Source organism: Hyla sarda, chromosome 1 (genome assembly GCF_029499605.1).
Source record: "Hyla sarda isolate aHylSar1 chromosome 1, aHylSar1.hap1, whole genome shotgun sequence".
Lineage (NCBI taxonomy): Eukaryota > Metazoa > Chordata > Amphibia > Anura > Hylidae > Hyla > Hyla sarda.
Window position 1 is genome coordinate 212,568,302 of NC_079189.1, and position 72,089 is coordinate 212,640,390.

General features: G+C 42.4%; 1 protein-coding gene across 1 annotated transcript; it reads right to left on the minus strand.

The window, feature by feature from the left end:
• Positions 1 to 28,687: 28,687 nt before the first annotated feature.
• On the minus strand, positions 28,688 to 35,818 carry AREG (amphiregulin). Its single transcript, XM_056551861.1, has 6 exons — positions 35,674 to 35,818; positions 34,499 to 34,666; positions 31,962 to 32,148; positions 29,847 to 30,005; positions 29,546 to 29,633; positions 28,688 to 28,829 (listed from the first exon to the last, which is right to left on the minus strand). Exons 1-5 carry the CDS (start codon positions 35,720 to 35,722, stop codon positions 29,549 to 29,551), a joined length of 648 nt encoding a protein of 215 aa, XP_056407836.1. The 5' UTR covers positions 35,723 to 35,818; the 3' UTR covers positions 28,688 to 28,829; positions 29,546 to 29,548.
• Positions 35,819 to 72,089: the final 36,271 nt, after the last annotated feature.

The following is a 72,089-nucleotide window of genomic DNA, read 5'->3' on the forward strand; positions in this document are numbered from 1 at the left end:
TAGAGTCCCCATCAAATTTATCCGGCAAGGATAGTCGTATTCCAGAAGCGGCCACTCGCTGCGGAGGAGGTACAGGAGCTGGCGGAGGAGATGATTGCTGGAGCTGTGGTAGTAACTGTTGAAGCATAACAGTCAGTTGAGACAGCTGTTGGCCTTGTTGCGCAATCTGTTGTGACTGCTGGGCGACCACCGTGGTGAGGTCAGCGACAACTGGCAGAGGAACTTCAGCGGGATCCATGGCCGGATCTACTGTCACGATGCCGGCTGGCAGGTAGTGGATCCTCTGTGCCAGAGAGGGATTGGCGTGGACCGTGCTAGAGGATCGGTTCTAAGTCACTACTGGTTTTCACCAGAGCCCGCCGCAAAGCGGGATGGTCTTGCTGCGGCGGTAGTGACCAGGTCGTATCCCCTAGCAACGGCTCAACCTCTCTGGCTGCTGAAGATAGGCGCGGTACAAGGGAGTAGACAGAAGCAAGGTCGGACGTAGCAGAAGGTCGGGGCAGGCAGCAAGGATCGTAGTCAGGGGCAACGGCAGAAGGTCTGGAATCACAGGCAAGGAACACACAAGGAACGCTTTCACTGGCACTAGGGCAACAAGATCCGGCGAGGGAGTGAAGGGGAAGTGAGGTGATATAGGGAAGTGCACAGGTGTAAACACTAATTGGAACCACTGCACCAATCAGCGGTGCAGTGGCCCTTTAAATCGCAAAGACCCGGCGCGCGCGCGCCCTAGGGAGCGGGGCCGCGCGCGCCGGGACAGAACTGACGGGGAGCGAGTAAGGTACGGGAGCCGGGGTGCGCATCGCGAGCGGGCGCTACCCGCATCGCGAATCGCATCCCGGCCGGAGGTAGTAACGCAGCGCCCCGGGTCCGTGGAACCGACCGGGGCGCTGCAGTGAGGGAAGTGTAGCGAGCGCTCCGGGGAGGAGCGGGGACCCGGAGCGCTCGGCGTAACACAAACTAACCTGATCAGCTTTTATGAGGAGGTGATCTCCAGACTGGACCAGGGGCAATCGCTGGATGTCGTATATCTAGATTTTTCCAAAGCATTTGATACGATGCCACATAAAAGATTGGTGCATAAAATGAGAGGGATTGGGAGGGAATGTGTGTAAAGGGTAAGTAACTGGCTCAGTGATAGGAAACAGAGGGTGGTTATTAATGGTACTTATTCTTACTGGTTAGAACTTCCGATAGGAATACAGCTCACTCCTACTATGCGCACACCTGTGTCCCGGACCTGCCGGCACCGCCCCGGCTTCTCAAGCAAATCCAACACAAAACGAATGTCCAGCACTAGGTATGCGGATAAAATCTCTTGCGCTTTATTTAATTCCACAGGAAAAACATGTACAGATAGTCTTTCTGACGCGTTTCGCGCTTAGTCATAGAATGACTAGAATTCTATGACTAAGCGCATTTAAGCATGAAACGCGTCAGAAAGACTATCTGCACCTGTTTGTCCTGTGGAATTAAATAAAGCGCAAGAGATTTTATCCGCATACCTAGTGCTGGACATTCGTTTTGTGTTGTATTCTTACTGGTTGACTGTTACTAGTGGGGTACCACAGGGGTCAGTCTTGGGTCCTGTTCTATTTAATATATTTATTAATGACCTTGTAGAGGGGTTGAATAGTAAAGTAGCTATCTTTGCAGGTTATACTAAACTCTGTAAAGCGGTAAACACTATAGAGGACAGTGCACTATTACAAATTGATCTGAATAGGTTGGAGGTTTGGGCTGGGAAAAGGCAGATGAGGTTCAACACTGATAAATGTAAGGTAATGCACAGGGGGAGGAAAAATACGTCATGAGGTAAAGAAGGTTTCTACACCAGCACAGACGGGGGTTCTTTACTGTAAGAGTAGTGAGACTGTGGAATTCTCTGGTGGTCATGGGGAACTCTGTAAAAGAGTTCAAAAGGGGCCTGGATGCATTTTTGGAGAATAATAACATCGCTGGTCATGTATACTAGATTTATAGGGATAGAACGTTGATCCAGGAATTTATTCTGACTGCCATTTTTGGAGTGAGGAAGGAATTTTTCCCCCTAATATGAGGGTTTTTTGCCTTCCTCTGGATCAACTCAGTAGGGACTCATTAGGGATATAGGTTGAAATTGATGGACTCTGGTCTTTTTTTGACCTTTTGAACTATGTTACTAAATGCATTTCCTTATACTTATTTTGTTTTACCATAATTTATTTAAAAAACCTATAGTAAATGAGGGCCTTTATATTTTATGTAATAGTTAGTTTGTGAATAACACTCAAATGTATTAAATATTTGGAAAAATGTGCCATTTTCAAAATAAAATCTTGGCAAGTCTGAGTAACATATGAAAAGATGTTTTTAATGACAGTAACACTTTAAAGGAGTTATCCCACATAGGATAGGATTTAACCCCTTAAGGACTCAGGGTTTTTCCGTTTTTGCACTTTCGTTTTTTCCTCCTTACCTTTTAAAAATCATAACCCTTTCAATTTTCCACCTAAAAATCCATATTATGGCTTATTTTTTGCGTCGCCAATTCTACTTTGCAGTGACATTAGTCATTTTACCCAAAAATGCACGGCGAAACGGAAAAAAAAATCATTGTGCGACAAAATCGAAAAAAAAACGCCATTTTGTAACTTTTGGGGGCTTTCGTTTCTACGCAGTGCATATTTCGGTAAAAATTACACCTTATCATTATTCTGTAGGTCCATACGGTTAAAATGATACCCTACTTATATAGGTTTGATTTTGTCGGACTTCTGGAAAAAATCATAACTACATGCAGGAAAATTTATACGTTTAAAAATGTCATCTTCTGACCCCTATAACTTTTTTATTTTTCCATGTATGGGGTGGTATGAGGACTCATTTTTTGCGCCGTGATCTGAAGTTTTTATCGGTATGATTTTTGTTTTGATCGGACTTTTTGATCACTTTTTATTCATTTTTTAATGATATAAAAAGTGACCAAAATACGCTTTTTTGGACTTTGGAATTTTTTTGCGCGTACGCCATTGACCGTACGGCTTAATTAATGATATATTTTTATAGTTCGGACATTTACGCACGCGGCGATACCACATATGTTTATTTTTTATTTTTTTTACACTGTTTTATTTTTTTTATGGGAAAAGGGGGGTGATTCAAACTTTTATTAGGGAAGGGGTTAAATGACCTTTATTAACACTTTTTTTTTACATTTTTTTTGCAGTGTTATAGGTCCCATAGGGACCTATAACACTGCACACACTGATCTCTAATGCTGATCACTGGCGTGCATTAACACGCCTGTGATCAGCATTATCGGCGCTTGACTGCTCCTGCCTGGATCTCAGGCACGGAGCAGTCATTCGTCGATCGGACACCGGGGAGGCAGGTAAGAGCCCTCCCGGTGTCCGATCAGCTGTTCGGGACGCCGCGATTTCACCGCGGCGGTCCCGAACAGCCCGACTGAGCAGCCGGGTCACTTTCACTTTCACTTTAGAAGCGGCGGTCAGCTTTGACCGCCGCTTCTAAAGGGTTAATACCGCACATCGCCGCGATCGGCGATGTGTGGTATTAGCCGCGGGTCCCGGCCGTTGATTAACGCCGGGACCCACGCGATATGATGCGGGATCGCGGCGCGATCCCGCTTCATATCGCGGGAGCCGGCGCAGGACGTAAATATACGTCCTGCGTCGTTAAGGGCGTATATTTACGTCTAGACAACTTATCCCCTATCTGCCGCTGGGGACCTCCCCTTCGCTCCATACCGGATGACTGGCAATGCGGGGCGAAGGCTCGTGGCATCCCGGTCACGCCCCCTCAATGTAAGTCTATGGGAGGGGGCGTGAGAACCGTCACGCCCCCTCCCACAGACTTGCATTAAGGGAACGTGGCTGTGACATCACGAGCCGAGCATGGCCGTGACATTACGAGCCTCCAGCGCTGCACCCGACACTCTAAACGAATTCCGGGTGCAGCAGGGAGATCGCGGGGGTCCCCAAGTCTCCATAGGAGATAAGATGTCTTGGGGCGGAGTACTCCTTTAACTAGCTGATTGGTTGCGGTTCAACCACTGGGACCCAGACCAGTCATAAGAACCCTGAAAACAACAGAGCACACCATGCATACACGGCTAGCTCTCCATTAATTGTTTTTTGGGCTTTTTAACAATAGTCAAGCTTCCCGCACTCCAATTAGGAAATTCCCATTGAAAATGTTATGGCAATTAGACTTGGGGAATTCTTTTTAGCAAAACTGTATGTGTTAAAAAAAAATGTTAACTGCTACCGCTACTGAAATAATATTTACGTTTATTATTTACCTATAATTTTATTTATTTATTTATTTTTACAATAGTTTTTTGGGGGATTTTTTGTCTCCAACAGCAGTGCAATCCAAGGAAGACTACAGTGCTGTAATACAAAGCTGCTCTGACAATAGTCAGGTATTTCTGGTATGTCTAATCCTTATAACTGGAAAGCAGTTCAGTTGGTTTCTTTTTAAAAGCATTACATATCAAATACAATTGGGTTGTTAGGTTGTGTATGCAAAGCAATTAAAATGTTATACTATATTGTTATAGGATGTTGTTTGGTTGTTATGGAAGGGGGAACACTAAAATCGTAGAATGTACTGATTCATTTTCCTATTCAATGTATGCTGAGGTGTGCCAAGTAAAAGCTTAGGGCTTATGCATTAAAGAGATTCCAATGTGTATTAAGGAAATTGGAGAAGCAAACAAATTTAGAGGTACAGGCATGAAAACACATCAGACACACAATGCAAATTTAGAATGTGTTTAGCCAAGTCACAGATTGTATCAGATAAGGGGAGTCATGTTTAAAAATGTTCTAATAAATTATGACACTAGATATTGATAAAAGTCTATGAATCTTTCTCACATATAAGCAACTAGTCAATATAATTTTCACTTCTTCTCATATATAAATATAATTGTATCCAATGTTATTGTCTCCTTTACATAGATCATTAATACATGTATTTCAGCATATATGAAACATTGTAACAACTCTTAGACCATGTTCACACTGCATTAAATGTTTGGAATGTCCACTGCCATCTGAAACAGTGCCTTTTTGAGTGGTCCTAGCACCTGCCGGATTGGTCACAAAAAGAATAGACAAGTCTATTATTTTTGTGGATGCCAGAAATGGGATTTCTGCAGCACATGTGTACCGTGCGAACAGTGCAGCAAAATCCCATTGAAATGCCCGTGTAGAATTCCGCAGGAATATTCCGCACGGATATTCCACTGCTGCAAAGTCCCATTGTGAACATTCCGTCGTGTGAACATTATCTTACTGGGTGAGAGTACAATTACTGCTACCTCCCAGCAGTTTGAAATCCTAATTTCTCTGTCTGGAGACTCTCTGTAAATGTTCAGTAGCATAAGTAAAGCATGTGTGATGTCCCGGGATGGAATATGCTCCTACAGTCCTGTCAGGTTGAGTCCCTGTACGTTCTCAGGGCTCACCTGCAGTGTTCCCCCATAATGTGTATAAGTTATATACTAAGGGTGAAGGACATTTGATATGGTCACATGGTTGTTAGTCACATGATAATGTTTGTCACATGTTTAAGTCATATGTTTGTTACCCAGAGAGCACCAGGTGACCAAGTGACCCGCAGTTGGCCTATGGGCTCCTTGCTCTGCCCCCTTTATAAGAGGGGAGGTACTACAATCTCTCTCTTACACCGCTTTTAGATCCTGAGGTCAAGTCCAGGCCTCAAGCCTCAAGCCTCAATTGCAGCCAAAAGTCAGTAAGTCAAGTCATCTTTGTCTGTTGTCCCTTTCTTCAGTCAAGTCAAGTCAGTTATAGTCAGTGTGGCTGCGCTAAAGTCTGTCAAGTCACTGCAAGTCCCAGCAAACTGTAAGGTCCCCTGTGTTACTGGTCACCTCTCTGGGATTCTGGCTGAGCTGTAAAGACTGTACCATATGTCTACCTCAGTAAAAGCTACAGTTAACTTTAACCTGACCTTGGACTATTTACCCTGCCTAACCTAGGACTAGCAGTGCTATGTTCGGGTGATTACATAGGCAAACCACGCCCTGGCGTCATGAAGACTAAGGGGTTAACACCATCTACCCCTGGGCAACACCATCTGCTCCTACACCTCGCATCGCACCCCAACACCACAACTCTTTTGGCATCATGAACAGGATATGGTTGTGTGCCATAGCCATAAAGCCACAGGTCCTCCCCCTAGTCTGAGTCTGAACTGTGTCCACGAGAGATCACATGCCAATGCGAGGAAGTTTGCACCAAAAAAGTATACGGGACTTTGTTACAGTAATGTGTTTTTACTGTGGCACTGATAAAGTAGAGGGGGAGTTGAAGAAAGTTTTGCTGCCTAATGTTCGGAAGTTATACGGACAATGTGCAAAAGTAGAACTGAGGGCATGCTGAACCATTCTGCTGAAAGGGATAAGGAGGAGCCTGAAAAGCGCGCACAAAAGTCCCGCGCTGGTCAACATCCCAGCCCTGGAAGTCATGTTGCTGTGTCCATGCTGAAGTGGAACTGTGAAGATCTGACCAGAAGTCAGTGCTGCTCTGATGACGTGCTTCCGGCCAGCGGCCATTATACTGGGGCCCGTTGCCGAGGGGACAAAAACAGCAAATTCCTTTGGTGCAGCCGTATTGCAAATCCCGGTGGCTGCGTTCGGCTCCGCGAATTCTGTCCGGGTACCCGCTGCAGTGCAGGCTCTGCAGACACCAACGATCGCAAGTGAGACGCAGATTACAAGTAAGCCACGGATACCAACGCTCGCAAATCAGTCTCCAGTACCGGTGGTGAGTCACATTAACCCCTTATTGCCCAGCAGTGTTCCTGGGTACTTTCCATCATGTGGGGAATTGCCACCCAGGGTATCCCAGCCCAGACAGACTAAGCTGCTGCAGCACCTCCCCAAGCAGGGGACAGTACTCCCCAGGTTGCAGGGGGGCCAAGTGGTAAAAAAAAAAAAAAACAGAGGACGCGAATTAAAGCGCAGGGTTCTCCTTCTCTTCTGTGTTGGCTCCATCAACATTCAGATCAGAAAGGCATCCTATGCCCAACATCAACAAGTCCATCACATCGCACCAAGATGATGGAAACAAATGCTGTTGGTTTGGCCAGGTCCTCAGGCGTCTACAGATGTGCCCAGACCTACTCCTGCTGTTGATGAGGTTTGGCCTGACCATCGGGCACCAACGGAAATGACCAGGCCTACTCTGGTTCCCCCAGAGGATTGGCCGGCCCAACAGGCACCAACTGTCATTCCCCCAGTGTTGCAAGCTCCTGCTGTACAAGTGGTGGTCACTGTGAGTCCGACCATCACTGAATCCCGTTTGTCTCATGTAAGACACATGTCAACCCCATGGAGGCGGCCCAGTCTCATGGTCTTAGGTGTATGTCACAGCCTAGAAAGCAGTCTGAACTACGAGGTTGGAATGGAAGAGTACCTACATAAAATAAATGTTCTATTTGTGTACTCATGTACAGTAACTTTACCAAACTTGGTCATATGACTAACTGACTACTGTGTGCAAGCACATTATTTTTGTTGTTCCAGGTTTACAACCAATGGTTAAGCACAGTGCCTGACGAACTAGTGAAGAAAGTTTTGTGGTAACCAATCTCATAAGTGTTGTGCCCGGCTACGGCCGAGAGTCTGCTCAGGAACCTGACAGCGCCTGAGCTCTTAGAACCTGAACTCTATAGTGTATCTGGATTACTGAGCGATACATGGACATATGTGTAAATACTCCCATAGTAATATATATTTTTGCTCACCATTATGCGCAAGGGATATATATTTGTGTTTCCATTTTAAAATGGTTGTAGTATAATAAAATGTATATAATTTGTTGTACACCAAAAGTCATGGTATACCCGGTTTTCTGGTGTCTGGCAGTTTTCTTGTAGGGGTTATCCTGAACGAATCAGGAGAAGCAACATTTCACACCATTGCTAGCACCATGTACAGTAAAGAGTAAAGTCATGTACTACACATATCACATAAGTACACAAAGTCATGTACACATATCCACTGTACATTAGGTGCTGTAATACAACTACACAGTCCATACAAATGTCTTATATGTCTAAAATGTCTAATGTAATGTTTTGTGTCCACATGCTCAGGATACTTTGCTGGCCAGAATTCCTATATTCCTGTTCCCACAAAAGCATGCAATTCAAAAGTCAGAGGTAACAAATGTCAAATGTTATCTGGAAAAAAAAAGTGTCTAGCATAAGAAAACTAGTGTTCTGGGGAGAAGTGTGTAATGCCAAAGGACCCCAGTAGCCAAGGCATTGGGCAGAGAGCCTCTGGCAACCCAATCTGCCAGTGTCATGGCTAGTCATGTGTAGAGTGTTATATATATATAGTCAAATGTAATATGTATAGTCAATTGTCATAATATGCATAGTCGAATGTCATGAAAAGCATAGTCATAGTCCATAAGTCATGTTTATACCATAGTTATAGGTATGTTGTCATTATTATGCATAGTCATTATTCTCCCCTAATTCCATGGTTATTTTCAGTTTCACAAACCTGACAGAGCATGTATGGACATTGATACAGAGACTCTCTTGTATTATCAGTTCTTGTCAACAAACAGCCTGGATATGGACATTAATTGCAATGCCCCAGGACTGCATGTGGCCCCGAGGCCATTTCCCTGTACCTCCTAAGGGCTCACCTGCAGTGTTCTCCATAATGTGTATAAGTTATTTACTAAGGGTAAAGGACATTTGATATGGTCACATGGTTGTTAGTCATATGATAGTGTTTGTTACATGTTAAAGTTATATGTTTGTTACCCAGAGAGCACCAGGGGACCCGCAGTTGGCCTACGGACTCCTTGCTCAGCCCCCCTTTATAAGAGGGGGAGTTACTACAATCTCTCTAACACCCCTCTTAGATCCTGAGGTCAAGTCCAGTCCAGACATCTCAGAGCCAGTGTCCAGCCCATCTGGAAGCCTCAAGCCTCAGTTGCAGCCACAAGTCAGTAAAGAAAGTCAAGTCATCTTTGTCTGCTGCCACTATCAGTTATAGTCAGTGTGGCTCTGCTAAAGTCTGTAAAGTCACTTCAAGTCCCAGCAAGCTGCAAGGTCCCCTGTGTTGTTGGTCACCTCTCTGGGATCCTGGCTGAGCTGTAAAGACTGTACCATCTGTCTACCTCAGTAAAAGCTACCATTAACCTTAACCTGGCCTTGGACTATTATTTACCCTGCCTAACCTAGGACAAGCGGTGCTACCTTCGGGTGGTTACAAACCATGCCCTGGTGTCACAAATACTAAGGGGTTAACACCATCTGCCCCTACACCTCACATTGCACCCCAACAGCACACATGTCCTCTGTAAAAGGGGCTTTTTACATGGGCCGATGCTGCCCAGATACCAAGCACCGATCTTGGACAGGCTGTACAAAAATGCATCATTAACCCCTTAAGTACACAGCCCATTTTGGCCTTTTTACTTTTGCGTTATTGTTTTTTCCTCCTCTCCTTTTAAGATACATAACTCTTTTATCTGTCCATCCACAGACCCATATGAGGGTTTTTTTTCCATGACAATTGTACTTTGTAATGACACCTTTCATTTTACCAGAAATGGTACAGAGAAACCAAAAATATATTATTTGTCTGGGGAAATTGAAACGCATTTACAAACAAGTGCAGTCAGTTAGCTTATTTAACTCACCATTCAGACGTTGTCTTCATTACATAGTTTCTTTGTTTATGTATAGTTCAGTACAAATATTTTTTTCAGCATAGCATTGCCTTTGCTAAAGGTGTTACAGACCCGGCCACTACTCAGTCTTTATGCAACGTTTCAGGGAACCTCCCCATTCTCATGTGTCATGAGTAAGAGGAGGTTCCCCTTACTGAGAAGAGGACAATTTTAAGCATACTTTTTTTTTCGTGCAAAAAGTTATTTTTTTTAAGTAGTAAAATAAAACAAAACCTATATAAGCTGAGTATCATTTTAATTGTATGGACCTACAGAATAAAGATACATTTTTACCAAAAAAGTGCACTGTGTAGAAACGGAAGCCCCCAAAAGTTGCATAATGGGGTTTCGTTTTTTAACATTTTTCCAAGAAATATATATATATATATATATATATATATATATATATATATATAGTACATTTGGTGGTAAAATGAGGGAGGTCATTACAAAGTACAATTGGTGGCACAAAAAACAAGCCCTCATATGTGTCTGTAGGTGGAAAATTGAGCATTTTAATTATTAGAAATTAAAAATCCCAGTTGTCATAGCAAGTCAGATTGCTTCTTTATTTTTAAAGAGGCCTCTGAAAAGTAAAAGAAGCAAACTGATTGGTTGCTATGGGCAAATCCCCTTGCACAGGTTTTGATAAATCTCTCCCCCCCCCCCCACCCCCCCAACAATGTTGTAATCTACATTATATAAAAAGTTTTTGCAAATGACACTTATTCTGACCCATATAACTTTTTTTTATTTCTTTGTATATGTCGCAGTATGAGGGCTCATTTTTTGGGTCATGATCTGTAGTTTTTATCTGTACCACTTTGCGCACATATGACATTTTATTAAAATTTTTCTGGGATATGATGCAATCAAAAATCAGAATTTTTTTAATGATATTTTTATAGCATTGTTATCAGCAAACTACTAATAGAGCCTGGCTCAGAAGACTCTATCAGCATATTGGACCCGGGACCTGCACAGAGCAGGTGAGTGAACCTCCAGCGGTCACCTAAACTGATTGGACCTTGCAAATATGTTGTTGATTGGTTAGAGGGTCAGTGATTGTGGCCTTTGATCATGGCATTCAAGAGGTTAATAGTGGCTGCATTATTTTGCTAAAATTCATATCCTGCTGGGGGCAGGAAAAATATGAAAAAAAATGCATACTTCCCTACTCTCGATACCCCGCTGACCACCTACAGCTTCTTTCGGCTCTATCTGGACCTCTGATCTTCTGTTTACTTTGTGACTCTGAGATGAGTGCAGGAACTTCCCTCTCAGCCAATCATGAGACAGGATACCGCCAAAGCAGGCAACTTGGGCAATTGGATGCCTTCCTTGTTTCTAGGGTATATCAGTATTAAGCTACAGCCTAGTGTGTCCCCTATTTCACATGACAGAACATGTCTATTGTGGCCTTTTTTCCTGATACTCTCTGCCATGTTTTCCTTGGTCCTTCCTCGTCCTCTAATTGCCACAGTGAATATTCCTACATACACAGAAAATATGCTGTCATAAGGTTTAACTATTCAACACAGACAAACTGATATGGTGCATTAAAAAAAACTTCCTGAGATCACCATTATGTATGACACTATTGTTTGTTTAGAAGCATTCGTCATGAAATGCTAAAACACTCTCTTCACGCTGATGCTATCTTGCTTCCAGTTTATTAAAAATACAGATTTACAGATTGCATCAAAGGTTTTAACATGTTTCTTCACTTCCGCAGAATGACCTTACTTAAGGTTATGTTACTCTTTAATATATCCATGGCAGTCATTCATACATGTAAGGCATGAATTCAAAACAAGCAAGTTAGGATGGTGCTGAGGAGATTGAAAGGTAGACAGTGCCTATGGCTGGCACCCACTCCATTGACAAAAAGCTGAACTAATTATTCTCAAACAAATTTCCATATATAAGTTAAGAGCTGTTCATAAACGTTACAAGAAGTAGTTTAGTCAATATTTTAGCTTAGGGTAAGTTCACATTGCTGTTGTGTTCCATCCTGCTCTGTGTCCATTTGGCTCTTTTTTAGCACCTAACACCCCTCAAAGGGGTCGGAGCACAACTGACTCCACCGGGTCACCACCAGGTCCCAACTTTGACTTGAATAGGATCCATCGGGAATCCGGTAGTTTACCAGAGAAAAAAACTGTAGTGCATATGCTATTTTTTCTCTGCTTAACTCCTTCCTTTTGACAGAATTGTTCATAGGGGAACACAAGCTGGAGGGACTAGAGCCTGACTTGTGGAAGCCTGAGACTGTTTACAAGCTCATCAGAGCTAAGGACTTGCTGGAGCTCGTTCCAGGGCTCCCTAAGGCCACTGCAGAGACTGTTTGGGACAATGTAGCCTCTGCAAGGCTTGCCAATGGATTGTCGTGGATTGCCAATCAGGGGGAACTATTTCTGAGATCATTAATGCATGCCCGCGGCCTGTGCAAAACCAGGTACTGCCCCAGGTGCCCCTATGTGGAGGAAACATCTATACAAGTCTTTTGGCAGGACCCCTTTGTGCAGAGTCTGTTGAATGCCTTGGAACTGGAACTTAGAGAACAACCTATCATATCATTTGGTGCTTTATGGACTTTTTCCTGGGGTTCACAAAGTGGAGACCATCCAGGAGGCCTGGCGCCTTATGAACTGTTTAAAGGACACTATATGGCTGGCCAGGAATCGCCTCATCTACTACAGAGAGGACATCTCCATCCAGGACTGCCGCTGGCTGGTTCCATCTTGGACTGTCCAGCCTTCAATGAAGAAGAGGATTAACGCCCCTCTACTTCCCCTACCTCCCCATACATTTGCCCAGTATTTTGACCCTGTGATCCGCACTACCCCCATTGATCCCATGCCCCTCCCCGATCACACAATGTAATGTGTTGTTGTTTTGCGACTGTGTTTTTTCCGATATCGAGTGATGGAGCAGAGTGTTAGGGTAGCATGTGGTACAGTGTATAGCTTAGGTAGCCTGTGCTGTATATTGTACTGTCATGCTTTGTGTGATTTTAATTTATTGTATGACGTGTAATGACGATTGAATGATGAATAAGGCTCTTTCAATATCTTTTGACAGAATTGCCGACAGGGCATATAGCAGAGACCCACGGCAATGTAAAGAAGCCTTAGGTTGTGTTCACACGTTCAGGTTTTTAAAGGGATACTCCGGTGGAAAACTATTTTTTTCATATCAACTGGCTCCAGAAAGTTAAACAGGTTTGTAAATTACTTCTATTAAAAAAATCTTAATCCTTCAAGTACTTATCAGCTGCTGTATACTACAGAGGTAGTTGAGTTGTTCTTTTCTGTCTGACCACAGTGCTCTCTGCTGACACCTCTGTCCATGTCAGGAACTGTCCAGAGTAGGAGCAAATCCCCATAGCAAACCTCTCCTGATCTGGACAGTTCCTGACACAGGCAGAGGTGTCAGCAGAGAGCACCGTGGTCAGACAGAAAAGAACAACTCAACTTCCTCTGTAGTATACAGCAGCTGATAAGTACTGGAAGGAGAAAGGTTTTAAAATAGAAGTATTTACAAATCTGTTTAACTTTCTGGAGCCAGTTGATATGAAAAAAAATAATAATAATTCCACCGGAGTACCCCTTTAACCTGTTAAGGACCAAGGGCGTATCTGTGGCCCCGCGTCATAGTGGGTGGGGCCCGACCTCTAACAACGGCCGGGACCAGTGGTTAATAGTGCACGGCACTGATCACGGTGCCGCGCTCTATTAAGACTTTAGACACGATGTTCAAAGTCCTATGAGAAACCATTGATGAATGTAAAAGATCAGTGTGTGCAGTGTTATTGCCTCCTATGGGAGCTATAACATTGCAAAAAAAAGTGGGAAAAAAAGGTTAATAAAAGGTCATTTAACCCCTTCCCTAATAAAAGTTTGAATCACCCCCCTTTTCCCATTTAAAAAAAAAAAGTGTAAATAAAAATAAACATATGTGGTATCGCCGCGTGCAGAAATGTCCGAATTATAAAAATATATTGTAAATTAAACCACACAGTCATGGCGTACACGCAAAAAAATTCCAAATTCCAAAATAGAGTGTTTTTGGTAACTTTTTCTATCATGAAAAAATGAATAAAAAGCAATCAAAAGTCTAATCAATACAAAAAGGTACAGCTAAAAACTTCAGAAAAAAATTAGCCCTCATACCGCCCCGTACATGGAAAAATAAAAAAGTTATAGGGCTCAGAATATGACAATTTTAAAGATATAAATATTCCTGCATGTACTTATGTGTACAGAATAAAGATAAGGTGTCATTTTCACAGAAAAATGTACGGTGTAGAAACGGAAGCCCCAAAAATTTACAAAATGGCATTTTTTCTTAAATTTTGTCGCACAATGACTTTTATTCTGTTACGTTGTAGATTTTTGGGTAAAATGACTGATGTCATCACAAAGTAGAATTGGTGGCGCAAAAAATAAGCCATCATATGGAATTTTATGTGCAAAATTGAAAGTGTTATGATTTTTTAAATGTAAGTAGGAAAAAATAAAAGTGGAAAAACCCCTGGTCCTTATGGGGTTAAATACAAAGAGAGGAATGGATTTAAAAAGACCCAGCCTTTTCTTTTTAAAAAAATGTGAAAAATACCCTCCCCCAATAAAAATGTAAAATGTCCTTTTTCCCCCATTTTACCACCATAAAGTGTAAAAATTAAATTCAATACACATATTTGGTATCGCCGCGTTCGTAAATGTCCGAACTATTAAAATATAATGTTGTTGATCCCGTACGGTGAATGGCGTGAACTTTTTTGTCACATTTAATTTTAAAAAATGTATTAAAGAAATTATACAAGTTTTATATACACAAATGTGATATCAATATAAAGTACAGTTCATGGCGCAAAAAATGAGCCCTCATACCGCCGCTTATATGGAAAAATAAAAAAGTTATAGGTCGTCAAAATAAAAGGATTTTAAACGTACTAATTTGGTTAAAAAGTTAGCGTTTTTTTTTAAGTGCAATAATAATGGAAAATAATTAAATCATGGGTATCATTTTTAACCGTATTGACCCACAAAATAAAGAACACGTCATTTTTACCATAAATTGTACGGCGTAAAAATGAAACCTTCCAAAATTTGGTAAATTGCGGTTTTCATTTTAATTTCCCCCACACAAATAGTATTTTTTTTGGTTGCGCCATACATTTTATGGTAAAATGAGTGATGTCATTATGCAGGACAACTTGTGAAAAAAAACAAGCCCTCATACTATTCTGTGGATGAAAATATAAAAGAGTTACGATTTTTAGAAGACGAGGAGGCCAAAACGAAAATGCAAAAATTTAATTGGCCTGCTCGTTAAGGTCAAAATGGGCTTGGTCCTTAAGGGGTTAATAACTTATCAACTTTAACCCCTTCCTGCCATAGGATGTTTGGGTATGTCCTTGGGCCGATTGAGGTGTCTGGATTGTAAGCCTTACGTGTTTCTGATACCTGGCCTCTACCAACAGAGAACAGATGTGATGGGTCAATGTAGTATATATTATGTCCTGCATTGATCTGTATCAGTCATTCAATGATAGCTCATACACGTCTACCTAATAAAGTATATATAATAACACTATAACGTTTTTACACGTGTATATATATATACCCCATCCATTCTAAATGTTTCAACCACAACCCCTCCCCCCCCTCCCTTTTCCCATTTTCCATATTAAAAATGTAGGCTAAAAAGAAATACTTAATGCCAGATTTGCAGATTTAACCCCTTAAGGACCAAGCCCATTTTCACCTTAAGGACTCAAGCCTTTTTTCTAACCATTTTTATCTTTACTTGCATCAGAAAAATAAAAAAAATTTGATGAAAACTTTAAAGGGGTACTCCGCCCCTAGACATCTTATCCCCTATCCAAAGGATAGGGGATAAGATGTCAGATCGCTGCGGTCCCGCTGCTGGGGAGCCCTGGGATCCCCGCTTCGGCACCGCGCTCTCAATACAGCACAGAGCGAGTTCGCCCTGCACGTAATGACGGGCAGTACAGGGGCCGGAGCATCGTTACGTCACGGCTCCGCCCCTCGTGACGTCACGGCCCTTTCAATACAAGTCTATGGGAGGGGGTGTGGCGGTCGTCACGCCCCCTCCCATAGACTTGCATTAAGGGGACGGGCCGTGATGTCACGAGGGGCGGAGCCATGACGTCACGCTGCTCCGTCCCCCGTATCGCCCGTCATTACGCACAGAGCGAACTCGCTCTGTGCTGTAATGATAGTGCTGTGCCGCAGCGGGGATCCCAGGGCTCCCCAGCAGCGGGACCGCGGCGATCTGACATCTTATCCCCTATCCTTTGGATAGGGGATAAGATGTCTAGGGGCGGAGTACCCCTTTAAGAGGTTCTGCATTTTTCTAACTTTGAAGCTCTCTGCTCATAAGGAAAATAGACATACCAAATAAATTATATATTGATTCACATATACAATATGTCTTCTTTATGTTTCCATTATAAAGTTGACATATTTTTACTTTTGGAAGACATCAGAGGGCTTAAAAGTATAGCAGCAATATTCCAATTTTTCTCAAAATTGGAATTTTTCAGGGACCAGTTCAGTTTTGAAGGGGATTTGAAGGGCCTTCATAATAGAAATGCCCCATAAATTACCCCATTATAAAAACTGCACCCCTCAAAGTATACAAAATGACATTCAGTAAGTGTGTTAACCCTTTAGGTGTTTCACAGGAATAGCAGCAAAGTGAAGGAGAAAATTCAAAATCTCAATTTTTTTACACTAACATGTTCTTGCAGACACAGATTTTGAATTTTTACAAGGGGTAAAAGGAGAAAACGCCCCCCAAAATGTGTAACCCAATTTCTTTCGAGTATGGAAATACCTCAAATGTGAACGGCAAGTGCTCTGTGGGTGCACTAGAGGGCTCAGAAGCGAAGGAGAGACAATGGGATGTTGGACAGTGAATTTTGCTGAAATGTTTTTTGGGGGGCATGTCGCATTTAGGAAGCCCCTATGGTGCCAGAACAGCAAAATGAATTGAATTCAATTAAATAAAATTCGTTCACAAGAGGAAATAGGAGAAAATGCCCCCCAAAAGTTGTACCCCTATTTCTTCTGAGTATGGAATAATCCCATGTCCGGACGTAAAGTGCTTTGCATGCGCACTACAATGCTCAGAAGAGAAGGAGCGCCATTGGGCTTTTGGAGAGAGAATTTGTTTGGAATGGAAGTCGGGGGCCATGTACGTTTACAAAGCCCCCATGGTGCCTGAACAGTGGACCCCCCACCACCACATGTGACCCAATTTCGGAAACTACACCCCTTACGGAATGTAATAAGGGGTGCAATGAGCATTTACACCCCACTGGCATTTTACAGACTTTTGGAGCAGTGTTTCCCAAACAGGGTGCCTCCAGCTGTTGCAAAACTCCCAGCATGCCTGGACAATCAATGGCTGTCTGGAAATACTGGGAGTTGGTGTTTTGCAACAGCTGAAGGCTCTGTTATTGGGGGGGGGGGTAACTGTAGGGCATATGTATATATAGTGTTTTACTTTTTATTTTGTGTAAGTGCAGTGTAGTGTGGAGTTTTTAGGGTACATTCACACAGACGGGGGGTTCATAGCGAATTTCCCACTGGGAGTTTTAGCTGCAGCGGAAAATCTGCTACATCTCAAACTTGCAGCAAGAAACTCCCACCCATGTGAATGTACCCTGTAATTCAGTCTGGGGGTGGGCAAACCTTCAGCTGTTCCAAAACTACAACTCCCAGCATGCCCTTTGGTTGTCCGTGCATGTTGGGGGGTGTTTTTGTACAACAGCTGGAGGCACACTGGTTGCAAAACACTGAGAGTTTGTTACTTAACTCAGTGTTTCGCAACCAGTGTGCCTGTGCCTCCAGCTATTGCAAAACTACAACTCCCAGCATGTACAATCTTTCAGTGCATGCTGAGAGTTATAGTTTGCAACAGCTGGAGGCACACTAGTTGTGAAACACTGAGTTAGGTAACAAACTGTGTTTCGCAACCAGTGTGCCTTCAGCTGTTGCAAAACTACAACTTTCAGCATGTACTTACAGCCAAAGGGCATGCTGGAACTTGTAGTTATGCAACAGCTGGAGGCACACTACTGCAACTCCCAGCATGCCCTTTGGTTGTCGGTGCATGCTGAGAGTTGTAGTGCATTTCATAGAAAAAAAATGTGCCTTCTTCTGTTGCATAACAACAACTCCCAGTATGCCCTTTTGTGTCTGAACTCCTGCTGCTGCTCTGCCGGATCCTGCCTGCCGCCGCCACTGTCTCCACTCCTGGGGCCCCTATCCCGCTAATGATGCCAGGGATCAGGGGCCCCAGGTCCAGGTGAGGACTCCCGCAACCCGCTCTTGCCCTCCGGAATAGGGGTGGAGCGGCTGCCATTAGGGACACCCCCACAGCAGAAGTCCTGATTCATCGGACAGTAACGGCCGACGAATCAGGACTATCAAGAGGTGGCACCAGTGCCCCCTCACTCCTGCTGCTAAAGGGTGATAGGTGCCTTCTCGGACGGCACTATCACCCTTTTTTTCTGGGTCACCGGGGACCCGATTAACCCAGAATTGTTGCAAATCCCTGATCTGAATTGATTGGCGATTTACAGCGATCGCCGACATGGGAGGGTCCCAGGACCCCCCCAGAGGTTTGCACAGGATGCCTGCTGAATGGGCGGGGTGGGGACCGGAATTCCCACGGGCATACAGGTACGCCCTGGGTCCTTAAGAGGTTAAACCCAATCAAACCTGGTACCGATAAAAACGTAAACAACCTTGTGTACAAAAAAACTAAAAAAGTTTTAGGGGTCAGAATACTGTAGGTAAATTTTAGGTATAATTTTCTTGCAAAAATATATAAGTAAAATAAAACAAAACCTATATAAATTGTGTATTGTAATTGTATCGACCTGTATAAAAGCAAAAAAAAAAAAAAGTTGCAAAATAGTTTTTTTTTCCGATTTCACCCTACAAATAATTATTATGCAATCATTGTGCTAAGCATCATCCCCATTATGATAAGAAGGTTTGAGTGGGGGTCCTCACTATATTGCAAAGGTACAACCCTTCTCATATAACATTGTTGCTAGTCTTTATCCTGCTAGCAGCTGGTATTTTAACCTTTCCTTGTGGCAATAAGACCAGCCATCAATCACAGTGCAACTTTCCTTTCTAAATGTATGGTTAGTTACAATTGGGCAACAAGGCTAGTCTTTCTATGTGAAAGTCACCGAAAAATCTATATAAATGGACTAATAAACTAACCTGACAGTGATGCGATGGGTGGACCAGGAAGTGGTTGTCCTGTAACAAAAAACATTTAGTCATAGTCTGATCTGTATTTCGGCAAGTTATGTAATAATTTAATAGTTACGAACATGATTTACATTTCCTTCTTAAGTTGTTTTATTTTTATTTTTGCAGAAAATATTTATTGTATATCTTTTTTTTTTGGCTTTGTACACCCTATTATTCACTGGAACACTTTAAATCAACTTTCAACTAGCATGTTTTTTGTGTGGTTATTCTACAGTATTGCAAATTTTTTAATTTGATAAAATAATTTTCATATTACATATAGTATTTCATGCATGTGTTTTGGATATGCTATTTATAGCACAACTTCTCAAAAATAAAGTTTTTCATTAAAAAAGTTATTTATTAATATTATATTTATTTGCGCATTAAACATTCAGTATATATATTTATTTATATATATATATATATATATATATATATATATATATATATTTATTTATTATCGCGGTGGGACGGTCCAAGCTATTTGACCGCCGGCGGAGACAAATTTGCGAGCCAAGTGCCTCACTATTTCATAGTTTCACATTTGCATCTATTACACCATAGCTGTATAGCTCTCCATGTTTTAACTGCATATTCATGTTTCACCTATATCCTTGTGCTGGCAGTGTGCTGCTGCCTTCTTCTGTTGCTATATATATATATATATATATATATATATATATATATATATATAAAATGTATTTTTTATTATTATTCTTTATATATTAACTAGGTTTCATTTTACAAGAGAAATATATGGGGGTCCAATGAGTGATAAGTGCGTCTGGATTTCTCTGCCTCCTGCTGCTTCTTCTTGTGTAGTCTACCTACAGAGGGAGACCATACAAGTAGATCACCGATATCACTAATCAGTGCTATGCAAACAGTAAAAGCAATCCAAAGATTGCTATAAATATTCCGCTATGGGGACTTAAAATGTTAAATATTTTGTAAAAAAAAAAAAAAAAAAAAAAAGGAAATAAAAATATGTGAATAAGCTCCTTCCCCACTAAAAAATATACATATCTCTTTTTCTAATTTTAGAGAAAAAAAAAGTGTTAAAAAAAATTGAATTATGTAGCAAAAAATTTTATGTCAATGATCCCGTACGGTGAATAGCATAAATGTAAAAATAAAAAATTCTTGATTTTTGGTCAAATCACATCCCAGAAAAATTGAAATAAAAAGTGATCAAAAGTCACATATAACCAAATGTGCTACCGATAAACTACAGATCACAGCGCAAAAAAAGTGCCCTCATACAGCCCCGTATATGGGAAAATAAGAAGGTATAGGGGGTCAAAATAGGGCAATTTTAAACATACTTATTTTATTTCAAAAAGTTCAGTTTTTATAAAAACAGTACAATAATAGAAAAACATGTAATTATGGGTATCATTTTTATCATATCGACCCACAGAATAAATATAATGGGGGAGATTTATCAAACTGTTTAGACGAGTTTAGATGGTCTATATTTGTCTCTCAGAAAGTCTCAGTCTACTTAGTTGAGACTTTTGCTTTAGAGCCCTTCTCCGCAGAAATAGTATAGTGGTCTACAATAGTCTCATCAATGGAAAATACGTCAAAATGTCAGAATATGTCAGACCTGGCGGAAATCTAATCTAAATAGTTAGTAGAAAGCCTTTTATCACCATGTGGCAGTTTACATTTCAAATGACATTTTAGCTTGAATCTAAAGGGTAATCTAATAATATATAAAATTCTAAAATAATAGTTTAATCCCAATGATCCCTTTTTTTTTTTTTTGCAAATTTTTGTTATCCTTGTAGATGTCTTATGTAAAAAAAAATCTTTTTTTTATTTCTATATTTTAGTGTTCTAATTTACTTTTGCAGCTGATTCGAAGGAAGTATATGACTTTACACCATGCGCATTGTACAATTTAGTCTCTGAAGAATTCTGAAAATGTGTAGTAGAAGCATGGTGCAGTTTCCCATGGCAACCAATCCGATTCCTTCTTTAATTTCTTTCTATTTTATTGAGACCTGCGAAAAACTGAAAAAGCAATCTGATTGGTTGCTCTGGTCACTGCACCACCCTTCCTTCCTCTACACATGGTGTCATCAATCTCCCCAATCTCCCCCAATTCCATGACACCAAGCTGCTGAATAATGACTGTGCCTAAGGCTATGCTCTCCCGACAGAATGTCCACATGGAGAATCTCTAAGCGCACATTCCGTACAGTGCATGCACTGGCAGAATCTTCCGGCGTTTGGACCGCACAGGAATACACTGTCTCAGACAGTTATGCATTCTGTGAGGCTTCCACACAAAGAATGACCGCATTCATTCTGTGCGGACACGGACAAAGGAATTTCCATTCAGGAAAGACCTGGCATGGAAATATCACCGTGTGCACTGAGCAGCAGAGTCCCATTGAATTAAACATGACTCTGCTGCAGCGGAATCTCTGTGCCTTTTTCCTATTCAGAATAGAATTTCCATCGTGTGAACCTAGCCTACGATTCTGGCCGATTACCACATGAATGATCCTCCTTTTGAACTTAAAGGGGTACTCCGCTGCTCAGCATTTGGAACAAAATGTTCCGAACGCTCAGAGCCGGCTCCGGGAACTCATGATGTCATAGCCCCGCCACTCATGACATCACATCCCGCCCCCTCAATGCAAGTCTATGGGAGGGGGCGTGACAGCGGCCAGGCCCCCTCCCATAGACTTGCATTGAGGGGGCGGGACTATGACGCCACAAACTCCCGGCAGCAGCTCTAAGCATTATGAACATTTTGTTCTAAACGCTGTGCAGCGGAGTACACCTTTAAACTAAAAGAGCTGAGGGCTATCTTAGAATGCTTTAAAAAAAATTATAAAGAATTTTAAACATTAAAGAATAGATAGAGAAATACTTTAAGAAAAACGTGGTTTGGAGAGGTTACATTTATTGCACAAAATCAGAACCTAAGAACGAAAGCAAGTGGAACCAGCGGCACCTCACAGAAGACATACGAGCTGTTCGCTTTATAGTATACTTTCTGTGTTTCGGGAAGTCTGTGATATTAAATGTCATCAATATGTCAATTCAATTTTACTGTAAACTGCACTCCGTAATAATAATAATAATTTTCACCTTTCTCCCACAAATAATATATTTTTTTGTTTTGCCCTACACATTTTACTATGGTAAAATGAAAGGTGTCATTACATAGTACAAAAGAAAAAGCCCTCAGATGGGCATGTGGATGGAAACATTAAAGAATTATGTCTGTTAAAGGTGGGGAGGAAAAAATAAAAAGGCAAAAAAGGAAATTGTGTCCTAAGGGCAAAATAGGCGGTGTCCTTAAGGGGTTAAAGAATACCTGTCATCTGATCTCATTTTTAGTAAATGGTCTTGACCAACTCCCCCTATAATACTAATGCCATCCATGCTCATGTTTTCCAATCTTATTTTACCTTTTTAATACATGTTTTTTACTGCTCACAACCTTGGAACCATTAAAAGAGGAAGAGGTGTTCCCTGGCAGGCGTGACATGAGCTAAAGCAAGGAAGGGAACTAAAATCGTGCAGCTGATCAAATTAGTCTGCTTCTGAATTTACATGCGGACATTGCCCCGCTAGGATATTGCGCTGTCTCAAAGAAGGCAATGCATATCCGTGCAGAGTCCACAGAAAGAATAGATATGTCTCTTCTTTCTGCAGACACCGGAATTTGAATATATTTGCAGGAATGTTTAGATATCCAACAGAAACACTTTTTTTTTTATCTCATTACTGTTTGTGTCTCAATAAAAGGTGTTTTGCACATTTAGGCTATAATTACATGTCAGAATTTCCGTGCGGAAGTTCTGCACAGTGATTTCGCAGCAGCAGAGTCCCATTGTATTCAATGGGATTCTGCTGCGCTTTGCACACAGAATTTCTTCCCCAGTAACAGGCACAGCATGAAAATTCCGATTCCTATGTCCTCAGAAAGAATTAACTTGTCATTTCCTTCTGGAGACTCCGCGCGTAATGTATAGCCATCTTTAAGACGGCGCATTCCTGCATGGTCCTTGCTTCAGCATGTTATGCCAGCATCCGCAGTCTGCGGAATATCCACATGGAGATTTTCTTTATGGACATTCCGATGTGTGAACATAGCCTTATGCTAATAAGCTGGTGCTAAGGCCACTTAGAACTGCACCATCTCCATAGACAGCAATGTATTTCTGTGTGGAATCCACAGAAAGAATGGACATGTTTATTTTTCTGCGGACAGCGGAATCAAATTTTCTGCACACTTTTTTTTTTACGTTATATTCTCCGCATTTTTCACACTTCTGACAGCCAACAGGATGTATAAAATATCTGGGCATTACAAATATGTTACAGTCACTGCCTATAGCTTTACCCAATGATACAATATCCTATGAATTTTGACATTGCTGTGTAATGCTGTGGGCTGGTGTTTTAATTTCTAAGAAATTGTTTTTGGGTAACACACTTTTGCTTTTTACTTTGCAGTGGTTGCTGATTTACGAAGTGTTCTTAAAAAACAAGGAAGGAAACAAAAGTTGCAGTTTATGTGTAACGGGTAAATACAGATTTTTCTACCCTGAATTGTTGTTTGAAGAGTGACCAATCCAATGTTCCAGCAGAATTTCATTCAGGTACAGTCAATTAAAATGGAAATGTTGAGGTGCACCATCCTGCTGATCGAGGAAGATCTGCCAAAATGTAGTATATGGCCTAAGCCATTTCTTTAAAGGAAACCGGTCACCAGCTTCACCTGCACTAACCTATCGGCACCGACCGACAGGTAGTGAAGGTGACACTGATAACAGTAGTTACCTTGTCCCGTTCCGTGGATCTCTGGTAGTCTTATCCATTAAGCTTCAGGCTTGGGGCACGGGCGGAGCTTAGTGATGCCACCACTGGTGTTCTCTAGCAGCAGGACCCAGCAGGGAGCAGCAGCGGCGACGTCGTCACTAAGCTCCGCCCGTGCCTCAAGCCAGGTGCCCGGAGCTAATGGAGGAGATTACCGGATATCCCATGCATGGAATGGGACAAGGCAAGTACAGTTGTCATCAGTGTCACCGGCACTACTTGTCGGTACCGACAGGTTAGTGCAAGTAACACTGGTGACAGATTTCCTTTAACATTTCCAGGTAGGGGTGGGCTCATCCCTGAAGGGAGGGGAAGGGAGAGAAAAAAAAAACAATTCATTGTAATGAGGTCCTCTTATTAAACACGATTGACAGAGTCCATATCAAAGTATTTTAGCCCGCAATGCTGTAGGTGACTAGAAGCAATGCATATCAGTTTATAGGCACAATGCTCAGATATTTTGTGTAATAAACATAAGGATACATGACTTCCCAACTGGTTATGATTTAGACCCCACCTGTCTGACTTACCCAAGTATTGAACACCCAGCTGTCATGATGTAATGAACACACAAAGTTTCTGGGCGGCTTAGTACATAGATATAAAATGACACATTAAAGTTAAGAAAATAAAAGTCAATCCAAAATATTCTGTAGAATTAAAGCCTCCTAAAAGCCAAGCTACAATGTATAATAGATGAATTGCAATAAACATGACTAATTTCTGTTCAACTCATTTAGCTGAGATCCAAGACTGTTAATCGTAACTGGATCCCAATACACTGTAGCACCCATATGTCTATTAAAAACAAAAAAAACTGCATTACGTTCCAAGTTATTTCCGGACATGTAACTATGAAGCAAAAGGTAAAAAGTCCCTATATTGGCCCTATATCAGACCTTCAGTGACCTCTCCTATGCAAGGCTAGGATTCTCAGCCCCCTGCTCATATGCCAAGGCTAGGTTCAGATTGAGGAATCTTCGGCTGTGTTCATACGTCCACACGGAAAATCTCTGTGCGGACAACATTCTAGAGACATAATATGTCGGCGCTAAGACTGCACGGGAATGTGCTGTCTCAGACTACTATGAATTCCGTTCATTTTCTCTGCAGACATGGATAACTGAGTTGTATGCACATCACAGAAGAATCTCGTTGACTTCAACGGGACTCTACTACTCCGGAATCTGGCAGAATTCTGGACTTGTGAACATTGCCTAAGGGTGCAAGCAACACAGACATTGCCATCCCTATAGACCGCAGTGTATTCTGGCGAAAGAATAACAGATCATTGTTTCAGCATCAGCAGCTATGCTGCTGAAATGGTGAATTATACTCACCGATAATTCCTTTTCTGGAAGTCTCCACAACAGCACCCATGAGATTACATCCTCATCCTGATTGGGACAGGAAAAAACAGGTTAAATTCCCCACCCCTTCCTCTCCACCCCAGTGTATTTATAAAGAACACCGAAGGAAAAGGAAAAAAAAGTGCACTAAAACACCACAATAATAAAACCAAAGGGTGGGATGTATGGGTGCTGTTGTGGAGACTTCCAGAAAAGGAATTATCGGTGAGTATAATTCACCATTTCCCCCCACGTCTCCACGACAGCACCCATGAGAAATACCAAAGAATTTATTAGGGAGGGACTATAGCACTGAGAACTTTACGTCCAAAGGCCATATCCTCAGACAATACATGAATTCTATAATGTCTGGAAAAGTATGAAGGTTTTTCTAAGTGGCAGCTTTGCAAATCTGTTCTACAGAAGCTCCGTCTCTCTCTGCCCATGAGGAAATTACTCTGGTAGAACGTGCCTTCAATTGTATAGGAGGGGCTTTACCTCTGGCCACATAAGCCTCTGAAATTGCGGTCTTAATCCATCTGGCTATATAACTTCGAGGCTTTTTTTTACCTCTATTAGGGCCAGCAAACTAAATAAACAGATTATCATTCTTCCTCCACTGACTAGTCCTTTCAATGTAAAAGGAGAACGGCTCTTCTAACGTCCAGAAGACTGATTTTTCTAGGTCATTTTTGGGATTAGAACAGAAAGATGGAACCACAATATCTTGTGACCTATGAAAGGTAGAGACAACCTTGGGTAGAAAGTTAGGATCAAGCTTAAAAATAATTTTATCTAAAATTCTGATATAAGGCTCCCGGATAGAAAGAGCCTGAATCTCACCTATTCTTCTAGCTGTAGTGATGGCAATTAAGAATATAGTTTTGAGAGTCAAAACATTTTCAGAAATAGAATCCAGAGGCTCAAAGGGATCCAGAGGAAGAGCCGCTAGAACAGTACTTAAATTCCACTGAGGGCAGAGATTTAAAGTCTTAGGTCTGAGTCTGCTGGACGCTTTAATAAACCTTGAAATCCACATGTTATCAGCCAATTTTGCATGATAGAGAGCAGAAACCTGTACTTTATGAGTACTAGGGGAGAGACCTAAATCAAATCCCTGCAGAAGGAAGTCTAGAATTTTAGGAATCACCGGAGTGTTGATAGAAAAAGAATCCCCACACCAAGAAATACATTTCTTCCAGGTTTTAGCATAGATTCTAGGAGGTAGTATCTTTACAGCTAGATAGAAGTGTATTTACTACCTTTTCAGAGAAACTTTCTTTCAGCAGAATGGACTTTTCAATTTCTGTGCAGTCAAGCTGAGGTTTTTGATCTGACGATGAAAGGATTGTCCCTGGGACAGAAGATCCTTCTGAGGAGGAAGGCAAATGGGATTCTCTATACTTAAGAGTTTTTAGTAGAGAGAACAAGCTCCTCTTTGGCCAGTGTGGAGCTACTAGAATTAGAATGCAATGGCAGTTCATTAGTTTTTGAAGGAGCCGAGATATCAGAGGCAGGGGAGGAAATGCATATCCCATACTGAAAGTCCAATCCTGAGCAAAATCATCTACTGCTAGGAGTCTTGGATTTAGGGAATAGAATAGATCCACCTTGTGATTTCTCATGGTTGCAAACAGATCTACTCTGTAATCATCCTGAATGCCCATGGGGCTAGAGACCAGGGTCTAATATATATGTCTGCTCCCGGGTCTAATATATGTCTGCTCAGGAAGTCCACCTCCAAGCTCCAGACCCCTCTGAGATGGACTGCCGAGATAGAAAAGTACCTTGACTGCCTTCTCTAAATTTCTCTTTAACATCCACCATCTTAGATGATTTTTTACTTGAGGGAATTATCACTCTTGTCTAAAGACTTGAGACTTGTCCCAAATGGCTAGGATCAACTTTTGTAGAGGCATGGAGTGAAACTGGGCCCAAGCTACTGATTGGATGCATGATGTCATATGACCCAGAGTGGACATTGCTGTCCTGATTTGTACAAGAGTGGAGGGCTAGGAACCGGGACACTAATGCCTGCAGTAATACCCTCTTGGAATCCGGAAGAAAGAAAGTCCAAATCCTTGAATCCAAGAGGGTACCCAGGAATATCTTCCTCTGACTGGGAATAAGATCTGATTTGTCCAGATTTAGAATCCAGCCCAACTTCTGAAGAACAAGAATAGTTCTCTGTAAATGAAGCTCCAATTGAGGAGCAGAGTCCGCCACTATCAGAATGTCATCTAGATGCAAGTTTAACTGACTCTGCAGCAGCTTCAGATAATAAAAAAAAATAAATAAAAAAAATAAAAAAAATAAAAATTAGAAGCCATTTTAAGAGGTAAGGACTCCAAAATTTGGTCCTCAGGGGATGTCAGACTGGAGATGGTATTCCAGTTGGTCTAACCACACTCCTAAAGTTCTGGCCATGCAGGTAGAGGCTATACTAGGCCTTAACAAGGAAGAAGCAGCCTCCCATGTTTATTTTTTTTTTTTGGCAAACTGCCTTTCTATCCATCGGATCTTTTAGTTGTGTAGCATCCTCAAAAGGAAGAGAGAGGTACGCTTTGCTATTTTAGCAACTGGGACATCTACTAATGGCATCGTATCCCAAGTGATAGAATCATTAACAGGATAACTCCTTTTTAGACCCCTAGGATTAAGTGTTCTTTTCCAGCTTTGCCCATTCATCCTTTATTTTATGTAAATTTGGATGAACAGGGAAAGTACAGGGTTTCCTGTCTCCTAGGCCTCAAAAAAGCTCATTATAGATGGATTTAGTCTCCTGCACCTCTTCTAAATTTAAGGTAGTATGGACTAAAATAATTCTATATCAACATTAAACACAAATTTCTTCAAAGGAGGATCTTCCTCGCCGGGAGAAACAAGGAAGTGCTCGCGCAAGGTAAATCCCTGCACGCTGAAAGCAGAGACCGCCGCAAGAACACAATCAGAACCTGCAGTGCTCCTGCGGCATCCTCTGCCTCCATACTCCCGGAAGGAGTACACCCGAGTCTGCAAGGCCCTGGTAAGGACCCTCCAATTTTCTTCGCAGGGAAAAAAGTTCCCCGAACGTTTCAGCTTCTTCCCTGACAGGTGTGGGGGGGGGGGGGGGGGGGGGGGGGGGAACTGGTGGGGAGATGAAGGGGTGGGGAATTTAACCTCTTTCCTGTCCCAATCAGGAGGAGGATGTAATCTCATGGGTGCAGTCGTGGAGGGAAATTTAGTATTCACTGTGCAGCACTGGTATTTGAGCATAATTTCTAAGTGGAATCAAAGCTACATACAATCTGGTTTACAGCATATCATGCCACTACACTAACTTAGTTATCAAAAATAAGATTTAAGTTATCATTGCAGGCCAGGTAGTTTAGTTTTAATACACAGTCATAGGAAATTCAAGTGTTTGACTGGAAAAAATACATTACTCTGTTTTAGAAAATAGTGTTTATTTAAATAAAATATATTATAAAATATTACTTTGAACATTAAAAAATAAAAATAAATAAATATTTTAAAAAAATTTACACAATAAGAGGCAATTTTTCTTCACATTCAGTTTTGAGGTGTGGCAGTGCTTGGTTGTAATTCCAAAATGAAATCTAGAAAGAGAAAGATAAGAAAAATTAAATCTATATGACTACTGTACCATTTTACATACCCGTCAGATCCCAACATTTTTTTTTTTTTTTTAAATACAACTCAGTACCTAATCCTGACCACATGCAGCTAATTTTTATGTGTCTAGCACCTTTGTTATTACACTTTTAATGTAGCTCACTAGTCTGAATTCCTCTCAAAGGGAGGGGGCGTGGCCTCACTGTGCAGGTCTCTGCCCCCTCCCTCAGTATGCCATCTGCTCACATCTCCCCTAGTATTAGTAAAACTACAACTCCCAGCTTGTCCTCACTGACAGTAGCGGGACAAGCTGACAGTGGGAGGATTTTTCCTCCAGCTGCGAGTCCTGTGCTCACAGCTGTCAATCAAGGAAGTGTGTCCATGACATAGGTGGTGATGCATGGACACAGCAGGACTAGTATGCTTACAAGCAGGCAGGGGAGGCAGTTTGACTAGCTTTTGCTAATGAAAGCAATTGCAAAACCTATTTGTTTTGCATGTTTTACAACATATCAAAAGCTTTTGTATCTGACAGTGTATTCTTCCCCCCCCCCCCACAGTTCTGTGTGGTATTGTAACTCTGTTCCAATGAAGTAAATTGAGCCATGATTTAATGCCACACATTCTGGTGCTGTTTTTTTTTTGGAGAAGTCTAATGATCAACTAGATATGTAGTATAGTTTTAAATTCCTATACTAACCAGTCATACATCTTCACTTCCATTTTCTTGTCCCAATCGCTTTGTCTCTTCTGCTTCACAATCATATGAAGAATATTTCCGTCTTGTGCTAAAGTAAAAAAGATGACAACATTAGCAGAGCCACACAATTATCTTCTCTGGGCTTATGCTACAACAATGCAGCGTGACCAACACCAATGCTTAGTTATCCAGACAAGGGAAGTTTACAGGTGTGGTATTTGAGCACTACAGTCAAGTTTGTAGACAACATTATAGTCCATTTTACTGGATCTTACAGTGGTTAGACAGGGTGAATACTTACTGTACAACAATAATGATGATGATGGCTATAATGCTAATAGTTGACAGTAGAACTGCTACAACTGCCAATATCGTTGTTGTAGTCATATCACTAGGGTCTGATGTCCCCGTTCTTAAGTATTGTTCTGTGCATCTCTCTCCAAAGTAGTTTTCATGACATCTGTAAAAAAAGAAAGACTTTTATAAGTACTGTGACACACAGGACAGGTAATGACAATGCATCTGTCAGCACTGATCTAATTGGAAGTTCAAGTAAAGGCAAAAAACTTCTACAAAAATACAAGCTCCGCTGTGTACAAAAATCATAGTATTTCAGAAGTAATGTGCTACAGACTATCAATTCAAAGAGCTTGTACTTCTAAAAATTCCTTTGCCACAAAGGGCATTTTAATGGAGTTTGGACCTGATATAACTAAAACAGTTAATAGCTTTTGAATCCGGCCACCAAGCTATTTAACCAACCACTAGTGCCCTTCGGGGGGGTGGGGTGGGACAGAAGTGCCACTACAACTGTCCTTTTAGGGCAGGTATAGACAACCTACGGCACTGCAGATGTTTTGGACTACATCTCCCATGATGCTCTTTCAGCCAAAATGCTGGAAAAGCATCATGAGATGTAGTCCAAAACATCTGCAGTGCCGTAGGTTGCCTATGCCTGTATTAAGGTATTCTGGTAAGCTGAATTTACATCTAAACAAGTCCTATGGCTAATGCCATTTATTATACAGTACACTTGAAGACTCATTAGATATGAGCGAAGTTGTGATTCAATAAGTCACACACTTCTCGGCTTGGCAGTTGCTGACTTTAGCCTGCCATAAATTAGTTTAGCTTTCAGGTGCTCCAGTGGGTTGGAAAAGGTGGATACAGTCCTAGGAGAGAGTCTCCAGCCCACTGGAGCACCTGAAAGCTGAACTAATTTATGCAGGCTAAAGTCAGCAACCGCTGAGCTGAGAAGTTTGAAATGAATTGAATCACTGTAACTTCACTCATCTCTACTCATCTTTCAGATTCAGCTCAGGAGATGCCACTTGCCAGACATATTGGGGTGAGATTTATCAAAACCTGTCCAGAGGGAAAGTTGGCCATAGTAACCAATCAGCTTCTTTTTGCGCAGGCCTTTTTTCAAAAAAAAAATTAAATAAAAAAAAAAAGAAGTGATCTGATCGGTTGCTATGGGCAACTCAGCAACTTTCCCTCTGGACAGGTTTCGATAAATCTCCCCCAATGGATCCAGAAAGGGAGGGGGAGCAAGCAGAAAATGCAGGATAACCTCAAGATCAATCTCACAGTAAGCCTTACAAATACAAGTATATTAAACTAGTGATCTTGTAACTAGAAGAGACCTTTAACGCTGTAATATTTGAGTAGCATATGCATCAATGTGTGTTTAGTTAGACTAACAACTTAGTACCTAAAACATAAGCCCAGTGAGAAAAAAAAATATATATATATAAAAATTTAACGACAGCTACCTAAAAAGGTTAAAAAAATATGCTTCTTTCTATTTCATTTTCCACTTTGAAAAAATGACCACTAGGTGTCTCCCTACCAGTCCTTTTTGATAGATTTCAGTCCTAAATCTCAGACTGCAGCCAGGAAACAGACAAGCTCAACACTGCTCCCTGGCAGTGAGCTGTGGCGAGTTTGTCTGTGTCCCGGCTGCAGTCTGAGATTTAGGACTCCTGCATGAGTCTGAAATCTAACAAAAAAAAAAATAATAATAATAAATAAAGACTGGTAGGGAGACCCCTAGTGGTCATTTTTTTCAAAGTGGAAAATGAAATAGAAAGAAGCATATTTTTTTATAACATGCTATTGGAAAGTTATTCTGCATACATTAATCTATAATATAGCAAAAGTTTTTTGATGAAAGGTACCCTTTAAGGCAGACCATGGTTTTCAGTCCGGCAAGAAAACTGGATATGGTCCAAAAAATAAAAAATAAAATATAAGCCAACGGGAGTCACTTTCTGACACAATCTGGCTTGTTCAATCGAATGGGATCTGGCTGCCATATTGCAAGGCCAGTGAATGCACCATTACCCACATACAAATGGCATAGTTAGACATGTGCAGTCTTAATGTGAACACCGCAAGAAACACTTGTACTCACTTGCATGAGACTTCTTGCATGCTTGCTAGGTATCTACATTTTCCATGAACACAGAAGTTCTTGTGTGTGGTCTGGCACAGGGTTTTCTTCTTTTTCTTGTTCTTTTCCCCTCTCTTTTTATTAGTCTTTTTCTTTTCCACATTTGTGACAGACACCTCCCCATTAGCTGGCTTGACCACGGCTTGTACTGGAAAGAAAGACCCATCTATTAACATCCTGAATTCTTTTCAGGTTATAAACACACAGTTACCATCTGAAGCCAATTCATTTTTATGCTACTTGGTGGGTTACAAAGTCATAAAGCTGGATAATTCACAAGTCAATATGACTGACTACACCTTTATACTGGATCTGAAGTTTATGCAGATTAACACACTTTAGGATTTAACCACGTGTCGGTTTTTTCGTTTACTTAAAGGTGAAAGGGAAATAAGGCCTTCTCAAGTTACTGATCTAGTCAATATTTTCCAGAAGTACGAGTTGTTTCAACTCAATCGGAAGTGTCACTTTCAGGAATGAGAGAAATTCTGTACAAAAAAGCCCTGGAGGAAGGGTTGGGAGGAGGTCGTGTCACCGGTTGTGTGCTTTAGACATGTTTCATTACCGCAGTGAGTCACTGAGGTGAGGCTTTACAATCTGCTTTGAATATTACCAGGTCATTCAGCTGCCAAGGCTCCTTCAGGAAATTTAATGGACACTGGTGAATTTATAAAGGGCTAGCTACTGGAAGCTTAACACATAAAAGATAAGTCAGCTCCTGCATACTTGAGTCACCATGTAATAGAAGCCATTGACATACAGAATGAAGTAAATGCAATGGAGGACGCTGACAAACATAACCACTGGATGGGAAATAATGCGGATGCATAAAGACCGTTCCTGTTTGTATTAGAAAGCGGACACTCTTTATGGGCAAAAGCAAAGGAAAGATCAATCATGATTCGTTGTCAGAATTCATGGTGCTTGGCACCCCCATCCCTGCCGTGCGTTTGTCCCCCGATTCAATTCTCGCCCCAATGGGTTGTTTATGCTTACTTGTAGGCTCCCTTTACAGACCCCTATAATAGGAAAGTCATTGTCCTAGCTGTCCTACAGTCCTTTTAGGCAGAATACAGACTGCAGCAAGTAGTTTGGGGGGAAGATTCATCAAAACATGTGAAAAAAAGTTGACCAGTTACCCATGGCAACCAGAGCGCTTTTTTTCATAGGCCTTTTAAAAAAAGTAAGCGATCTGATTGAAATGGGCAACAGGTCCACTTTTCCACAGAACAGGTTTGGATAAATCTCCATTTGTTCTTAAGATATCAGGAGCTTTGGCAAATTTTGACTAATCTAAATACATATACATGTAAAGCATTCAGCAGGTTATGATGAACTATGAGTGCCAGATAAACCTGCCCAGCAACAGAAGCCTATATCGGAAACTAGAGGGTCAACGCTTAAAAAAAAATAAAAAATTATGGAAGAGACTTATCAAAACCTGTGCAGAGGAAAAGTTGCCTATAGCAACCAGATTGCTTCTTTCATTTTTCAGGAAGCCTTTTCAGAAATTAAAAAAAGCGATCCGATTGGTTACTATGGGCAACTTGCTCTGCACTGGTTTTGAGAAATCTCCCACGGTAGTGCACATGTTAAAGGGTCATACCACAATTCACAGAAGTATTCTCAAACACAACCATCTAATAAAAAGGCGATAATATTAAGGAATATATTAAAAAACAAAAAGCACACCTGTCCTCAGGCTGTGTGTGGTATTACAGCTCGGTGCTATTATAGTGAACGAAGTTAGAACACACCAGCTAAGGACACGTGTGCTATTTTTGGAGGGAAAAAAAATGATTTGTTTATAAAGAAACTGCCACTCTTTTCCTAATCATGGACTGGATAGCCCATTTTAATGCAGGGGGGGGATTTCAAAACTTGATGGCGTCCATTTTTTTTTTTTTTTTTTTTTTTAATCAACTGGTGCCAGAAAGTTAAGACTTGTAAATTACTTCTATTAAAAAAATCATAATCCTTCCAGTACTCATTAGCTGCTGAATACTACAGAGGAAATCATTTTGGAACAGAGCTCTCTGTTGACAATTCTGTTTGTACCCCATAATTGTAAGCACTATATAAATAAATAAAAATAAATAGTAGGAGAAAATATATAGAAGACCTATGCTGCTCTGGACCATTCCTAAAATGGACAGAGATGTCAGCAGAGAGCACTGTGGTCGTGATGTCAGCAGAGAGCAGTGTGGTCCAAAAAGAAAAGAATTTCCTCTGTAGTATTCAGCAGCTAATAAATACTGGAAGGATTAAGATTTTTTAATTGAAGTCATTTACAAATCTGTTTAACTTTCTGGCACCAGTTGATTTAAAAAAAAAAAATAAAAAAGTTTTCCACCAGAGTACCCCTTTAATTCCTTGTATCCCATTCGTAAGCTATGGAGGCCAGTGAACCAACAGTACATAGGTGCTTATTGTTAGCAACTAGACAAGTTTACAGCGGTGTATCGGGTATGGCATGCTACAGATCAGTGTATACATACCTCGTATAGAATCTTCTAAAGAGTACCCCGAGAGGTCTTCCTCTTCATGCTCATCATAGTCAACTTCATGGACATTTTCCAAACCAACGGAGACACGGTCACCTCCCCCAGACAATGTTACCTTGATCTCATTTTCAGTGGAATTCAGAGAACAATGTACTGTGCATGCTGAGGACAAAAGAAACAGAAAATTAAGCAGGGCAACAAGTTAACAGGATAGTGTTTTATTTTTTTTATTTTTTATTAAGTATCTAAGATACTAGATAATAAAATATATCATACAAGCACTGTATAGATCAGTGGTCTTCAACCTGCGGACCTCCAGATGTTGCAAAACGACAACTCCCAGCATGCCCGGACAGCCAGCGGCTGTCCGGGCATGCTGGGAGTTGTCATTTTGCAACATCTGGAGGTCCGCAGGTTGAAGACCACTGATCTAGATTATAAGCAGCAGCTACCATGTCTGGTCTGCTTATCAGCATGGAAAGATCTGGGATGGATAGGGTTAATCACAGGTCACCGATTTTTGCTTGGACAAACATTACTCATCAGGCAGCTATTGCAGAATTCACGCAAGGAGCCATCAATAACCTGCACACTTCACAAGGGGACAAGCAGGGGCTTGCTGAAGCCTCTGCCTACAGGAAACGCATAAAATTATATATATATATATATATATATATATATATATATATATATATATATATATATATTTTACAGATCCACATCAATGACCATCAGATGTCAAAAGCTAAACCTGAAGCAGTAAGGATTAAAGGGATTTGTTTAGTTCTGGGGGTGACAGGGTTAAAATGAAATAAACCACTTCTTTCTCAATAATACCCCTCAAAGATCACAGGGGCAACAAACAAATCGAACAATCTGATGTTTATCATAATAAGCCACTGAAACACCACTACAAACCCAAAACAGCAGTGATTGACAAGTCTAGGAGATCTCCAATGATCAGCTTATGGTCCCTTACATCACTGATCCCAGAGGAGCAGTCTAGTCTAGTGCTGTGGAGCAACTGATCACATACAAAGTGACTAAACAGCCAAATCCCATAGTCTCGTTAGTCGGACAGGTCATGCTCCTAATACAGAGGTCATTCCCAATGCACATCCTTCCCGCGCTCTAATGGGACAGAAGCATTGATGTCTATGGAGACTCACCGAGGCACAGCAGGAGGATGCTCCACACCAGTGACAGCTGACAAGACATGCCTGGCCCGTGCTCCTCAGTGCTCAGCTGTCAGTGATACACCGCACGCCGAGAGCGCTCCCTATTTATACACTGAGGGCGGGTCACATGACGCACTTTGACCGGAAGCGTTGTGACTACGTCTAGAGCGCTCCTTAGGATTGATTATGTCACGCTCGTTATAGGGTCTCGTCTGCTGCCCCCTGGATGTGGCGTGTACGGCAGCGGCTTCTATACTTACCGCAATGACTAGGCTATGGGCAGTTACTAGGAAAAGGGAAGTGGTTGTCGTTAGCAACACATCAGTTATTGCTTTTACCTACCATGGCTCTGAGGATGACTTTCGCCTGACCTAGGGTTGTCACATGGCCGGTATTTTTATATTGAAAATACCAGTAATGCAATGGCCGGTATTTATCCAACCAATCCTCCAACTCCTGGAATGCTGCACCATATACTATACCATTGTTTCCCAACCAGAGCGCCTCCAGCTATTGCAAAACTACAACTCCCAGCATGCCCGGACAGCTAACAGCTGTCCTGGCATGTTGGGAGTTGTAGTTTTGCAGCAGCTGGAGGCACCCCTGGTTGGAAAACACTGACCTATACTATATACGACTATACAGTATAGTCCAACTTGCTAAGAGTTGTAGTTTGCAACAGCTGGAGGCACCCCTAGGTGGGAAACACTGACCTATACGATATACAGTACTGCTATATAGTCTAACATGCTAAGACTTTTAGTGTGCAACAGCTGGAGGCACCCCTAGGTGGGAAATATTGACCTATACTAGGGCTGGGCAGTGTACCGGTTCATACCGAATGCCGAAATTTTTGGGCTGCACGATATGAATTTTTCCCATATCGCAATACCGGTTTGGCCCCTCCCCCTTGGGAATGAATTATCAGCCCAGTGCAGCACTCTCCCCATATCGGGGAACTAATCATACGTGACCCGCCAGCGCTGTTCTGCTCCCCCCCACCAAATCATGTTACCTGTGAGCGCTGTTCTGTTCCCCCCCCACCAAATCATGTGACCCGCCAGCGCTGTTCTGCTCCCCCCCCAATTAATGATCAGCCCAGCGGGGTACTACTCACTTATGTCACCGGCAAACGCTGCCCTCCTCCTCTTTGTTGGGGGCCGCTGGCGCTGGAACTCACTGTACGCCAGTGGTCTCCAACCTGCGGACCTCCAGATGTTGCAAAACTACAACTCACAGCATGTCCAGACAGCCAACGCCTGTCCTGGCATGCTGGGAGTTGTAGTTTTGCAATAGCTGGAGGTCCGCAGGTTGGAGACCACTGCTTGCAGGTGCCAGCTTCTTACATGACAGTGGGCTCAGCCTATCACCTGCCGGGGCGGGACATCGCTCCGGCCGGTGATAGGCTGACGGCTGTCTGATGTTCCCGTCCCCAGCGTAAGGCCAACGTAGGTAAGTTAAAGTTTATTTTCTTTATCTTTTGCAGCCCGGGCATAGGGATACAGCGTACATATAGCATGCTGGTAGTTGTAGTTTTGCAACATCTGGAGGTCCGCAGGTTGGAGACCACTGGCGTACAGTGAATTCCAGCGGCCCCCAACAAAGAGGAGGAGGGCAGTGTTTGCGGGTGACATATGTGAGTAGTACCCCGCTGGGCTGATAATTAATCGGGGGGGGGGGGGGGGAGGCGGGTTAGCATGATTTGGGGTGGGGTGGTGGCTAAAGAAATACCGTTATATACCGTGGAACCGCCATAAGTTACAAAAATACAGTGATACACATATTTGGTCATACCGCCCAGCTCTACTATATACTACTATATAGTCCAATATGCTGGGAGTTGTAGTTTGCAACAGCTGGAGGCACCCCTAGTTGGGAAGTATTGACCTATACTTTATACTACTATATAGGCTAACATGCTGGGAGTTGTTGTTTGCAACATCTGGAGGCACCTCTAGTTGGGAAATACTGACCTTTATGGGGGGCTGCAGCAGTGTGGAGGATGGGAGGCTGCAGGAGTGTGGAGGATGGGGGGCTGCAGGAGTGTGAAGGATGGGGGGGCTGCAGGAGTGTGGAGGATGGGGGGGGCTGCAGAAGTGTGGAGGATGGGGGGCTGCAGGAGTGTCAGGAGTGTGGAGGATAGGGGGCATCCCCCACACTCCTGCAGCCCCCCATACTCCTTCAGCCCCCAATCCTCCCCTTCCCCTGTCGTCCTCCACACTCCTACCGTACCCTACAGCAGTGTTTCCTAACCAATGTCCTCCAGCTGTTGCAAAACTACAACTCCCATTATGCCCGGACAGCCTTTGGGTGGGGGAGGTGTGTGCAGTCTGAGGGCATTACTGTGGTGGCCATGTGGGGTCTGTGGGCATTACTGGCTGCCGCGGTCCGGATCTGGACCGCGGTCCACCAGCAGATTACCCCTGGACTAGGTCTTATTTTCGGAGTAGGGCTTATATTGCAGCCCTACCCCATAATCCTGTAGTTTGCAACAGCTGGAGGCACCCCTAGTTGGAAAACACTGACTTATACTATATACTACTATATAGTCCAACATGCTGGGCATTGTAGTTTTGCAACAGCTGGAGGCACCCCTAGTTGGGAAATACTGACCTATACTATATACTACTATATTGTCCATCATGATGGGGGTTGTAGTTTTCGTTTGGGGCAGCTGCTGAGCCACAGGCTGTATCAGGGCATGCTGGGATAAAAAAAAAAAGGCTAAAAAGTCACATCAATACGAAAATGGCACTGTTAAAAAACTACAGATCGGGGCGCAAAAAAAATAAAAAAGTTATAGGGGGTCAGAATAGGACAAAATTTCCCCCACATATGTGTATCATGTGATGTTACGCATATATAATTAATTATGCAATTTAGCATGGCCGGTATTTTTTAGCAAGAAAGGTTGCAACCCTACGCCTGACTGGATTCTATTAGAGATCCCTCTGTTCTTATGTAGGACTCATTTTCTGCAGACATCAACATGTAGGCAGGGTTCACATGGAGGCTTCCTAAGGGAATCCATTTAACCCCTTCAGGGCGAGGTCAATTTTTACATTTGGGTTTTTGCATTAAAGTGTAACTGCAATAACGTTTCGGCGGAAGGATATCTGTTTAAGGGCCCATTTACACTATGGAATAACTCTTGCTGCTTGCACGCTCGTGGAATTGCTGCCTATTCTTCCCATTCACACTGCGGATTTTCCAAGCTTGGAAAGTTTGGTGCAGCAACCTCTTATTGTTCTCAGTAGGATTCTGCTGCATTAAAGTCAATGCAATCTGCTATGTATTTTCTGAGGCTCAAACTCGCAACAGGAAACTCGCTGTAACCCACCTGTGTGAAGTACCCTTAAAGAAGTACACCACTGCCCCAGTGTTCGGAACGTTTTCTTCCGAATGCTGGGTGCTGGCTGCGGGGCTTGTAATGTCACGGCCACGCCCCTCGTGACTTCACGCCACGCACCCTCAATACAAGTCTATGGGAGGGGGCATGCGGACTGCCATGCCCCCTCTCATAGACTTGCATTGAGGGGGTGTGGCGTGACGTCACGAGCCCCGCAGCCCACACCCAGTGTTCGGAACAAAATGTTCCCAACGCTGGGGCAGTGGTGTAACCCTTTAATAAGATATCTGGCCATCAGACCTTCATCGGAGTTAGGCTTTTACCTTACTTCTGTATAGTAGACAGTTATGGTTACATAGAACAATAGAAAAAAGACACATGTCCATCAAGTTCAACCAAGGGAGGGGACAAGATGTGGGAAAGGGGAATGTGTAGCCCTAAACAGGAAGACTATATTTCTACATAAGTATTAAAGGGATTTCCTGTATCATCATTTTATTATTATTATGCTGGGGACAGTGTATAAATGAGTAATATTCACCTCCCCCCAGCCCCGTTCCAGCACAAGTCATCTCAGGAGGACCTGCCGCTCAGCGAATCGATAAATAACTTGGTACACTGCTGTGGCCAGTAATTGGTTGGATAGGCAGGTCCTTCTGAGACGACTTATCTTGGATGTAGCAAAAAGGGAGCAGAAGTCACTGGAACAGGATCTATATGTGACTGGGGGAGGTGAGAATGATATATTTTTTATTTTTATTGTGCCACCAGCATACTATAAAAAATAATGATACTGGAATACCCCTTTAACATTATTTTGTTCTATGAATTTGTCTAAGGCTAGGTTCATAGTAGGTTAGGGCTCCCGACTGATGTATCCATTGGCATCCCACCAAAAACTGGATGCCGACATATACTGTAGCGGAGGGCAACCGATGCTGTTCATTACAATGGCCCCATCCGCTGAAAACTGCATATATGACCTGAACATTTGGGCTGTATATGGAGTGTTCAGCAGATTCAAAAGCATGATCTGCTACGTTATCCAGTCCACTGCCAATAGTGAACATTGGCCATTGAAATGAATGGCATCCCTTTCCACACTTGGCCTATGGCAAAGTGTAATAAAAGTCCTATTCCAGTAGCTTCCAGTGATTGTCAGCTGTAATATTTACCTGTAGCAGAATGCCCCATCACACTTCTCACATACCTGTATGTAAAAGGGACTAATACAATTATACTTCAGATCAGACCTATATACTTTACTTATGCTGCCCATAGCAACCAATCAGATTGCTTCTGTCATTTTTGAGAGGCCTTTTTAGGAATAAAAGAAGCAATCTGATTGGCTGCTACGGGTAATTGTGCCACTCTTTTTCTACACAGGTTTTGATAAATCTTCATAACTTGTGGAAAATTGATAAGAAAACCACAATTTTGCAACTTTTGGAGGGTTTAGTTTTTATGCAGTGCACTTAACAGTAAACCTGACATGTTCCCTTTATTCTGTGGGTCAATACGATTAAAATGATACCCATGTTATATGGTTTTCTATTATTGTTCCTTTAAAAAAAAAAAAAAAAAGTTAAACTTTTTTTTTTTTCTCCTCTTCTGACCCCTATAACTTTCCTCTTTTCCATGGCAGGTGTATAAGGCTAATTTTTTGTGCAGTGAGGGCTGCCATCAGAAATTTTGGGGCCCCATACAGCTGAAGTTTCTGTGCCCCCCTAACTATGTAAACATGGGTATTAGTTTAACCTTATTGACGTGTTAGTTTTAGTGTAAAATGCATTGCATACAAATTGAACTCCTAAAGTTCCAAAATAATGTTTTGTTTTTCAACTCTCCCAAAATAATATTTATTTTTTGGTGCGCTGTACATTTTATGGAAAAATCTAAGGTGTCAGTGCAAAGTACATTTGGTTGCGCTAAAAAAAAAGCCCTAGCATGGATCTGTAGATGGACAGAGGTAAAAATGAAAATGGGAAAATAAAAATTGGCTGTGTCCTGAAGGGGTGAAATGGACAGCAATAGTATGGTGTAAACATACCCTAAGGTGCTTGATGCAATGTAAACCAGCCTTACAGCTACATCTTTATTACTTACAAGACCTATCCTATGAAGGAATAGAAGATTAGGCAAATAGGAAGACAAGGTTCACATTGCATTTTGAATCTTTATCACGGGTAAGAACAGGATATCATTGTATACTGCAGTGACCAGAATGGAGCAGACTCCACTGTTCAGGCAATTGAAGTACATGGCACCTACTGCTTTCCACCACAGTATACACCAGTTTTCAGTTCTTGGCTGTCGTAGGAATCCAGACTTGTAATAATTCAGGCTCAGTGCGGTCAGCCAGGATAGCGAATTCGCCATAGTTGAAGAAGCACAAACAACATATCGTGATCCAACAACACGGTTTCTCCCATCAGCTTCAGGAAGAATCCCCCTGCTAGTGTGGGTTATGTTTATTTATACCTAACAAAAGGGACGGTTTACAAAGCCACTCCCACATACAGTACAAAGCCACGCCTATACATACAGTCAGCATTGGGTTACAAGGTAATGATTCAGCCTACAGAAGATATGACACCTCCATGTGCCATCAATAACCACTACATCTGCAGTTCTGGTGACCAGTTGACAACACATGAATCTCCGCCATATCGCTCAATATGAAGGCAATGTGACAACTTAATATTTCCACGACAGTTCCCCCCTTTCTGTCATATTCCTTCCTAGTGGTATATTACCTAGAGGGAAGAAGAACGAGATAGGCCAAGTCAGCCCCCTCCCCCCCCCCCCCCCCCAATGAAGGCTAACCCAAGGGCCATTCCCACAAGAAGTCCAGAAATGTAATAAAATAGTCCAAATTAAAAGGATGTTGATCTTCCTGCTTGGAACTTTCAGCTTCAAACTTGCAATACGATGGCTTGATCTTCATAGTAGATTGATCTTGATCTCAAGGTGTGGTTCGTTGCTTGATCCTTGTGATTCTCTCCATCAGGCCGCAAGAACATGGGCAAGTACATATAAAATTAGGATAGAAAAGAATAGTATTGAGATATATATATATATATATATATATATATATATATATATATACTTTAACCCGCTTCAACCAATCACCAATGGTCCAATCTCCAAAGTCACCTAATGCTTTACTAAGCTGACACCATTCTTACACATTGTGATTTCCAATTCATTGACTCCAAAGCTGAAATAAAAAGTCTGACTGGGAGAGCAAGGTAAGTGAGCCATTACACCTTGTTCACACTGGTGTGGTGCGGGGCGGCGTCCGTTGCTGCCGTGGCGCTATGTCTGCGGGCGGGTGCGGCCTATAGACTGGTTTGAGAGGCATTGGGGCCGCTCTGCCAGTGGGTCGCTCCCCCCCCGTGGGCATCTGTGTCGCGGCGGTGGTGGTCGCCGCCCGGTGCTACGCTATTTTATGCTAGGGACGTTAGGGACCCACTCTGAATAGGTGGCCTTGACGTGGCGAGTGGGCTTGTACTTTTTGATCAAAAATGTATACTAACAACCTGTTAGTTTTTGAGATTGTGCTGAGAAGCAATCAGATCATTATACAAGATTGTAGATGTGCGCCATGTCTGTATTCTACTCGAATTCATGAAATAAAAACACACCTGCGGATCACCCAGACTTCCGGAAAACCCTTGCTGAGGGTTATGCATGAGTTATGGTCATGGCTGAAGTTATATAGACCCCCTTCCCTGTGCTGTTGAGTTCAAATGTTAGATCCCTCAGGGGTGTGGAAATTTAAAAAAAAACTACTTGTCCAAGGGACTAAAGCGGAACACAATCTACTTGTCCCTCAAGAAAATCCACTTGTCCTGGTAGATAAAATAATTTCCACCAAAATAGTCTGATCCCCCCCACTAGACCACCAGGGATGGATATAAGATCCTTTAGACACTGCTGTCAGCGATGATCTAATGGTTTAATAGTGGCTGCAGTGATCGCAGCATGTCGGGCTATTAGCGGTGGGAGAGCTGTAGCTCCTCTTACACCCGAGACAAGCCCAGAAAAGTCTAGATGTAACTTTTTGATCACCTTATGAAAAATTTCTAATATGAAGTGACCAAAAATTAGCAATTCTGGACTATTATTTACATTTACACCGTTCACCGTACGGTCCAATTAACATTATATTTTAATAGCCTGGACATTTCCACATGTAGCGATACCACTTATATTTATTTTTGTACATTATTTTTATTTAAAGAAAATTGGAAACTTTTATTAGGAAAGGGGCTTATTCACATATATACGCACTTTTTAAAATATTTTAATCACAATTTTTCAGTCTTCATAGGGACTTATGTGTTACTGGGGGGGTTCTGCTTCTCCAGTTTATGTGCTGCATTTTGTGCCAGAAAATGCTGGAAGTTGCATTTAGTTACTAGATAACTACAACTCCCAGCATGCCCTGATATAGCCTATGGTTGTGTGGGTGTTGCAGCATGTTGCACTGTATAGTAGTACAGTTAAGGTTATTGTATAACATGCTGGGAGTTGTAGTTTTGGTTCGTGTCAGCTGCAGAGCCATAGTCTGTGTCAAGGAATACTGGGAATTGCAGTTAGTAACTACAACACCCAGCATGCCCTGATGCAGCCTATGGCTCTGCAGCTGACCCGAACCAAAACTACAACTCCCAGCATGTTACACTTCTATAGATTAGGTTATTGTCTAACATGCTGGGAGTTGTAGTTTTGGTTCGGCGTGTTTGTGTGCATCCGTGGGGCTCTTGGTCGTCGGGTGAGTATGAAGGGGAGGATTCTGGGGGTGCGATTCAGTGCGGGTGACCAGAAGCCACTAAAAATAAAATTAGATGGCACAACTGGCGGCGGCGGCAGTGCCCCCCCCCCCCCATCATACATTACATACATACACACATACACTCACACCATACATACATACATACCTACATACACCCGCCGCTGCCCCCCCACATCATATACATAAACACATCACACTTAGACAGACATCACACACACATCATACATTACATACACACATCACACACACTCACACCATACATATACATCATACATATGCACACATCATACATACACCCACCGCTGCCCACCCCACATCATACATCACATGCATACACACAAACTTAGACAGACATCATACACACATTATACATTACATACACATCACACATAGACAGACATCATACACACATTATCCATTACATACACATCACACATAGACAGACATCATACACACAGTATACATTACATACACATCACACATAGACATCATACACACAGTATACATTACATACACATCACACATAGACATCATACACACATCATACATTACATACACATCACACATAGACATCATACACACATTATACATTACATACACATCACACATAGACAGACATCATACACACATCATACATTACATACACATCACACATAGACAGACATCATACACACATTATACATTACATACACATCACACATAGACATCATACACACATCATACATTACATACACATCACACATAGACATCATACACACAGTATACATTACATACACATCACACATAGACATCATACACACATCATACATTACATACACACATCACACACACTCACACCATACATATACATCATACATATGCACACATCATACATACACCCACCGCTGCCCACCCCACATCATACATCACATGCATACACACAAACTTAGACAGACATCATACACACATTATACATTACATACACATCACACATAGACAGACATCATACACACATTATCCATTACATACACATCACACATAGACAGACATCATACACACAGTATACATTACATACACATCACACATAGACATCATACATTACATACACATCACACATAGACATCATACACACAGTATACATTACATACACATCACACATAGACATCATACACACATGATACATTACATACACATCACACATAGACATCATACACACATCATACATTACATACACACATCACACACACTCACACCATACATATACATCATACATATGCACACATCATACATACACCCACCGCTGCCCACCCCACATCATACATCACATGCATACACACAAACTTAGACAGACATCATACACACATTATACATTACATACACATCACACATACACAGACATCATACACACATTATCCATTACATACACATCACACATAGACAGATATCATACACACAGTATACATTACATACACATCACACATAGACATCATACACACATTATACATTACATACACATCACACATAGACAGACATCATACACACATTATCCATTACATACACATCACACATAGACAGACATCATACACACAGTATACATTACATACACATCACACATAGACATCATACACACATTATACATTACATACACATCACACATAGACATCATACACACATTATACATTACATACACATAGACATCATACACACAGTATACATTACATACACATCACACATAGACATCATACACACATTATACATTACATACACATCACACATAGACAGACATCATACACACATACATTACATACACATCACACACAGACATCATACACACATCATACATTACATACACATCACACATAGACATCATACACACATTATACATTACATACACATCACACATAGACAGACATCATACACACATTATACATTACATACACATCACATAGACAGACATCATACACACATTATACATTGCATACACATCACACATAGACAGACATCATACACACATTATACATTACATACACATCACATAGACAGACATCATACACACATTATACATTACATACACATCACACATAGACAGACATCATACACACATTATACATTACATACACATCACATAGACAGACATCATACACACATTATACATTACATACACATCACACATAGACAGACATCATACCCACATTATACATTACATACACATCACATAGACAGACATCATACACACATTATACATTACATACACATCACACATAGAGAGACATCATACACACATTATACATTACATACACATCACATAGACAGACATCATACACACATTATACATTACATACACATCACACATAGACAGACATCATACACACATTATACATTACATACACATCACATAGACAGACATCATACATACATTATACATTACATACACATCACACATAGACATCATACACACATTATACATTACATACACATCACACACAGACATCACACATTATACATTACATACACATCACACATAGACATCATACACACATTATACATTACATACACATCACACATAGACATCATACACACATTATACATTACATACACATCACACATAGACAGACATCATACACACATCATACATTACATACACATCACACATAGACAGACATCATACACACATTATACATTACATACACATCACACATAGACAGACATCATACACACATTATACATTACATACATATCACACATACACTCACACCATACATATACAACCACCCTTCCTGTCGCCGCCGCCTGCATTCTCTGCCTCCTCACCTGAGCCGCCATGAGAGGACATCAGAGCTGTAGTCCCGGCCGGTGTGAGGTTAAATGGGTTTGAAAATCTCCCCTCACACCGGACGTCCTCTCCTCTCTCCCCTCCCCCGCTCTGTGTTTTCCCCGTGCAAACATGCAGCCTCCCCGTGGTGGATTAGGTCCTGTGGAGACAGGGGAGAGGGAGGGATAGAGCTGTGTGCGGGGGAGGGGGGAGCTGTGTGCCGAGCTGTCTTACGTCCTTTCTCTCACCCTGCTGTGTCTTCTTGTGTAGAGCTGCATCCTCCAGGAGGGGAGATAACTGGGCTCTGTGGTCAGCTAGGGGCCGCCCCCCCCCCTCCCCCCTCCATACACTCTGAGCGCCGGTGTGAGGTGTAGACTTCCATCCGCTCCTGCGCCTCACACCGGCATTAAAGAAAAATAAGGGGGACGTCGGTCTGTCCCTGCTAGCCCGATACAGGGCTAAATCTATGAAAAATTCACCTGCCCGGCGCCCAAAACTACTTGTCCCGGGCGTCGGGCGATAGAATTTCCACATCCCTGTCCCTACCACTTCCCATGGACAACCCAAAACTATATACAGCATAGATGGCCGCCATGGCCGATGTGCTCTGACTATGGGGCGGGATGGAGCACACCCAACAGTTGGTAAGATTGGCGGCTTTAGCCAACTGCACATGTATTCTGAATAATAGATTAGGATGGCCACTCATACACAAACTTAGGGTTAAAAGGGCCAGACAGTAGCCGACACTGATACTTAGACTCATTTTTCCCTGTATTTCAGCAGCTTCTGGCAATGGCCGGCGTGGATCCATGTGTCCCTGTCCTGAAGCTTTCGAGATGTCAGTGTTGTATTAGCACCTGGAAAGGACCAGTGTAGCTTCTATTCTTTTCTGTTGGAACTTTATAATGACGACCCAATAACCTGTTTGGATGGAAGGAAAACAAGTTATTGAATCTAGGTAAATGATAGATACATGGACATAATGGTGTTTCATGGAAAACTTGTGTTGTAGGGACTGTATATACTCAGTCAACAGTACAGTCCTTTCTTAGGGCCAACTTAATAACTATGTATAAATATATTAGGGGACAGTACAGAGATCTCACCAAATTACCTATTTGTACGCAGGACTGTATCTATAACAAGGGAGCATTCTCTACATTTAGAATAAATAAGATTTATACACCAGCACAGACAGGGGTTCTTTACTGTAAGAGCAGTGAGACTATAGAACTCTCTGCCACAGCAAATATCATGTGACCACAATAACAGAGTTCAGGAGGAGGGGCTTGAATAAATTACTGGAGATAATATACTTTATGGATACTAGATGTATAGGAACAGAACAATCATCCAGGGATTTAATCTGATACTATATTTGGAATCAGGAAGGATTTTTTTTCTCTCCTAATATGTGGCAATTGGCATCAGCTTTTTAAGGATTTTTTTCCCCCTTCCTCTGTATCAACTCAGTAGAGGAACAATAGGCATAAAGGCTGAACCTGATGGACTCTGGACTTTTTATTTTCAACCTTATGAACTATGTAACTATGTCTTACGCTTATTCACAAACAAAATTTTGTACAGAGATTAACTGTGGGGACATTAAAGGAGTACTCTGGGGGGAAACTTTTTTTTTTTTTTTATCAACTGGTGCCAGAAAGTTAAACAAATTTGTAAATTACTTCTATTAAAAAAATCTTAATCCTTCCAGTACTTATTAGCTGCTTAATACTACAGAGAAAAATATTTTCTTTTTGGAACACAGAGCTCTCTGCTGACATCATGACGAGCACAGTGCTCTCTGCTGACATCTCTGTCCATTTTAGGAACTGTCCAGAGCATCATATTTTTGCTATGGGGATTTTCTCCTACTCTGGACAGTTCTTAAAATGGACAGAGATGTCAGCAGAGAGCACTGTGCTCATGATTCAGCACAGAGCTCTGTGTTCTAAAAAGAAAATAATTTGTAGTATTCAGCAGCTAATAAGTACTGGAAGGATTAAGATTTTTTTTAATAGAAGTAATTTACAAATCTATTTAACTTTCTGCGCCCAGTTGATTTAAAAAAAAAAAAAAAGTTTTCCTCCTGAGTACCCCATTAACCTCATAAGGACCCTTGACGTACGTCATGACACCCTGGTACTTTCCGGATCGGACCGGGATGCCTGCTGAAATCATTCAGCAGGCATCCCGTGCAAACGCCCAGGGGGGTCATCAGACCCCAAATGTCGGCGATCGAGGCAATTCGCAAGTGAATTAACACTTGAGATTTGTGCAATTCCGGGTCATTACGAGTCTATGGTGACCCGGTGACTCGGAATATAAGGGGGATCGCGGTTATCCAAGACATCCACGATCCCCTTGAAGGGATAGGAGTGAGGTGGCAGGGGTGCCACCCCACCTATCCCTGCTATTGGTCGCATAGACACGACGACCAATAGCAGATCGGGGACGGGGGGTGGTTACTTTTGGTTTCCCCGTTCTGCCTACCCACAATAGGCGGGCCAGGACGGGGAAACCGACAGGGACCAGCGCCGAAGGTCACTTACCGATCTGCGGAGGCTGCGGGCGACGGTGATCGATGGGCGGCGATGTCATGCGGCTGGTTCCCTGGATCCTACGGAAGCCGGTGAGTTGCCTAGCAACATCTGGAGGGCTACAGTTTGAGACCACTATACAGTGGTCTCTAAACAGTAGCCCTCCACATGTTGCAAAACTACAACTACCAGCATGCCCAGACAGCTGTTTGGGCATGCTGGGAGTTGTAGTTTTGCAACAGCTGGAGGGCCACAGTTTGGAGATCACTGTGCAGTGGACTCTAAACTGTAGCCCTCCAGATGTTGCAAAACTGCAAATTCCAGCATGCCCAAACAGCAAACAGCTGTCTCGGCATGCTGGGAGTTGTAGTTGCGCACCTCCAGCTGTTGCATAACTACATCTCCCAGCATGCCCTTTGGCGATCAGTACATGCTGGGAGTTGTAGTTTTGCAACAGTTGGAGACACACTGCTTGGAAAATACTGAGTTAGGTAACAGAACCTAACTGAAGGTTTTCCAACCAGTGTGCCTCCAGCTGTTGCAAAAGTACAACTCCCAGCATGCACGGTCTGTCAGCGCATGCTGGGAGTTGTAATTTTAAAACAGCTGGAGGTTTGCCCCCCATGTGAATGTACAGGGTACATTCACACGGGCAGATTTACAGTAAGTTTCCTGCTTGAAGTTTGAGCTGTGGCAAACTTTTCACCGCAGTGCAAACTCCTAGCGGAAAATTCACCGTAACCCGCCAGTGCGAATGTACCCTAAAAACACTACACTACACTACATCATAATAAAGAGTAAAACACAACATATACACCCCCTTACACTGCCCCCCCCCCCCCCCCCGATAAAAATGAAAAACATATTGTATGGCAGTGTTTCCAAAACGGAGCCTCCAGCTGTTACAAAACAACAACTCCCAGCATTTCCAGACAGCCACTGACTGTCCAGGCATGCTGGGAGTTTAGCAACAGCTGGAGGCACCCTGTTTGGGAATCACTGGCGTAGAATACACCTATGTTCTCCCCTATGCAATTCCTAATTTAGTCCTCAAATGCGCCTGGCGCTCTCTCACTTCAGAGCCCTGTCGTGTTTTAAGGAAACAGTTTAGGGCCACATATGGGGTATTTCCGTACTCGGGAGAAATTGCACTACAAATTTTGGGGGGCTTTTACCCCTTATGAAAAGGAAAAGTTGGGGGCTACACCAGCTTGTTAGTGTAAAAAAAAAAAATGTTACACTAACATGCTGGTGTTGCCCCATACTTTTTATTTTCACAAGCGTTAAAAGGAAAAAAAAGACCCCCAAAATTTGTAACACATTTTCTCCTGAGTACGGAAATACCCCATATGTGGGCGTAAAATACTCTGCGGGCGCACATCAAGGCTCAGGAGTGAGAGTGCACTATGTACATTTGAGGCCTAAATTGGTGATTTGCACAGGGGTGGCTGATTTTACAGCAGTTCTGACATAAACGCAAAAAAAGGAAATACCCACATGTGACCCCATTTTGGAAACTAAACCCCTCACGGAACGTAACAAGAGGTATAGTGCACCTTTACACCCCACAGGTGTTTAATGAAAATTCTTCAAAGTTGGATGGAAAAATTTAAAAAACAAACATTTTTCACTAAAATGCTGGTGTTACCATAAAATAAGAAAAGCTCCCCAAAATGTGTAACCCCATTTCTTCTGAGTAAGAACATACCCCATGTGTGGATGTGACGAGCTCTGCGGGCGAACTACAATGCTCAGAAGAGAAGGAGCGCCATTGGCTATTGAAGAGAAAATTTGTCCGGAATTGAAGGCCATGTGTGTTTACAAAGCCCCCATAGTGCCAGAACAATGGACCCCCCCCCACATGTGACCCCATTTTGGAAACTACACCCCTCACATAATGTAATAAGGGGTACAGTGAACATTTACGCCTCACAGGTGTCTGACAGATTTTTGGCACAGTGGTCCATGAAAATGAAAAATGTAATTTTTCATTTGCACAGCCCACTGTTCCAAAGATCTGTCAAACGCCAGTGGGGTGTAAATACTCACTGCACCCCTTATTCAATACTGTGTGGGGTGTAGTCTCCAAAATAGGGTCACATGTGGGCGGGTCCACTGTTCTGGCAGCACGGGGGACTTTGTAAATGCACATGGCCCCTGACTTCAATTCCAAACAATTTTTTTTCCCCAAAAGCTCAATGGCGCTCCTTCGAGCATTGCAGTGCACCAGCAGAGCACTTGACGTCCACACATGGAGTATTTCCATACTCAGAAGAGATGGGGTTACAAATTTTGGGGGGCATTTTGTCCTATTATCCCTTGTAAAAATTTAAAATTTGAGGGAAATCTATCACTTTAGTGAAAAAAAAAATATCATTTACACATCCAACTTTAACGAAAAGTCGTCAAACACCTGTGGGGTGTTAAGGCTCACTGGACCCCTTGAGGGGTGTAGTTTCCAAAATAGTATGCCATGCGTTTTTTTTTTTTTTTTTGCTGTCCTGGCACCATAGGTGCTTCCTAAATGGGACATGCCCCCCAAAAACCGTTTCACCTAAATTTGCTTTTCAAAAGCCAAATGTGACTCCTCTTCTGAGCATTGTAGTTCACCAGTAGAGCACTTGACGTCCACACATGGGGTATTTCTATACTCAGAAGAGATGGGGTTACAAATTTTGGGGGGCATTTTGTCCTATTATCCCTTGTAAAAAAAAATAATTTGAGAGAAAACTAGCATTTTAGTGAAAAAAAATAAAATTATTTACACATCCAACTTTAACGAAAAGACGTCAAACACCTGTGGGGTGATAAGGCTCACTAGACCCCTTGTTACGTGCCTTGAGGGGTGTAGTGTCCAAAATAGTATGCCATGTGGGTTTTTTTTTTTTTGCTGCTCTGGCACCATAGGGGCTTCCTAAATGTGACATGCCCCCCAAAAACCATTTCAGAATAACTCGCTCTCCAAAATCCCACTCTCGCTCCTTCCTTTCTGAGCCCCCTACTGCACCCGCCGAACACTTGACTTACACATATGAGGTATTTTCTTACTTGGGAGAAATTGGGTTACACATTTTAGGAAGATTTCTCTCCTTTTACCCCTTGTAATAATTCAATAACTGGGTCTACAAGAACATGCCAGTGTAAAAAATGAAGATTTTGAATTTTAACAAACCTTTTAAATGTTAATGAATACCTTGAGGGGTGCAGTTTTTATAATGGGGTCATTTATGGGGTATTTCTAATATGAAGGCCCACTTCAAAACAGAACTGGTCCCTGAAAAATTTCGATTTTGAAAATTTTGTGAAAAATTGGAAAATTGCTGCTATACTTTGAAGCCCTCTGGTGTCTTCCAAAAGTAAAAACATGTCAACTTTATGATTCAAACATAACATAGACATATTGTATATGTGAATCAATATATAATTTATTTGGAATATTCATTTTCCTTATAAGCAGAGAGATTCAAATTTTAAAAAATGCAACATTTAAAATTTTTTCGTCAAATTTTTGCCTTTTTCACCAAGAAATGATGCAAGTATCGACAAAATGTTACCACTAACATAAAGTAGAATATGTCATGAAAAAACAATCTCGGAATCAGAATGAAAGGTAAAAGCATCCCAGAGTTATTAATGTTTAAAGTGACAGTGGTCAGATGTGCAAACAATGGCCAGGTCCTACAGAGAAAATTGTCTGGGTCCTTAAGGGGTTAAAGAGCATTTGGCCAAAACTGACTTGTGTTTGCCATGATCCTAACTATTTTGTTTTCAAATGTCCCATTTAACTTTTCAACCTTGCCGCTATTCTTGGGGTCGTATAGGGTGTGTGCAAACCCTGGTTAATGTTAAGTACAGTGCACACTTATGCAAAAACCTGGCGAGCAAAGAAGGGATTGGAGCTTCCTTTTTGAGATTTGTTGCCAGACAGTCATGCCAATCATCCGCCTGAGGTCTTATGTTACTATCTTACCTTCTCTCCCCTTTTCTTCCTCCTCAAAAGGAAGAAGAGATGCTAGGTTTAAACTGTACATCTTAATGGTAAAATTGGTGGGGGATGAGGGGGGGCCACCTCATACTTTGTCAGACGAGCTGCTGAAAGATGTTTAGTTTTTACCTGGTTCAAGATCTCTTGTACTCAGTGGGACGTAAACAGTGTCTAGGACCTTTCATAGTATAAGTGGACAGGTGGCTGTGGCACGGACACATCCTTGGGATACCCTGTTTACATGGTCACGAGTCTTCGAAGGATACATAATCGGTCTGTATCTAGCCCCAAGGCGTTGAGTCAAGACCACTGTGGCATGCCCTTCGCTCTCGTAGCAGAATATTAATAAGGGCAGCTCATAGTTGGGAATGGCGGGGGCTTGAGAGAGTTCTTGAACCAGTGTTTGTAGTGTCAGCCAGTCATCATCTGTCAAAGTAAAAGGTGTTGCGGAGGCTTTCTAATAAAGAGGACCCAGGGTTGTGGCAATGGTTGGTACCCGATCTCTACAATAATTTATTTACCCCAGAATAGCTCTCATTTTATGGGAGTTTTGCGGCCTAGAAAAATCTTTTAAGGCTTGTACCCTCTGGGCCATTACATTTTTTTCGTGTTCTGCAATATGCAGTGCCTAGGCAGATAACCTTATCCTTACAAAACTGTAATTTATCCTTGCTAGCCATATTTCCTGTTGATGCTAGGAGATTTATCAGAGACACAGTATGACAATAACAAGTCGATCTGTCTGGAAAACATCAACAGATTATTGACACACTGTGGGAGGAAAACATCACTATTGTCAGACATCCACTGGTCTAATACCAACTTCAGTCACTAAACTCAGATGGGCCGGTCACCATGCCCTGCGGTAAACGTGTCCACCTCTACCGCTGACCCTGTAATGAGAAAGCAAAAACATTAGTGAGGCCAGTCACACCAAGACAGGATGAATCAGGTGGAATAGAGGCAAGCAATGTGTGTCAATTAGGAACCAATGGGGTGTTGTTCACGATGCTGACATATACAAAAAGCAGTATGAAAAGAGCCTGCTGGAGAGGGAATAAAGTAAGAGGAAGGGGTTAATGAAGTGACATGAGCCTGGGCACATGGTCTCCCCACCCCCCTACAGCAGTATATCTGCTGGCCAGTCACTATATCACCTTAAGAAATGAAAGTAGATAATGTGTGGAGGAAGAGACCTTTTTACACTTCCCTGACCTGCACTGCAGCCCCAGGATCTCCTGCATTATGTGAAAGCTGGAGGAAGATGAACAGAAAACCTCCCCCACACTTCTGTCTGACTCCTTCTAATGGCATTCCAGCATTGAGCAGTCTGACAGGGAGGCAGGCAGCACTTCCTCAGCGGAGCTCCATGTCAGCATGTAGGCGGTCATTACAGGAGAGAAGCCACAGACTGCTCCACACAGCAGGAGAGGGGGAGGTGCAGGATTTGTCTCTTTCTCTTCCTCTCAGTTGTGCCGTCTGGGTCCCAGTGATGCTCTTCTCCCAGGCAGCCTTTGCGGTCCTCTTAAAGAACTGCAGTGGCCGCCTGGGCAAATAACCTCCCTCCGCTCGATCACACAATGTGGTGGATAGCTAAATAGAGCATATCAGATGGGCCCAGCTATTAGCATAGCAGATGGGCCCAGTCTCCCCCATTTTAATTTTTATCGGAGCCATGACTTGGTACAGAAACAGCAGCTCAGAAGCAGAAGACTACTGTTTGTACAGCGGAAGCTCGGGCCCCTTACTGGAGTACTGGCTGTACCCCCCTGATAGCGGCCCTGTGTGCAGTTACCTAGACTTGCAATGAACGTGAAGTGGGTGGTCACAAGGCAGGCCCGGGAACAGAGCCAAGTGATTATCATGGGAATGAAGCCGCACAATGAGACATGGAGCAGGGCAGCTGTATAGCCTCACCCTTAAATTTATTGATGAAATTAGGCCGCGTTCACACTGCGGAATCTCCATCCAGACATAATTCCCGTGGAGATTCCGAGTGCAAGCATCCATACCCATAAACAGCAACGTCTGTGGAGCAGAGATCCGCCAGAACATCGAACGGCATTAAAAGGTAAATGGCTGGCGTTGCTGATGTCCACCATCAGTGGTGGTTCCCCAGTGGTTCTTTGACAGCTAGGACCCGCAGGCTTTGAAGGGAGCGCACTTCCTGCTCTCGCTTTATAGTCTGGATGCCTCTCAGGGCGTACATGTACATCCTGGTGCCAGACAGACAGGGTGAACAGATACGTCCCACGTCTTCTGAAGCAATTTTAAGTTTTTTACCCGCCTAATCAAAAAAAGAATTGACCAACAAATCAATTATGAAAATAATTATTTGCAGTTCAAACAATAGGCCGGAGCAAGTATGTCTGATCAATTGAATATTTAATTATATAAATAGCTATCCTCAGGTGACCTGGTGAGAAACCTAAAAACTGATGAGTTAGGCTAGGTTCACATTGCCGTTTGCATCCGACCTGTTCATGGTCCGTTCGGCTCTTTTTTTTTTACATTTAATGATCCGAATGGGCCCTGAAATAGGTCGAATGCAAACAGCTTCTGTCAGGTCCTGACAAACCCCATTCATATGCATGAGGTCTGTCAGTGATCCGGTAATTTACAGGGGGGTTTAGCGGAGAAAAAATAGTGCTTGCACTATTTTTCCCCCGCTAAACTTGGCGTAACTGCTGACGGAACACCACATAATGGAGCCTGACAGCATTGTGAATGACCCCTTAAGGACAATGGACGTAAATGTATGTCCAGGTGCGCTGGTACTTAACACACCAGGACATTCATTTATGTCCTGTACATGAAGCGAGCACAGGAGCTATGCCCTCATTGTGCATGGCAGGTCCTGGCTGCTGGTAGACCATAGAAGTAGATTGCCAATAGCACTGATAAGTGCTATGGGGATTTAAAAAAATGTGAAGCCCTTCCCCCAATAAAAAATTAAATCACCCTCTTTTCCCAATAAAAAAAAACCTAGAATAAAAAAATTAAAACACGTTTTGTATCTGTGTATATGTGTGGAAATCACATCACATCTCACAAAAAAAGAAATAAAAAGTGTTCAAAAGTGGTACAGATAAAATCTAAAAAGATTGCATTTAATGTACAATGCTATTCCTATTGCTTAGCACTGTACAGTGTGATTGGAGCTCTACTGATACAGCCTGGCTTTGCAGCCGCGCTATGGGGGTTACGTGAGCTACACCAACCGGCCGGCAACTGTACATTGTTCTTTTAGATGCCAAGTTGACATTAATCACGGTGTCTAAAGGGTTAAGGATGGGCAACAGCCTGGATTATAGAAACTTAATGCTTCACGGCGTACAGGTATGTCCTGGTGCATTAAGTCCCAGACTGCAAGGATGTACAGGCTTGCCCTGTGTCGTCTAGAGGTTGAGCAGTATCCATAAATGTATACTTTTGCTGCATCCACTTCAAAGGGAAAAGTAGGTCTACGCTATTGCATCCAGCAGATTCCACTGCATACACCTTGAACAGAGGCCAAAATGACACACACTTTGCCTCTGTTGGAAACATAGGTGTCTATGGATCTTTTTAACATATCCCAGTTAAGCTGTTTTTTAAAAAAACAGTCCCAACTCCACCACAAATCAGATTCCAAATGCACAGCAAAACAGGGAAATAAGAATAATATATGGTTGCATACAAACCGTCAAATAACCTTGTTTCAAAGAAGTATAACAATAGTCACTACGTGTACAACAACAGCATATAATGCAGAAGACATTAGACACACAGGAACACACAAGGGAACAAACCAGTCCCCTATGAACTACTGGGGCCAAACCTATAAGAACTTCTGCCCTTTACTTATAGCAGTCAATGGGAGTTTCCACACTTAAAGGGGTACTCTGGTGGAAAACTTTTTATTTTTTAAATGACCTGGTACCAGAAAGTTAAACAGATTTGAAAATTACTTCTATAAAAAAAATCTTAATCCTTTCAGTACTTTGTAGCAGCTGTTTGCTAAAGAGGAAAATCTTTATTTTTTGAATTTCTTTTTTGTGTTGTCCACAGTGCTCTCTGCTGACATCTGATGCCCGTATCAGGAACTGTCCAGAGCAGGTGAAAATCCCAATAGCAAACCTATGCTGCTCTGGACAGTTCCTGACACGGACAGAGATGTCAGCAGAGAGCACTGTGGACAAAACAAAAAAGAAATTCAAAAAGTTAAGAATTTCCTCAGCTGCTAAAATGTACCAAAAGTATTAAGATTTTTTAATAGAAGTAATTTAAAAATCTGTTTAAATTTCTGGCACCAGTTCATTTAAAAAAAATAAAGTTTGCCACCGGAGAACCCCTAATGATTCAAACTTTTGACGTGTTTCTCTGAAAGTCCAGTCCCCTATGAACTGTCATTCTTTACATAGATGAGTCCTCTTTCCTATTGGGGAGAATTCTGGCTTGGCATTCTATCCCAATAAGTTTCTGAAACTGTGTTACTGGAGCCAAAAGCTGATGTTTAGGGAATGCTACTTGTAAAGGTGGTGTAATGAGTTGCTTTGCATAATCTTTACATAAAGAGACACTTTTCTTGGTGGGACCTGAGATGAAAGTCTGACAGATGTGGGATTTTCTATATCCAGTCCAATCCGGCTGCTTATACAGTAATCATAAGGCTCTACTTTTGAACTTTGAGATTGGGGGTACTACATAGGGACACATACATTTCTAGGGATTTTAGTTCTTGACTTCTGATTTATATATACTGTATGTCATTTTGGTATTGAAAAGTCTCTTTAACTGAGTCTCTATATTTGTATTCAGGGGACAGAGGTATTTTTTCTCATCATGTTAGAAGGACCAAAGGCAACTGAAGCAAAGGAATAGAGTGGAGACCCTCCAAAGAGACCTAAGAAAGTGAAGGTTAGGTAAGACAAAGTGATACAATTCCAACTAAGAGATTGTAAATGTTTTCCTTTCATTATATTAGCACAGTGTTTTAGGGATAGACTCTTTTGTTCAATCCAGTTTGGTTTAATACAGAGTTAAAGTACCTGTAAACAAGACCTCCACCAATGCCTTGTCCTAAGAATACGTAATTTCAGTGCGTAACACAAACATTCCTTCTATACCTCTGCATCTTGCCTTAACATGCTTACACATCTTTACAGAGTACAAGAAGCACGTATAAAAGTATATGGTGACCTGAAGGGATATATTATGAAGAAAGTAATTTTTTTTTATTCTACTCGACTCTTCATGATTAGGAGAGTAAGAAGTAATAATCTATTTATATAAAACTCAATGTGTATGTGTGTGTGTGTTTATGTATGTTCCACAATTACGTCCAAATGACTAAAGATATTAACATGAAACTTGGCACACATGTTACTTATATGTCAACAACAAACATAGGATAGGTGATTTAACCGGTCGAGATAAATGGACGGGATAGGAGGACTGAATATGAGGACGGGATATGAAGACGGGATAGGAGGACAGGATAGGAGGACGGGATAGGAGGTCGGGATAGGAGGTCGAGATAGGAGGACGGGATATGAGGATGGATAGGAGGTCGGGATATGAGGACGGATAGGAGGTCGAGATAGGAGGTCGAGATAGGAGGATGGGATAGGAGGACGGGATATGAGATGGGGATAGGAGGTTGGGATAGGGGGTCGAGATAGGAAGACGGGATAGGAGAATGGGATAGGAGGTCGGGATAGGAAGACGGGATAGGAGGATGGGATAGGAGGTCGAGATAGGAGGTCGTTTTAAGAGGATGGGATAGAGGTCGGAATAGGAGGTCGAGATAGGAGGACAGGATAGGAGGACTTGATAGGAGGATGGGATAGGAGGTCTAGATAGGAGGACGGGATAGGAGGTCGGGATAGGAGGATGGGATAGAAGGTCGGGATAGGAGGTCGGGGTATGAGGACGGGATATGGGGTTGGGATATGACAACAATATATGAGGACTGGATATGAAGTCAAAAGCTTCCTCTGTTGATTTTCCTCCACAACAAAGATTAAGAAGGAAAAATTGGGCAATGCCGGGTACTCAGCTAGTATATAAATATATATATACTAGCTGAGTACCCGGTGTTGCCTGGTTTTTCCTTCCTAATCCTTGTTGGGGAGGAAAATAAACAAAAGAGGAAGCTTTTGACTTCATATCCAGTCCTCATATATTGTTGTCATATCCCGACCTCCTATCCCATTCTCCTGTCTCGACCTCCTATGCCGTCCTCCTATCCCATCCTCCTATCCCGTCCTCCTATCCCGTCCTCCTATCCCGTCCTCCTATCCCGTCCTCCTATCCCAACCTCCTTTCCCGTCCTCCTTTCCCATCTTCCTATCTTGACCCCCTTTCCCGTCCTCCTTTCCCGTCCTCCTTTCCCATCCTCCTATCTCGACCTCCTATCCTGACTTCTTATCCAGAACTCCTATCCAGACCTCCTATCCCGTCCTCCTATCCCGACCTCCTTTCCCGTCCTCATATCTCGACCTCCTATCCCGACCTCCTATCCCGAACTCCTATCCAGACCTCCTATCCTGTCCTCCTATCCCGACCTCCTTTCCCGTCCTTATATCTCGACCTCCTATCTTGACCTCCTATCCCATCCTCCTATCTCGACCTCCTATCCCGACCTCCTATCCTGACCTCCTATCCCGACCTCCTATCCCGACCTCCCATCCAGACCTCCTATCCCGTCCTAATATCACGTCCTCATATCCCGTCCTCCTATCCCGACCTCATATCCCGACCCGTAATATGTGTACCAGGTATTGAAATATCTCCAGACGTACAGAAGTTATGTGGGAACATACATTTCCCATTGATTTGCAGGGGACTTTAAACAAAACCCCGACCCTCACAAATGGGGGTAGTTAAGGGTTAAATTAACTATCCTATATTTTAAGTGGACATATAAGTAACATGTGACCAAGTATTATGGAAATATCTCCAGCTGTTTGGAAGTTATGCAGTAACATATATTTCCCATAGACTTGAATGGGACTTTAAACAAAAACCCCGCCCCTGGCAAATGGGGGTGAGTAAGGGTTAAATCACCTATCCTATGTTTGTTGTTGACATATAAGTAACATGCGTGCCAAGTTTCATGTTAATATCTTTAGCCGTTTGGACGTGATGCTGGAACATACACACATACATACACACACACACGTTGAGTTTTATTTATATATATATATATATATATATATATATATATATATATATATAGATAACTTAATGTGTGTGTATGTTCCAGCATCACTTCCAAACGGCTAAAGATATTAACATGAAACTTGGAACACATGTTACTTATATGTCAACAACAACCATAGGATAGGTAATTTAACCCTTACCCACCCCCATTTGCGAGAGTCAGGGTTTGTATTTAAAGTCCCATACAAGTCTATGGGAAATATATGTTACTGCATAACTTCCAAACGGCTGGAGATATTTCAATAATAATTGGTCACATGTTACTCAAATAAAAATATATAATAGTTAAATTAACCCCTAACCTGCCCCCATATGTGAAGGATGGGGTTTTTGTTTCAAGTCCCATGCAAGTATATAGGACTTCTGGTACCTTGCTCCACAAGCTCCGCTCTGCTTCTCCTGGTGAATGCATCAGTCCGGCTGGTAAGCCACACCCTCCCTGCATGCCATGTCCCATCTCACAAAGACACACCCACCTGTTAAGCCACACCCCTTTTATTTTCACCACAACGCAGCCCCACCTGAGGACGGGATATGAGGATTAAAAATGAGGATTAGCTGTGGGGACGGGATATGAGGACAAGATATGAGGTCAGAATATAAGTATAGGATATGGGGTCAGGATATGAGTTCGGGATATTGGGTTGGGATATAGGGACAGGATATGGGGTAGGGATTTATTGACGGGATATGGGGTCGGATATGGGGTCGGATATGGGGTCTGGATATGGGGATGGGATATGGGGACGGGAGATGGGGTCGCGATATGAGGTGGGGATATAGGGATGGGATATGAGGACAGGATATAGGGACGGGATATGAGGAGGGGATATGGGGACGGGATATTGGGACGAGATATGGGGACGGGATATAGGGATGGGATATGAAGACAGAATATGAGGTCTGAATATGAGGTGGGGATTTGGGGCCGGGATATCAGGAGGGCATATGGAGTCAGGATTTAAGGGCGGGATATGAGGACAAAAGCTTCCGCCTTTGTTGCTTTTCCTCCCCCACAAGGACACGGTAGGAAAAACCAGACAGTGCAGGATACTCAGCTAGTATAGCATTAAAAAAGATATAGATTATTATCCTCCTGCAAATGAGCACATGTGGTCTCCCACCCAACTCAGAGCGAGAACAAGCAATTGATTTTCAAGAATCCTCCGTAAACATACAACCCCTGGATTTACAAGCTGCTCCAAGCAACAGTAAATAGGATAATCCTAAACTTTTTTGGCTTCTGTTAGGGGTCTTTGGATACGTTTTTTATATGTGTCAGGAGGTTTCCAGACAGATAAGGCAAACGTACACCACAAATGTGGTTCACAAGGGACCCAGGGACTATATTACCCGGGGGGGGGGGGGGGGGGGGTATTCCTGTGTACACTGTGGTTAATGGTGACTAGCAAAGGGGATAAAATGTCTGATCGCAGGGTCCTGCCGCTGGGGATTCCTACGATCACTCCTGCAGCCCCTAGTCATCTGCAGCACGGAGCCGCAATTTGCTCCGTGCCTGATGACTCCCGATACAGGGGCCGGCGGTTTGTGATGTCACTCCCTGCCCTCTTAATGCAAGTCTATAGGAGGGGGCATGGCAACCATCACGCCCCCTCCCATAGACTTGCATTGAGGGAGCGAGGCATGACATCATGAGGGGGCAGGGCTGTAATGTCACGAACTGCCGGCCCCAGTATCGTGAGTCATCAGGCACAGAGCAAACCCCTCCATGGTGCAGATGACTAGGGGCTGCGGGAGAGATCAGACATCTTATCCCTAGGGGCGGAGTACCCTTTTAAGGTGCATGTGCATCTGTACCTCCAGATGTGGCATATTAATCTCAAGCAAAACCTATGTAAACACCACAGTGAGGAAAGAAGTGCCAATGACATAGAAAAAGTAAGCCACTGTACAGTCATAGTTAATGGGTGTGTGTATTTTTCTGACAGATTTATAGCACTATTCTATGTGTAAGTGTACTATTCATATTATATCAGCAACATAAAAGCCTGATCTTTTTAACATCTAAAGTGGTGGTTTTTCTTTTTGGAATGCGTCCTAGTAACTCTTAGACCATTACTCACACAGTACATGTACAGTGATGCTACAAAAATACATCACTTGTGGGGGAGTCTGCATAGTAACTACTAAATGACTTATCTAACAGAGTTTTTTTTTTATCTATTTGATGAGTTTTTATAGTTTTTCCCTTTTATATGACATAAGCTAAAGGACTCACAGCAGTAGCATCCCCCCTGCTTGCCTCAGACGAATGCTTGTAGCTGAACTTGATACATTTTTTTGTGTCTAGAATTTCTCCCCAAGGGAAGCTGTTTACCAAAACCTACCAGACATTCTCTCATTTCTCCCTCAGAATGGGAACATCATTATCGATAACTCTTTACATTTTATTTTAGCATTTCTTTATCTGGAAAGGTGTGACAGGGAAATATAGCTCTGCAAATTCATTTAAGCTCCGTGGAAAGCTATGAGCACTCTAATGACTTTCATTAGTCACCACTTTCTGACATCTGTTACCAATGAAGAAGCATAATCAAACTGGTTACACACTTTTTGTGTACAGATTTAGAGTATTCTTTCCTAAAGAAAAAGTTTTTGCACATTTGAAGTCCAAGGCATACAGAGTTACACTAGAGACCAAATGTAATGGCTAAGAAAAAACCTAAGCTAAAACAAAGTAATAAAGAAATACAAGGAGTACTGTGTTCAGAGGCACAGGGTATATGCTATAATCCGCACTACACTGCAAAAGTAAGGGATATTTAAAAGAGAGGCTAGCCATTCTGAAGCTCGTACTGTAAATGAGACCTGAGCTGGACAGTCATAACCAGCTCATTCACACAACTGATCAGATCTGAGCATAATAACTGCCCTAAACAAACTTTGAGGGTACGTTCACATGAGCGGATTTTTTGAGGGTTTTCCGCTGCGTATTTGAAAGGGGGCGGGCTCTTCTCGGCTGTTCTCAGCAGATTTTCCGCGGTGGAATTTACGCTGCGGAAAATCTGCTGAGGACAGCCGAGAAGAGCCCGCCCCATTGAAGTCAGTCAATCTGCCGCAAGCCCCATTGAAGTCAGTAGGGACTGCAGCGGATTTTCCGAAGCGTGAATTCCACCGGGGAAAATCTGCTGAGGACAGCCGAGAAAAGCCCGCCCCCTTTCAAATACGCAGCGGAAAACCCGCAAAAAAATCCACTCGTGTGAACGTACCCTCAGACAGGCTAAACCCTGTGAAACTACCACCTGTATTCAGAAAGCAGATATTGGTCAAGCTTTGGCAATCTGTCTGAAATCAGGACTCTCTGGTTTTGCCCATGACAACCAATCACAGATCATCTTTTATATCTTAAGGAGCTCTCGTAAAATAAAAGCTGAGCTGTGATTGGCTGTTATAGGCAAAAAACTGAGATTTTTGGCTTCAGGCAGATTGATAAATCTGGGCCGTTGTGTGCATTGTATTTACAAGCCAAACACAGAAGGAAAACATAGTGGAGCCAACACAAATTGAACGAGTGGATCTTTTTTCACATTTTGACTATTGAAATTGGGGATGCTTTATGGAGATGTCCAAAATGATTCCAAGATTGAACATAAGTCTTTTGTTTGCCTTGATTTTTATGAACATTCCTCAGTGTGTTGCAACAAAATCTGTACTGACTGAGATCTGCGGTGTTCCCAGCGGCAGTCATTCATTTTGCGAGTGAGACAAAAGCCAACACCTCAGTTTAAGCAGCAGTCTGCTAGCTATTCTTGTCCTAAGGACTGATGTTTGGTTTGTTGTGGCAACATTGTAATCTATCAATAGGGCTTTTCTCTCAGTAGGACTTTGAACTGAAGCTATTGCGCAAATTGTTTCCACTGCAAGAGAAATGACCCATGTTGTAGAAGCAATTGATGACAACAATAATACCTGAAAAGTGACGTGAATTACACTAGCACAGCACCGTGATTCATAGACAAAAAAAAAGAGACGGATGGGACTTTATCAGTGTATCGATCCATACATCCTGTTAGGCTGAAAGATATTGAACACTAGTCCAAAAATTTTTTTAATGTTTGCCAGGCAAATATTTCCATCTATAAAAAGAATGTAAAAACTCAAGGTATTTGAGACTAAGTGGCTTATTAATCTATCAATCCTGTCAAATGTTCAGATGAATATGCACTCGTGGGTTAAAGTAGGTGGCCTTTGTGACTCAGACGGCATATACAAATATAAAGAGTTTATTTGTCATTGGCTTTCTTTTTGCATAGTATAGAATGACTCAAGCCTCATTTGCATAATTGATAGGTAATGGAATCGATGGATTATCCATGTTGAGAGGTTTTGTGCATCAATATAACAATGTGTTTTTTTCTGGTAGTTTTATTAACATTAACTTACTGCCGCCCACAGCCTGTTGCTTGAAATTTTCCCAGGACTATCCCCCGCTTATCTTGAATATTTTCTATATTTATTTCAACTGATTCATTAGTGTTACTGATTAGAAGTAAAACTTAAAATAAAGTTGTTATGTATTTAGTCATTGGATGTACTTTATCCACCCACAATAAAAACTGTGCAAATGTCTCGCATTCCTACTTCACACAAACTAAAATGAACTTACTGCCAATATGATTTATTTTTAGTCAAACTAAGATTCGCTTAAAGATGGAGATAAGTCTTGTTTTCTTTCTAGTACTATTTCAGTATTATACGCGATACAGAGTACATATTTGTAAACGTAACATCAGCAAATTAAAGGAGTTATCAGCTATGTGTGCAGCAAAATCATTACGGTCACAATGACCCCTCTGCTTATTTTACACATGTTTATTATGCAGACTGCTGTGGAAGTGATCTGACATATATGTCATAATTATTGGGGTCTTTATGGATGTACAGACATAATGAACATTTAACCTCTTAAGGACCAATGACGTTGTGGAACGTCATGGCACCCTGGGCTTTAAGGACCAATGACGTTCCACAACATCATGGCGTTTTCCGGTCTCTGCCGCTCGTCGGGCAGAGATCGGAACCGGGTGCCTGCTGAAATCCTTCAGCAGGCATCCAGGGCAAACGCCGAGGGGGGCCATCGCCGCAAATCGCAAGGGAAATCGCCCTTGCGATCTGCAGCGATACCGGGCTGATCGGGTCTCTGGGACCCGACCGCCCGGTAATTTCGCATGATCCCGGCTGTCACAGACAGCCAGGACCATAATGGAGCCTAGGAGCGAGGTGGCAAGCCTGCCACCTCCTCCGATCCCCTGCGATCTGTCGGTTAGTTAACCGACCAATGGCAGGGGGGCGGTTCCTTCCTCCCATCCTGCCCGGCCCCTTGAAGTCCGGAGAGGACGGGAGGAAGACCGGAGGACGCGGCGGGGGACGGGGGAGTGCTGGGACCCGGCCCCCGGTACTTACCTCGTCCCTGAAGACCCGGATCCCGGCGAGGAAGATGGCGGCGGCGGCAGGTGAGTAGATCTTCAGCCGCGGTCGGGCCCTTTACAGCAATGCACGTCGCCGTAAAGCAACATGCATTGCTGTAATGGGACCCTGTAAACAGTTTTGCAACATCTGGAGGTCCACAGTTTGGAGACCACTGTGCCCTTCCAGATGTTGCAAAACTACACATCCACAGCATGCCCTTACTGTGCAGGCATGCTGGGAGTTGTAGTTCTGTAACATCTGGCCCTTCAGATGTTGCAGAACTACAACTCCCAGCATGCCTGGACAGCTTTGGCATACTGGGAGTTGTAGTTTTGATACATCTGGAAGGGCACAGATTGGGAACCACTGTATTAGTGGTCTGCAAACTGTAGTCCTCCAGATGTTGCAAAACTACAACTCCAAGCATGCTGGGAGTTGTAGTTCGGCAACATCTGGCTCTAAAGATGTTGCCGAACTACTACTCCCAGCATGCCTGAGAATGCTGGGAGTTGTGGTTTTGCAACAACAGGAGGCACACTGGTTGGGAAACATTGTCTGTTTCCTAACTCAGTGTTTCCCACCCCGTGTGCCTCCAGCTGTTGCAAAACTATAACTACCAGCATGCACTGATGGACTGTGCATGCTGGGAGTTGTAGTTTTGCAACAGCTGGAGTTCCCCCCCCCCCCCCCCCCCCCCCCTGTGAATGTACAGGATACACTCACATGGGCAGGGGGCTTACAGTGAGTATCAGGCTGCAATTTTGCGATGCAGCAAATTTTGCGCGGCAGCTCAAACTCGCTGTAACCCCCCGCCCTTGTGACTGTACCCTAAAAACACTACACTACACAAAATAAAATAAAAAGTAAAAAAAACACTACATATACACATACCCCTACACAGCCCCCCTCCCCTCCCCAATAAAAATGAAAGCATCTGGTACGCCACTGTTTCCAAAATGGAGCCTCCAGCTGTTGCAAAACAACAACTCCCAGTATTGCCGGACAGCCGTTGACTGTCCAGGCATGCTGGGAGTTTTGCAACAGCTGGAGGCACCCTGTTTGGGAATCACTGGCGTAGAATACCCCTATGTCCACCCCTATGCAAATCCCTAATTCAGGCCTCAAATGCGCATGGCGCTCTCACTTCGGAGCCCTGTCGTATTTCAAGGCAACAGTTTAGGGTCACATATGGGGTATCGGTAATTTTGGGGGGCTTTTTCTCCTTTCACCCCTTATGAAAAGGTGAAGTTGGGGGTCTACACCAGCATGTTAGTGTAAAAAAAAAATTTTTTTACACTAACATGCTGGTGTTGCCCCATATTTTTCATTTTGACAAGAGGTAAAAGGGAAAAATGCCCCCCAAAATTTGTAATGCAATTTCTCCCGACTACGGAGATACCCCATATGTGGGCGCAAAGTGCTCTGGGGGCGCACAACAAGGCCCAGAAGGGAGAGTGCGCCATGTACATTTGAGGTGATTTGCACAGGGGTGGCTGATTGTTACAGCGGTTTTGACAAACGCAAAAAAAAAAAAAAAAACCCACATGTGACCCCATTTCGGAAACTACACCCCTCACGGAATGTAATGAGGGGTGCAGTGAGAATTTACACCCCACTGGTGTCTGACAGATCATTGGAACAGTGGGATGTGCAAATAAAAAATTTTGTACAGCCCACTGTTCCAAAGATCTGACAGACACCAGTGGGGGGTAAATGCTCACTGTACCCCTTGTTACGTTCCTCAAGGGGTCTAGTTTCCAAAATGGTATGCCATGTGGGTATTTTTTGCTGTCCTGGCACCATAGGGGCTTCCTAAATTCGACATGCCCCCGAGCAAAATTTGCTCTCAAAAAGCCAAATATGACTCCTTCTCTTCTGAGCATTGTAGTTCGCCCGCAGTGCACTTCAGGTTAACTTATGGGGTACCTCCATACTCAGAAGAGATGGGGTTACAAATTTTGGGGGGTATTTTCTGCTATTAACCCTTGCATACATGTGAAATTTGGGTGGAAACACACATTTTAGTGAAATTTTTAAAACATTTTTTTACATATGCAAAAGTCGTGAAACACCTGTGGGGTATTAAAGCTCACTTTATTCCTTGTTACATTCCTCAAGGGGTCTAGTTTCCAAAATGGTATGCCATGTGGGTATTTTTTCCTGTTCTGGCACCATAGGGGCTTCCTAAATGCAACATGCCCCCCAAAAACCATTTCAGAAAAACATACTCTCCAAAATCCCTTCGTCACTCCTTCGCTTCTGAGCCCTCTACTGCGCCCGCCGAACAATTTACATAGACATATGAGGTATGTCCTTACTCGAGAGAAATTGGGCTACAAATATAAGTATACATTTTCTCCTTTTACCCCTTGTAAAAATTAAAAAATTGGGTCTACAAGAACATGCAAGTGTAAAAAATGAAGATTGTGAATTTTCTCCTTCACTTTGCTGCTATTCCTGTGAAACACCTAAAGGGTTAAAACGCTGACTGAATATAATTTTGTATACTTTGGGGGGTGCAGTTTTTATAATGGGGTCATTTATGGGGTATTTCTAAGATGAAGACCCTTCAAATCCACTTCAAACCTGAACTGGTCCCTGAAAAATTGTGATTTTGGAAATTTTGTGAAAAATTGGAAAATTGCTGCTGAACGTTGAAGCCCTCTGGTGTCTTCCAGAAGTAAAAACTCGTAAATTTTATGATGCAAATATAAAGTAGACATATTGTATATGTGAATAAAAAAAAATATATTTGGAATATCCATTTTCCTTACAAGAAGAGAGCTTCAAAGTTAGAAAAATGCAAAATTTTCTATTTTTTCATCAAATTTTAGGATTTTTCACTAAGAAACGATGCAAGTATCGACAAAATTTTACCAATATCATAAAGTAGAATATGTCACGAAAAAACTATCTTGAAATCAGAATGATAGGTAAAAGCGTCTTAGAGTTATTAATGCTTAAAGTGACAGTGGTAAGATGTTCAAAAAACGCTCTGGTCCTAAGGTGTAAAATGGCCTGGTCCTTAAGGGGTTAAAGGGGTTATCCAGGAAAAGCAAAACAACTGATGTTACAACTTGACTTCATTCACCTCAATGGAACTGAGCTTGCAACACCACACACAACCGGAGGACAGGTGTGGTGCTGTTTTTGAAAAATGTAGCTCTGTTTTTTATTTTTATTTTTTTTTATCCAGGATAATGGTCATATCTATATCCATGTAAAAGTAAATTTTACTACTATGAAACCGTCTTACATTTTTTTAACCTTTTTATTCAGAAGACTTTAATGTTAAATTTATATCAGGCATTTATATCGGACAGAAAAATAATTAAGGCGGGACGGTATTTTTTTTCTGTTAAAATAAGGCCCATTAAGCGTAAATGATCCTAGCAGAAATTAAAAATCACCCATTGAAATCAATGGGGTCAGTTTAATTTCAGTTTCTCAGACTCCTCAATGGATTTGAGGAATGGAAATGAAAAACGCTGATGTGACCCCAGCCTTATGTGTATTGGGGCCTTCTGGCCCTGATGGCAGATGTTGAGCACAAGATGGGTTAGGCATATTGGATTTCAGCACAACCCTTTTGTTTTTAGGGAGAAAAGCTGCCTTCAGGCATCGGCTGTTTCTTTTACCTATACCCCAAATTGAGCTTCATGGTAAAAATGGATATATTGGCCCTGATTTACCAAGAGTGGAAAGTAGTTTTAATTCCCTACAATTTTTTTTCCACTGTATTTACTAAGGTTTCCCTACATTTTGCTATTTTTTTTTTACACATGTTCTGATCTGTCGGGTTTTCCTCAGCTGAAATCCACCACATTTTCTGTAAACCTTAGTAAATATGTTGGGTTTTTGTGAAAATGTCGGGGACACGCCCCTTTCCCCAACGGCCACGTCCCTTTTTCGAGTTTTCTCGAGAGTTTGTCGTTTTTTTTCCATTTCTGGCACAATTATACAGAATTCTGGTGCAATGAGGCAGAATTCTGGCGCAATGCGCCAGAATCTGTTTCTCAACCCAACAAAACATATTGGGTTTACAATAGTAAATCAGAGCCATTGTACCATAATAGTGCAAAGTACAGTAAAAACATGCCATTTTACCACATTTTGCCAAAATACAGTAAAAAAGTATTAAAAATGCAGTAAAAATTAAACCTGTGAACACAGCCAAAAGATGTTAAATCTTCTTGTTAGATCTTCATAAAACATATTAAATAAGATTATAGGTTGAGTTACTTTTGTCTAATGGCAGTTTTTCTCTGAGTAGGAAAATGCATGAAAACTGCACAGTGTGAACTGACACCAACCCACTTATGAGTCTAATGAGTTCCCCTGAGTGATCTCCAGCACTTCTCGGCCTAAGATCAAGTGTAGTATCTGTGGAGTTGGTGAGGATGGGTGCTGCATGGTAGGGGGCAAGTGTACCAGGGCGTTCTGAGGAATCAGCTCGACGGCTGCCCCGATGTGACCTGTTTCCTCCGGGTCTCGCTGTGAGGCTGAGAGGGTCTAGAGCCGAGGTACTGTAGTGCCTCGGGGAATGGTGACCCCGAGGTGCCGAAACTCACTGGGAGTATTGGCTCACTGAGTGGAAGCACGAGCACCATGAACCCTTCACCTTGTGGCACTCACCTCTTGATTCCCGGCCTTCTGGCTAGGATCAGAGAAATGTTTATAGATCCGTCTGGATGTCCAGGCAGTATATCTGCACACATTCACTTATTTATTTCTTTTTGACACTGTGTCATTTTTTGCATGTTGCGTGCTCACAGGATTGTTAGGATGTGGTAGCCCTTCTGGGTGTCCCCCTAGCGGTCTAGAGGAGGTATGTGTGGCCATCAGGTTCCTCACCTCCCTTCAAAAGCCCCGGGTACTCCTGCATGGGCAGGGTACCGACCGTTTACGGCTCTGCAGGCATATACCTTGGCTAACGCCAAGGGGGATGCCGGGATCATTTGTGGTCCCTTAGTAGCTTCGTCGAAAAGGGACATTGAACCTGGAACCTTGCAGGTACCTTTTGGTCTGGAGGTGAAGGGTAATGTTTGTTGGGGGGCCTCTCTCCTGTCGGAGAAGGGCTTGCGATAGACCGCATCCTTTGTGCATGTTTTTTTTTTCTGCACTTTTTCTTGCACTTTGCGTGATTCTAGAGCTTTATGAGATGACCAGCTGCAATAATCAAACACACCAGCCAATGTCAGAGGATTCATGGGAAATGTAGGCCGCACTACAGAACCCACATCATTTAGCATTTGTAAACAAAAATGGAGCCTATTCCATGCATACCACTTAAGTAAACAGAGGTTAGAAAAAGGTATACACAAAAACATCTACATTATTCTCTAATAATAGCCTATGTTGCATTATATGAGCAAAAAAATACATTTTCCGGAATGCTTCTTTTAGTGTAGGTTGGCTCTGCGGGATATCCTGTGATACTGATAGTTTTCACATTGCAGATAAAAACAACAAACAAAACAGATTTTTTTTTTTCTTGTCAAACTGACTTATGTGGCAAGTTTCTATTTTGAGAACAGAAGAATAGATAGAAGCTCTTTTCTTCTGGAATGACATCTTGTGTCCTTGATAGTTCTCCAGCTGAGTGGTACAAGCCATATAGGAACATGACGACTGCTGCTATTACATGGATAATAAAGTCAGACATCGGCTCAGTATTTCCACTCAGCAAAATGTGTCCTGTTATTATCTTTTCCATAGGTTAAAATTACACAGTCCAGGAAATATGTCTTGAAAGTAGAGACGCAGTGCCTGCTGCATTTGTAAAAAAAAATAAAAATAGGATGACATTATACTTCTGATTAAGTGTCAAGACTAAGAAGACATATGAAAAGGAAAGTAATCTTACAATGCCATTCAACGTGCAAAATATTGTCACAAATATTTAAATACATGGAATTGTTGTAAGGAAATTTAGATAATATGTAATGAAACTGACAAAGTACCGTATTTTTCACCCTATAAGACGCACCGGCATATAAGACGCACCCAATTTTAAAGGTGTAAAATCTAGAAAAAAAAGATTCTGAACCCAACAGTGATCTTCAACCTGCGGACCTCCAGATGTTGCAAAACTACAACTCCCAGCATGCCCGTACAGCCGTTGGCTGTCCGGGCATGCTGGGAGTTGTAGTTTTGCAACATCTAGAGGTCCGCAGGTTGAAGACCACTGGATAGGAGGTAGTACTCGCGTGTCCCCACCGCTCCGGACCAGTCACCGCTGCCCTGGATGTTGCTCCATCGCTGTCGCTGCGTCCCCGTGTTGTCCCCGACGCTCCGGACGT

Excerpts from the sequence above, each read along its gene's own strand:
- AREG (XM_056551861.1), bottom strand. The coding sequence starts at position 35,722 with ATGTCTTGTCAGCTGTCACTGGTGTGGAGCATCCTCCTGCTGTGCCTC. Across the intron at positions 34,667-35,673 it reads CATCCTCCTGCTGTGCCTCG|CATGCACAGTACATTGTTCT; the intron begins GTGAGTCTCCAT and ends TTTTGTCCTCAG. Across the intron at positions 29,634-29,846 it reads ATCATCATTATTGTTGTACA|CACAAGACGGAAATATTCTT; the intron begins GTAAGTATTCAC and ends TTTTTACTTTAG.